Source organism: Panthera pardus, unplaced genomic scaffold (genome assembly GCF_024362965.1).
Source record: "Panthera pardus isolate Hobbes unplaced genomic scaffold, ASM2436296v1 HiC_scaffold_12, whole genome shotgun sequence".
NCBI lineage: Eukaryota > Metazoa > Chordata > Mammalia > Carnivora > Felidae > Panthera > Panthera pardus.
This window is the reverse complement of record NW_026526677.1, coordinates 65456319-65528407: the sequence shown is the minus strand read 5'-3', so window position 1 is coordinate 65528407 and position 72089 is coordinate 65456319. Positions and strand designations below refer to the sequence as shown.

The window sequence follows — 72089 nt, the reverse complement described above, 5'->3', positions numbered from 1 at the left end:
AAACCTTCCCAGAAAAGATACTATACCCAGGTGACTTTACCCATGAAGAAAACAAAATATTTAAGGACTAAGTAATAACAATATTTGAACATATTTTCCAAGATAGAAAAAGAGAGAAGACTTTTTTTTTTTTTAAGAAAAAGAGAGAAGACTTTCCAGCCCACTGCGTAAAGCCAATATAACTTTGACATGAAAGCCTCCTGTAGGAGAATTGTGAGAAAGAAAACACAGGTTCCTAAACCTAAATAGATAATAAACTAAATCCGGTGGTATAGAAAAAGGTAATACATCAGAATAAAGTTCACCTTATTTTAGAAATAGAATCTTGTTTTAGCATTCAAAAATCTATGTACTCAGAATGTCACCAAGGTGGTGGAAAAGGAGACTTCAGCCTCTGTCCTCCCACAAAGATCAACATTAGCTATCCATGAATAACAATAGTTCTGGGAGAGATAAGGAGTCCACTAAACAAAGTTCAGCAACACAGTGGAATAAAAACTTGAGAATAACTACACAAAAAGGGCAAGAAAAAGAGCTTTATTTTGCCTGCATCATCTCATTTCCTGGAACTAGCACTACTCATCAACAAGAGAAAGTCCTCTAGCCCAAAAGAGTTCTCCCCCACTCCTGAGAGAGAAGGAGCAAGGTTAGCAGCCAGTTCTCCAGCCTTTTAGGGTATTGCACAAAGGACTGTCTTCAGTTTTATCCAACCCAGAGACTGGCAAAACAGATTGTCTAGAAATGTCTAGGAATAAGCAAGAAGGGCAGGAGCTACTGATATCAGCCATGCAGCCAGAATGGCTGGGGTTTCCAATGGCTGCTCTGCAGAGGACCTTAGTAGTCTTTTCCACAGAGGATCTCAACAACCTTTGAAGAAGTTTCAGAATGCACCACCCCTATCCACCCAGCTTTCATCACTGAGTGCCTCCTCATGGACCCCAGCTGACTGCTCTGAAGTGGATCCCAGCAGCTTTCACCACTGATGAAGCCAAAATCCAACACAACCACTACAGATCCCCAACAGATTTAGCTGCTCATTTTTCTCCTCATAGGTTGTCATGTTTGCACATTCCAGCTGCCTGAGTCCCTCTCTGCTCCTTACTCCCTCCTTAGAGCCTGAGATCTGCACTGGCAGGTCAGCCATGGCCTCTGTGGCTACTCTTGTGCAAGACGTTAACCTACACTGCCACGGGAGACCTCCACTGCTGTGCTCTATGAGAACGGGGTAATTTTGTTCACTGATATGCCCCACGTGTCCAGAATAATGTCTGGCATGAAGTAGGAATTCAGCAAATATTTACTGAATGAATTGAATGTATAAATGGGTATCATGCAAGGTCTTAACATCTTCTTGAAGAGGGATAGGAACTGGATTCTGCAGGCAGTGGTTAGCTTAGAAGGTTTTCTTGGATAACCTGAGTAGTGATTTAGGAGGAGTCATTCTGCAGTGGCTGTAGAGAGACACAGATGAGGAAGAGGACAAGGGTTCTTCTGCTTCCTGAGGGCAGAAGCAGTAGAGAATGGAGGGGAGGAAATGTCAGAGAGAGGCAGGTGAAAAACAGGTATGGAGACATTAAATTGTAGCTAATATGCATAATGAATTGGAAAAGATTACCTAAAATTCAAATATTTCTTTTAACATTTGACATTCACAAGTCATTTTCTTATAGTCTGCTTCTTCCATGAATACCTTCTACAGCTGATTAAATACAGGACAGAAAACAGAATACATCAGCTTGACATTTTTCTGAATCGAGGCTCTTGTCATAGGACGAATGTTGCTATTTGTTATTAAAACACTCCTGCCTACACCTCCTATCGGTGAAATAACTTTTTTTTCCCCTCTGGCCCATTGGGGTTTATTTGTCCTTCATAACACAATCTGCAAATTAGCAGTGATCCCATAATTTATCTCTGTGATGCTCTGCTCGTTTTATTTATAATCCAGAAGCAATTAAAATCGCTTTTATACAACATTGTCCTGATGACAGATGTGTGGCTGCCACTCCGACACATGATGGCTGACATAAATCATTTGACGATCAAAGTGTCTGTTGACTTGCTAGTCTCTAGTTACAGCAGATGCCACCCCAGACAGAATGACAGGGACATTCTTCATGGGAGCCTCATTTTAGCTAACTACTTTACTCCACTCCAGCTCTGGAATCTTGACAGCTTGGCTAGTTTGTGACAGCTTGGAAATTTTTCATGTGGCTTTCATAAGGGTCAATCTATCCCTTATTCCCACTTCTGTAGGTTTCTAGTGGCTTCGTAGTAGGACACACAAGGGGCTTCACAGTCTGGATCCATTCTATCACTGTGGCCTTGACACCGGGCATGTATCTCCTATCCTTCCATTTATTTTCCCCAATTCATTGAATCTTATAATCTATACCCACCAGTCTACTTGCTATTCTTTGAACATGATGATCTCTTTTTTGCCTGTGTCCTTGAGTATGAGGTTTCATAACCTTGGGACAATTTCCTTCCTGCTTTCTCTGCCTAGTATAATCCTAATTCTCCTTGAAGACTCATTTTAGTTGTCCTTGCCTCTGTGAAGTATTTACCATTGATTCTCATAGTTTCTCCTTAATCTGTCCTTAAACCATGTAATTTATTTCTTATCAGACTCAAAGGATTGATTGAGTCATATTCATTCATTCATGGAGTTAAAATCATCCTTGGTCTATGCAAGAACTCTCTCCTTTTATTTAACTTTACTATTTTACTCTCCATCCCAGCTCTTTATTTCTAATCCTTACCCAACATGGATGGTTACTGTAGTGAATTTATGTCATTAGCTGTGCACAAATTCATGAAGGTTATATAGTGTTTTACATACAATAGTTTATCATATTTTATATATAATAAGTATATGTAACATGTGTATTTAGATTTCCATGTTGTAGCATACTAAGATTCATTTTCCTACATTTTTAGTGTACAATTAGGTTTTAATATCTATCTGTATTTTATATACACTTAATTCATTCCTTTAGAAAGAAATATGGAGATAGATAAAATGTTAGCATTTCCTTATTATTAGTGTGTTTTGGCATCTCTTCACATACTTAAAGCCATTTAGGTTTTCTCTTCTGTGAATATTAACTATTTAGTCCTTTGTCATTTCCCATTGAGTTTTCTGCCTTATTCTCACTATGCTATAATTCCTTCTATATTCAAGACACTAATCTGTGGTTACTTTTAGATTCTCAAAATACCTTTTTTGGCCAAACTCTTCTATCATATTCTTAGTGGATGTGTGGTTAAAATCTGCAACTGCAATTTTATTTTATCTTTTCTCTACCTATTTCTGTCAGTTGTTTCTTTATGTAGATTGAAACAGTAATATTAAATTTATATAAAAATATGATTGCTAACAATTTATTGCTCATTTTACCAGTATGTGACTTCTCTGTATTATGTTTTCTATCTTAAATTATATTTTGACAGATATGAAATTGCTACTATGACTTTTTGTTTGGATTATATTTTGTTTCTTTTTCTTAGCAGTTCTTCATATTATTTTGTTTTAAAATTATCTTATATGGTTAATATATATCTGGATCTTAGCCAATCTGAGAGTCTCTACCTCTTGATGTAAGTTTAACTCATTTATATTATTGTAGTTAATATAAAATCTTTACGTTTTTTGTCATTCTGTGAAATTGTCATTTTTTATTACTTTATCCCTTTATAATTTTTTTTCTTTTCCTTTTGGGACTAATTAAAAAAAGAGATTTGTTTCTGTTATTCCTGATGCCCTTTGGGAGAGTTCTTGATTCTACTGTTCAAGCTCACTAATTAATTCTTTGTGTATATCCATTCTGCCATTTAACCAAACTATTGAACTCTTCAACTACTACATTTTTGCTAATGCCCATTTTTCTTAGTCCTTCTCATTTTCCCTAATATCTTTGGGGGAAATCTTCCTTTATATTTGAGCATATTTATTATACTTATTTTGAATTATTTTGATTAGTTCATTAGTACTATGTAAATAATGTAGGTTGTTAAGTTTGTTGTTTTTCTTTTTATAGTGTTTGTATTTTGTTAATGTTTCATGATCTCTTTTTGTGAGTGACTATTTCACTGAAGATATAAGCTCCTTTGGTAGGCAATGTGTATCTGCAAAGAGGAATGAAATTATTGTACATAACCTGCATTTGTTTTAAACTGTCATTTCTCTCTTTCTTTCCTCCCCCAAACACACACACACACACACACACACACACACACACACACACGCACCATAACAACCCAGCCACTCTGTCTACCCAGGAATTTTTTTTAGAACTTAGGTTAGTATCTTGGACACACCAACTTCCCTATTATTTTTATGGTAACTCTGTTTGAGGATTCAGGAGAGGGAGTCAGTGGCCCATGCTTCTAGAAGTAGAATGCCTCCAAATACATAGCTGTCTTTTTCATTATGTATCCTGAGGTCCAGAGACCATATCTTCTTCCTATTGAGCACCCATGTATGAACATACTGTAATCATTCGATATAGATTGTCCATTGAATGAGTGAAAATAACACCTTCAAAAAAAGTCCAGTCCTCAGGGAATACAAAAACTAAGTTGACATTTGTTACAGGTCACCACAATCTTGATTAATTGTAGTACGTCATAAAGGAGGATTTGATGAATGTCTGTTATCTTTTCAGAACTGTTCAAAATCCTTCTAAGATAAATAAATCATTTTTATTTGTTTGATTTGGTGAAATAGACATGACTGACTCTTAGGTAATAAAGATTTTTAAGGGTTCAGGAAAAGAGTTATGAAGACATTCCTGGTTATTTGTAGCTATGTCATAAATGAAATCTCAAAAATTTGTTTTAGACTGCACAGGCCTATTTGCTTTAGTTGTCTGTGGTTATGTCTTTCTGGTTACCAGTGCCTCTCTCTACACTCTGTTCCCTTTGTCTGTTGGAATGTTTCTTAACTTGGGGAAACTTTGCCCTGTCCCCCCAGGGGATACTTGGCAATGTTGGAAGACTGGGTAGAGGCCAGAGATGCCACTAAATATCTCACAATGCACAGGACATCCCCCCAACAAAAAAGAATTATTGGTCAAAAATATCAATAGTGCCACTATTAAGCAAGCCTTGACTACAGGGATTCTGATCCTCTAGCTTATTCCTAGCCCTGAGCTCTCCATGTGGAGTTGACTGTGGCACTGGACACAGGAAAATAAAATTCAAGTGTCCATTGTTATACAGATCTATTTGAATTTTGAGTTTGAGTCCTAGAAGTTCAGAATTCTAGGAGTATCTGCAATTTACCCCAACACGAAAACACAAGAGCTGACAGTGTTGCTAGGATACTAACTTGAGTTGCTTGGCCACTTGAGTCAAGTATCTTTATACTATACTAATTCCCAAGCTTTCACCTTCAACCCTTCCTAGGATTTATTCAGCCCTTCCTGGCTTATTTTCTCCATCCAGCTTTTCTTCCTTCTGAATACTGGATAACTCTCCTAAGATACTCTCCTGTTTTGGCACCATCTAGATGTTGGCATGCTCTTGCTTACTTTCTCAGTGTCTCTGCTGAAATATCTCTGCAAAAATACCAAATATCACCTTTTCAGAAGATCTTTCCTTTTACCCAAGGGATACAGGAGTACTGATGCATAGGGGCACTTGTACCCCAATGTTTATAGCAGCACTCTCAACAATAGCCAAATTATGGAAAAAGCCTAAATGTCCATCAACTGATGAATGGATAAAGAAATTGTGGTTTATATACACAATGGAGTACTACGTGCCAATGAGAAAGAATGAAATATGGCCCTTTGTAGCAGCGTGGATGGAACCAGAGAGTGTTATGCTAAGTGAAATAAGCCATACAGAGAAAGACAGATACCGTATGTTTTCACTCCTGTGTGGATCCTGAGAAACTTAACAGAAACCCATGGGGGAGGGGAAGGAAAAAAAAAGGTTAGAGTGGGAGAGAGCCAAAGCATAAGAGACTCTTAAAAACTGAGAACAAACTGAGGGTTGATGGGGGGTGGGAGGGAGGGGAGGGTGGGTGATGGGTATTGAGGAGGGCACCTTTTGGGATGAGCACTGGGTGTTGTATGGAAACCAATTTGACAATAAATTTCATATGTTGAAAAAAAAAGATCTTTCCTGACTATGTAAGTTAAAGTAATACTACTTCTTCTCACTTTTACCCTCTTATTCTTTTTTAGTTTTCTTCATAGCAGTTGTCATTATCTGGCATGTGTTTGCTTATTTTGTACTTTTCTTTCTTATTCACCTCCATGAAATTAAGCAAAGACATGTTTTACTTAGTATTGTGTTTCAGAGCCTAGAGAACGTAATGGTATTCACCATATCAGATAGCATTCTCTGGAGTATATGCAAAAGTTAATAGGTCATGATCTCTGATCACCATTTGGAGGGATGGATAATTATAAAGTGACAGAATGAATGTTTAGATGGCATCACTGTTCTACCTAGGAGAATTGAAGAGGAATTCTGAGAGGTTGCAACACCTGAGCTAGATCTTGAGGGATACACACGATTGACTAAAAAAGCAGGAAAAGGAAAGAGCATCTCAGGTACAGGAATAGCATGCAAAGGTGATATATTTTTGAAAGAGTATAGAATGTTTTAGGAATGAGTGAACTAGCACTGCTAATTTCAGTCTGGTCCATATTGTGAAGGATAATACACGACAGACAAGGAAGGTTGGGCTTTATCCTGTGGGAAACTGAGAGATCTAAAATATTTTTAGCAGCTCTGTGTTTGAAAATGACCATGATGGTGGCAATGTGGAGGTTGGGTTGGATGATCAGAATGTGGTGATCATGGGCCTTCATGAAGGGATTTAAAAGTGAATGCAGAGACTAATCTATTACTTCCTGCTGAAGCCATCTATTCTCTGTGACCTTCCTTTTCCTCCCTAGATGATATAGTTTAGAGCCCAATTTCTTGTAAAAACTGTTTTTCAATTTCTAAAAATTATAGTCAGCAACCCTGTGGTCAAGCATCTGATCAATCATTTGACACATTTCCTATCCATCTCATGCACTGTCATTGGAATAGATCTAGCTTTGACTCACTTCAGGGAAATTCTTTGAGTTTGTACCAGAAAGCTATAATTCACAGTCAATGTCATTTAGGGCTCAGTCTTAACCATCTATCAAGGGCTTCTCAATTAATTTTGCTGAGGCTAAAAGTCATTTATAATTACAGTCCTGTTATATGGATATGTCTTCCTTATCTTTTACTACCTCATGCTTCATTCCTGGCTCGATTACCATGGATACCATTATTTTATTGGCAAGACTGGGTCCTGTAGCTTCTAGCTCAAATTGATTAACTACTGCTCTTCTCCCATAGATAAAGAACATGACTAGCTTTTAGATTTTTCAGATACAGCTTATATACTTACATTTTTTCCCTCTAATGTCTCAGCAACAGCTCCTCTAGTGCAGTTTGGAATGATCAGACTTTCAGTGTCACAAAATCTGATAAATGATAGTTCTCTTTTCTGACTAATCAACAGGTCTAGGCACGCTCACAGAATTGAGAACGGTCTTTATCAATCTCAGTGGTTATTTGCAGGTCATAGTGATAAGAAGGAGAAATGTATAGCTATTACATTTCTGTAACTTATATTCTTATTAGTGAATATGTTTTTAAATTTGGCTCATCTATAGGATGAGAGTCATTATGAGTCATTATGGAATGACCTTGGGTAGCTTTTTTTTTTAAACATCATTTTTTTAAATGTTTATTTGTTTATTTTGAGAGAGAGCAAGCAAAGGAGTGGCAGAGAGAGAGGGAGAGAGACAATCTCAAGCAGGCTCTGCACCACCAGTATAGATCCCAATGCCGGACTTGATTCCATGCACTGTGAGATAATGACCTGAGCCAAAATAACGAGTCAGACCCTTAACTAACTGAGCCACCCAGGCACCCCAAACTTGGGGTAGTTTTGAGCCCCAGTTTTTTCAATTTTAAAATGATAAATATAATGCCTATTAAATTGTGTTGTTTTGAGGATTAAATGAGACAACATATTTAAAGCACCTAGTTTATTTTCTGATCTATAATACATGATTAATAAATGCTCACTTCCCTTCAATTCAATAAACATATATCCTAGACTATTTTTTGTCTGTGTCAATGTCTATGCTGATAGTTGGTGATATAAAGGTAAGTAGTATGTAGGCCCCTATTTCAAGCAGATCATAGCTTAGTGGGGGAGACAAGCATATAAGTAGATATATGCCATTCTCTGTGAGAAGTACAAAAACAGGGATGGAGTACAACATACAATGGGGACTTAGTAGAATTGAAGGCTTGTTCTATCCGGGAATGAGGGTTTCTCTAGTGGATGATAGGGGATCTTAGTCTTAACTGTAGGAAATCATCAGATGGGCCTAGGGAGTTGGATGGGGTTGGTGGGTTCGAGAGAAGGAAAATCTAGGCTAATGGAATGGTATTGTAAAATTCATTCCTCTTTTTCCTTCCATTTCTCCTCCTTCATAATAAAACATTCTTATTAATAGTAATATCTAAAGGTCATCCATTCTCTTTGTCAATTTTTGAAAAGAAATTAGAAATTTGATCAGTTGTATCCAAAGTAGAAAGAAGAGGAGGATGAGTCATTTCCTCATTAATTCAAAGCATCAATCATAATTACTAACAAAATGTTAAGAGTTTTTAAAGTACTCCTTCACTTGTATTATTTCATTTAATCATCCCAAAATTATTATGGGGCAGGGATTATTAATCTTGTTTTGCTACAAATGAAGAAAATGAAGTTACCCAAAGTCTCCGCGGAGGTAAACTATAGAATTAGGCTTTTTTAAGTCTTTTAGAGTCTAAATTCTGTGCTCTGTCCTCTATCACCAAGTCTTCCTCTGTCAATAAATAATTAAAGCTAGCTTGTATTTGACAAAAACATTTGTGGGTTAATCCTAATTAAGTTTTCTTTATATCCTTTGAACGCTAAGTAAGAGCAAGTCTGCTTAGATTATAGTCAGAGATATTGCCTCAGAAACAAAGAATATTATAAAAAGATTTAACAGGGGTGCCTGGGTGGCTCAGCTGGTTGCCTGTCAGACTCTTGATTTCAGCTCAAGTCATGATCGTGGGATTGAGCCCAGTATTGGGCTCCATGCTGAGCATGGAGCCTGCTTGGGATTTTCTTTATCTCTCTTTCTCCTTCTGCCCTCTTCCCCACTCATGTTCTCTCTCTCAAAATAGATAGATAGATGATAGATAGATAGATAGATAGATAGCTAGACAGACAGACAGACGGACAGAGTTAACATGTAATTTACCATTGAAACAGGGACACTTTTGAGAGTAAAAAAACTTAAACTACAAGAGTAAATAGAGACTGATTGGGGCCCATTTGGACAATATTGTCACCATCAGTATAGACTATTCACTAACTTATTCATTCATTCAACAATTACTGACTACCTACTCAGTGCAAAGCTAAGATAACTTTAAGTAGCTTCATGAACAACAGTGAGGAGAAATACAAACCAGGTAAGAATAATAGCTATCAGTTATTGAATATGTACATATTCTGGGTACTATATTAGAAGTTGAACATACACTATCCAACTTTATGTTTTAAATAATTATGCTTTTAATATGCCTTATGCTTTTAAAGATTTCCATTAAATACTACTATTATTATTCTCCTTTTGCAGATAATGAAGCTGAGGTTGAATTACCTATTCAATTATATTATACAGGAACTGGCTTTCAAAATCACATCAGACATCTGCTTAAAGGTTGAGAATAGTTTGCTACTTGAAGCCCAGTTCTAGAATACTGTAGCCTCAGGAATCACACTCTTGGGTCTCCCTCTTCTAGTATGAGTCTCCAGAATTCTGATGCTTAGTTAGGCAGTAGATGCTGAGTCACTGTGTCAGGTAGGATTCATTGGATGTGACAGAAAAATCTTAATTGGCATATGCAATAAATATATTTATTGGCTTGCATAATATAAAATTCCAGAAGAAGTGTTTGGGTATGTCTGTGTTCAGTACACAAAAGTTGCTACCATGACTCGTTTTATTTTTTTCTCTTTGTTTCTCTTTTCATACTTTGACTCTGACTTCTATTATGTTGACTGTATTTTCAGTCTCCCAGTATGTTTTTTTTAAGTTTTTATTTCATGTAAGTATGTATGTATGTATTTATATTTATTGTCAAGTAGGTTAGCATAAAGTATTGACTTTAGGAGTAGATTCTCGTGATTGGGAGAATCACTTACATATGACACCCAGCACTCATCCCAACAAGTGCCTTCTTCAATGCTCAATAATCCATTTTCCCCACCCCACAACTCCCCACTCCCATCAACCCTTAGTTTGTTCTCTGTATTTAAGAGTCTTTTATTTATTTATTTATTTTTTAAATGTATGTATGTTTGTTTATTTATTTTAATGAAATGTATTGTCAAATTGGTTTCCATACAACAGCCAGTGCTCATCCCAACAGGTGCCCTCCTCAATGCCCATCACCCACTTTCCCCTCCCTCCCACCCCCCATCAACCCTCAGTTTATTCTCAGTTTTTAAGAGTCTTTTATGATTTGGCTCCCTCTCTCTCTAACTTTTTTTTTTTCCATCCCCTCCCCAATGGTCTTCTGTTAAGTTTCTCAGGATCCACATAAGAGTGAAAACAAACATATGGTATTTGTCTTTCTCTGTATGGCTTATTTCACTTAGCATAACACTCTCCGGTTCCATCCATGTTGCTACAAAAGGCCATATTTCATTCTTTCTCATTGCTAAGTAGTATTCCATTTTGTATATAAACCACGATTTCTTTATCCATTCATCAGTTGATGGACATTTAGGCTCTTTCCATAATTTGGCTATTGTTGAAAGTGCTGCTATAAACACTGGGGTACAAGTGCCCCTATGCATCAGTACTCCTGTATCCCTTGGGTAAATTCCTAGCAGTGCTATTGCCGGGTCATAGGGTAGATCTATTTTTAGTTTTTTGAGGAACCTCCACACTGTTTTCCAGAGCGGCTGCACCAATTTGCATTCCCACCAACAGTGCAAGAGGGTTCCCGTTTCTCCACATTTTCGCCAGCATCTGTAGTCTCCTGATTCGTTCACTTTAGCCACTCTGACTGGCATGAGGTGGTATCTCAGTGTGGTTTTGATTTGTATTTCCCTGATGAGTAGTGACACTGAGAATCTTTTAAAGTCTTTTAAAAGTCTGCCTCCCTCTCTGTACCTTATTTTTCTTCCCTTCCCTTATGATCTTCTGTTAAGTTTCTCAAATTCCACATATGAGTGAAATCACATGATACTTGTCTTTCTTTGACTGACTTATTTCACTTAGCACAATATCCTCTAGTTCCATCCACGTTGCTGTAAAAGGCAAGATTTCGTTCTTTTTCATCTCCAAGTAGTATTCCATTGTATGTATATACCACATCTTTTTTTCCAATATATGAAATTTATTGTCAGTTGGTTTCCATACAACACCCAGTGCTCATCCCAAAAAGTGCCCTCCTCAATACCCATCACCCATCCCCTCCCCTCCCACCACATCTTCTTTATCCATTCATCAGTTGATGGACATTTGGGCTCTTTCCATACTTGGTTTGTAGCATTGCTATAAACATTGGGGTGCATGTGCTTTTTTGAATCAGCACTCTTGTACCCTTTGGATGAATTCCTAGTAGTGCTATTGCTGGGTCATAGGGTAATTCTATTTTTAATTTTTTGAGGAACCTCCGTACTGTTTTCCAGAGTGGCTGCACCAGTTTGCATTCCCATCAATAGTGTAAGAGGGTTCTCCCTTCTCCACATCCTTGCCGACATCTGTTGTTTCCTGAGTTGTTAATTTAGACACACTGACTGGTATGAGGTGGTATTTAAGTGTGGTTTTGATTTGTATTTTTCTGATGATGAATGATGGTGAGCATCTTTTCATGTGTCTGTTTGCCATCTGGATGTTTTCTTGGGAAAAGTGACTATTCATATTTTTTGCCCATTTCTTCACTAGATTATTTGTTTTCTGGATGTTGAGTTTGGTAAGTTCTTGATAGTTTTTGATTCTAACCTTTATTTGATATGTTATTTGCAAATATCTTCTCCCATTCCGTTGGTTGCCTTATAGTTTTACTGAGTGTTTCCTTCACTGTGCAGAAGCATTTTATCTTGATGAGGTCCCAAAAGTTCATTTTTGCTTTCATTTCCCTTACCTTTGGAGACATGTGGAGTAAGAAGTTGCTGCACCTGAGGTCAAAGAGGTTGTTGCTTGTTTTCTCATGTAGAATTTTGCTGGTTTCCTATTTCACGTTTAGTTCTTTCTTCCATTTTGAATTTTTTTTTGTGCATGGTGTAAGAAAATGGTCCAGTTTCACTCTTGGGCATGTTGTTGTCCACTTCTCCCAGCATCATTTGCTAAAGAGACTGTCTTTTTTTTACATTGGATACTCTTTCCTGCTTTGTCAAAGATGAGTTGGTCATATAATTCTGGGTCCATTTCTGGGTTCTCTGTTCTATTCCTTTGGTCTATGTGTCTGTTTTTGTGCCAATACCATACTTTCTTGATGATTATAGCTTTGTAGCAAATGCTAAAGTCTGGGATTGTGATGACTCCAGCTTTGTTTTTCTTTTTTTCAACATTACTTTGGCTATTTGGGGTCTTTTGTGGTTCCATACAAATTTTAGGATTGTTTGTCCTAGCTCTGAACAATGTTGGTGCTAGTTTGATTGGGATTGCATTGAATGTGTAGACTGCTTTGGATAGTATTGACATTTTAACAATATTTGTTCTTCCAATCCATGAACATGGAATGTGATTCCATTTCTTTGTGTCTTCTTCAATTTCTTTAATAAGTTTTCTATTGTTTTCAGCATGCAGATCTTTTAACTCTTTGATGCAGTCGTAAATGAGATTGAGTCTTTGATATCTCTTTCTGTTGCTTCATTATTGGTGTGTAGAAATGCAACCAATTTCAGTACATTGATTTTATATCCTGCAACTTTGCTGAATTCATGTATCAGTTCTCGCAGCTTTTTGGTGGAGTCTTTCAGGTTTTCCATGTAGAGTATCATGTCATCTGTGAAAAGTGAAAGTTTGACTTCTTCTTTGCCAATTTGGTTGCCTTTTATTTCATTTTGTTGTCTGATTGCTGAGGCTAGAAGTTCAAACACTATGTTAAACAACAGTGGCAAGAATGGACATCCCTGTCATGTTCCTGATCTCAGGGGGAAAGTTCTCGCTTTTTCCCCATTGAGGATGATATCAGCTGTGGGCCTTTCAAATACAGCTTTTATGATGTTAATGAATGTTTCTTCTATCCCAACTTTATTGAGGGTTTTTATTGAGAAAGGATGCTGTACTTTGTCAAATGCTTTTTCTGCATCTATTGACAGGATCATATGGTTCTTATCCTTTCTTCTGTTAATGTGATGTATCACATTGATTGATTTCCTGTAGCCCAGGAATGAATCCCATTGATCATGGTGAATAATTCTTTTAACATACTGTTGAATTTGATTTGCTAGTATCTTGTTGAGAATTTTTGCATCCATGTTCATCAAGGGTATTGGGCTGTAATTCCCCTTTTAGTGGGGTCTTGGTCTGGTTTGAGAATCAAGGTAATGCTAGTTTCATAGAACGAGTCTGGAAGCTTTCCTTCCATTTTTATTTTTTGGAATATCTTGAGAGGATAGGTATTAATTTTGCTTTAATGTCTGGTAGAATTCCCCATGGGAAGCCATCTGGCCCAGGACTCTTTTTTGTTTGGAGATATTTGATAACTGATTCAATTTCCTCACTAGCTATCTAGCCTCTTCAAATTTTCTGTTTCTTCCCATTTGAGTTTTGATAGTGTGTGGGTGCCTAGGAATTTGTCCATTTCTTCCAGATTGTTCAGTGTGTTGGCATATAATTTTCCATAGTATTCTCTAATGATTGTGTGTATTTCTGTAGTGTTGGTTGTGATATCTCCTCTTTCATTCATTATTTTATCTTTTGGGTCCTCTCTCTTTTATTTTTGAGAAGTCTGGCTAGGAGGCTGACAATGTGGTTTATTCTTTAAAAAAAACAGCCCTTAGATTCATTGATCTGTTCTACTGTTTTTTTTTTTTTTTATTCCATATTGTTTATTACTGCTCTAATCTTCATTATTTCTCTTCTTCTGCTGGCTTTGGGCTTTGTTTGCTGCTGCCTTTCTAGTTTCTTCAGGTGTGAGGTTAGGTTGTATATTTGGGACCTTTCTTGCTTCTTCAGATAGGCCTGAATTGCAATTTACTTCCCTCTTAGGACTGTCTTGGCTGCATCCCAAAGGGTTTGGACTGTCATGTTTTCATTTTCACTTGCTTCCATATATTTTTAAATTTCTTCTTTAATTTTCTGGTTGACCCATTCATCTTTAGTAGGATATTGTTTAACCTCCATGTATTTGGGGGCTTTGCAAATGTTTCTTGTGATTTCAAGCCTTGTGATCTGAAAATATGCATGGTATGATCTCAATCCTTTTATATTTTTTGAGGGCTATTTTGTGAGCTAGTGTGAGATCTATTTTGGAGAATGTTCCATGTGAGTAGGGAAGAATGTGTATTCTGCTGCATTTGGATGAAAAGTTCTGAATATATCTGTTAAGTTCATCTGGTACAATGTGTAATTCAGAGCCATTGTGTCCTCATGGATTTTCTGCTTAGATGATCCTTCCATTGCGTAAGTGGAGTATTTAAGTCCCCTACAATCATGGTATTATTATCTATACATTTATTTCTGTTTGGTATTGATTGATTTATATATTTTGGTGCTTAAACGTTTACAATTGTTAGCTCTTCTTGATGGATAGATCCCTTAATTATGATATAATGCCCTTTTCATCTCTTCTTACAGTCTTTGTTTTAAAACCTAGTTTGTCTAAGTATGGCTATTCCAGCTTTCTTTGATGTCCAGTAGAATGATAGATGGTCCTCCATCCCCTCACTTCCTACTTTATTTTAATTTAATTTGATTTAATTTTTATTTAATTTTATTTATTTTATTCTTTTAAATTTACATCCAAGTTAGTTAGCATATAGTGCAACAATGATTTCAAAGGTAGATTCCTTAATGCCCCTTACCCATTTAGCCCATCCCCCCTCCCACAACCCATCCAGTAACCTTCTGTTTGTTCTCCATACTTAAGAGTCTCTTATATTTTGCCCTCTCCCTGTTTTTATATTATTTTTGCTTCCCTTCCCTTGTGTTCATCTGTTCTGTGTCTTAAAGTCCTCATATGAGTGAAGTCATAGGATATTTGTCTTTCTCTGATCGACTAATTTTGCTTACCATAATACCCTCTAGTTCCATCCACGTAGTTGCAAATGGCAAGATGTCATTCTTTTTGATTGCCCTGTAATACTCCAGTGTATGTATATACCACATCTTCTTTATCCATTCATCCATTGAGGGACATTTGGGCTCTTTCCATACTTTGTCTATTGTTGATAGTGCTGCTATAAACATTTCCATCTCCTTACTTTCAATCTGCAGGTGTCCACACATCTAAAATAAGTCTCTCTTATAGGCAGCATATACATGGATCTTGTTTTTTTTATCCCTTCTTATACCCTATGTCTTTTGATTGGGGCATTTGGTCCATTTACATTCAGACTGATTATTGAAAGATAGGGATTTAGTGTCATTGTGTTACTCTAGGTTTCATGCTTATAGTGATGTTTCTTGTCCTTTTCAGACTTTGTAGCATTCCACTCAGAGTCCCCATTAGGATCTCTTGCAGGGCTGGTTTAGTGGTCATGAACTCCTTCAGTTTTTGTTTGTCTGGGAAAGCCTTTATCTCTCCTTTTATTCTGAATGACAGCCTTGCTGGATAAAGGGTTCTTGGCTGCATATTTTTCTACTCAGTGATTGAAAATTTCCTTCTACTCCTTTCTGGCTTGCCAAGTTTCAGTGGACAGATCTACTAGTACCCTTATGTGTTTACGCTTGTAGGTTAAAGCCCATTTATCCCTAGCTGCTTGCAGAATTCTCTATCTTTGTATTTTGCCAGTTTTGCTATGATATGTCATGGTGTTGACATGTCTCTTTTTGTTGATTTTGAAAGGAGTTCTCTGTGCCTCTTGGACTTGGATGCCTGTTTCCTTCCCCAGATTAGGAAAGTTCTCAGCTATAATTTTTTCAAATAAACTTTCTGCCCCTTTCTTTCTTTTTTCCTCTTCTGGAACTCCTATGATATGGATATTAGTTAATTTTTTAATCACTTAGGTCTCTAATTCTCCCCTAGTGGTCTAGTAGTTTCCTTTCCCTCTTTTTTTCAGATTTATCATTTTCCATACTTTTATTTTCTATTTCACCTATTCTCTCCTCTGCTTCCTCCTTCTTTGCTGTCACCTTATCTACTTTATTTTGCATCTCATTTTTAGCATTTCTTAATTCATCATGACTATTTCTTAGGTCTTTGATCTCTGTAAGAGTAGATTCACTGTTGTCTTGTATGCTTTTTTCAAGCCCAGTTATTAGTCCTAATACTGTTATTCTAAATTCTTGTTCAGATATATTATTTATATCTGTTTTGAGCAATTCTCTGGCTGTCATTTTTTCCTGGAATTTCTTTTGAGGGGAATTCTTCTGTTTCATCATTTTGACTAGGTTTCTGTCTTTTGTATGTTTTTAATAGCTTGTTATATGTCCTGCACCTACAACTACTACCATATTCAAAAGGGGTCATACACAGTCAAGGGTCTGGCACTTCAGGAAGTGTTTTTGGAGTGTGTTATGTGTACTGTGTTGCTGCGTATTTGGCTGCTTTATCCCATTGGTCAATCCTCTACAAACTCCTCCTTGCTGTTAGTGGTGGATTGTTTGGGCCTTCTAACAGGTGTGCTTTGATTTGTTTGTTGAAGTAACCCTTGAAAAAAAGGAAAGAGCAGGGGACCTGATCCCATACAAAGAGAAAAATGAAAGAGTCGGAAAAAAAAAGACCAAGCAGAGAATCAAAGAAACTATAAGGCTTAATCCAGAAAGAGAAGAAAATAAATAAGAAGATACAGAAAAGGTATAAAAAGAATAGAATTAAAATGCCTGATTAAACAAATAAACAAAACAGAGAAATAAAGGGAAAAAAGAGTGTGTGTATATATATGTATATATATCCAATTCCAAAGGAGGGAAAAGAAAAAACAGAGGGTACAAAGGAAAAGAAGGGAAAAGAGAAGGAAAGAAAAGAAAAGAAAAGAGAAAAAAAAGTAACAGACTAACATACAAAACTGTAGGACACTTGTCTTTTGGTATCTGGGACCAGTGGCTATACTGGTCTGGAGGAGAGGCCATCTGGTTCATTCAGTCAGTCCCGCTTTAGTAGATAAGCGGTTGCCAGGCACAGAGGGGCGGGGGTTTGGTGTAAGCAGGTTCTGCCTCCCATGAGGGCTGCTGAGCTGTTCCTGAAGCTCCATCCTGTTAGTAATGTGGAGGAAAGACACCCCAGTCTCTTCTCCCTGGACCAGGTCTCCCAAACCACGCTCTTCAGGCAGCCCTTACAAGAGCAGCGTGGGTGGTTAGGTTGTCCTGCTCCACAGTCTCCATGCCTCTTAGGTGTTTGTCTGGGATTCAAAGCCCAATGTTTTAAAGGATCCCACACTGCCTAGATCCAGTTCTGGGATAGCATCACTCTTCTCAGCCCAGAAAGGGTTTCTGACTGGCGCCCATAGGGTATTTTTTTCTTGGGGACACAATATACCCTCTTCCCACAGTACTCAAGGTAAGGGACTGTTTTCTCTAAGAGTACCTCCAGATGGCTACTGTGCCTGGAGCTGACTCCCCTCCCCCCAAGTGTGTGAATACAGTGGCGGCTCCAGTCTGAAGAAAGTCACTCGCCCCTGAAATCGCTGATCTTTAGCTCTTAAGGCTGTTGGCAAAGTAGAAACCTGTACTCTCTGTATTTCTTGTTCCCCAGTTCATGGTCCGGAGAGGTGTTTTCTCTTGTCCTAACATAATACTGCCCTTCCACAAACCTCTTTTTCTCTCATTTTTATCTCTCCACAGAAGGAATTCCCTTCCCTCCAGGCTATGCAACCATTTTATCTCTCTTAATTCGCATGCATGAACCTCTGTCCCTCCAAGCTATCTCTGTCCACCTGTGGAGATTTTTCTGCCACTCTGCAGACTGATTTCCTGGGTATTCCAAGTGTTCTGACCTAAATACAGCTGTGTTTGAGGGACAAGGTAAATCCCACTTCTCCACCATCTTAACTCCTCCCCCTCCATTATGTTTTTAAGATAGCTCCAACCTACATAGTTTGAAATTCAAAAGGAAAGTACGAATGCCTTTTCTCTGTCACTCAAGTAGAATACCCAGGATCAGCTCTATTTATCCTGATTCATTTGGCTCAAGTCACATGTTTATCCCTCAGGTAATGACTGGGTACAGGATAGCAGTCTAGGCCTCATCATCTGATCCTGGATCCTGGAGACTCTTTCTGAAGCATGTGGTCTAATAATGGAAAATGGAATCCCCAAATATGAATCAGTTTGAATGGATTCTTGGTCACCAAGAAACAACAAATATCTACAATATTTTCTCACTATAAAGAGCTTGATTGAAAATGAACCACACGATAACTTTCAAACCTCTAGAATCTCAAGATTGATGGAAAAGACCAAAAATTCTTTTTGTCTATGAGAGCATGACCCAGAAAAGTATGGGGCAAGTGACAATTTGCTGTGACTTTCCACTCACTTTTTTTTTTAATCCATTTTCTCTTAAGCTTCTCTGAGATACAAAACATCTTTTATGGCTTGAAGACAACTTCCCATTTGTTGAAAGATTGATCTTTTCAGTTTTCAGTCCTGGTGAGGGTATATCAAGCTTTAAAACAGGACTGAAGCTACTCATTTCTTTTTATGGATAATTAACTCCTACAAAATAGGATTTATGCAAAGTAAGGAATCTAATTCTGGGTATAGAATCATTTTCTTCAATGAACCAAGATCAAATTTCTTCTCTTTCAACTTACGGTTTTGAAAATAGTCCAATGAAGACTTAAATTCTGCAGTCAATAATGACAAATAATAACCAGAAAATTAAGTGGCATACAAACTTCTTTGACATTTACTCCGTTTCTGAGAATGTTTCATTGAGGCATTATCAATTGTATTTTTGAGGACCTTGGGAAATTTCTGTGCCTAGATCTTTCTAGGACCATGGGGATTGGTCAAGCTTATTATACTTATTCATCTCAAAAGACATGTCATTCAAATGATGGAGCATCAAATTTAGAAGGGACTTGATATTCCTGCTCTGTATGCTTTTTGTAAGCATCACACAAAATGTGGGGGCCATATTCATCAATTGTTCAGAGTAAGTCTAATATTGAACTAAAGGAGCTATACATGTACCATTGTTTCTAGAGGCCATCTAGTTTACAGTCAGATTTGTACATGACTATAAGTTCTGCCATTTAGAATATTTGTCCTTTGGGCAAGTTACCCAACCTCCAGTTTTCTCCTCTTTAAAACAGATTAATAATGATTTAAAAAAATATATTTTTGTCACAGGGTATATGTACGTGTAATGTTAGAAATTTCAAAATTATATTCTCAACTTTTTTCAGTGTTAAAACCATTATTTGGGTCATATTTCAAATGTAGTAAAATTCAGTAGAAGCAAAACTGTTCCTCTCATAGATATAAACCAGAGTATAGTCACTTCCTCATTTTCACATCTTTGGCACAAGGCCAACACCATTGTTAGTGACTTAATATGTACAGGTGACCAGTCTTCACCTTCTCATCTTCAGTGACCTGTTAGTTTACTCTGCTTTAGACATTCACTCCCATGGTGGTAAGGTGATAATTTGGTCTTTGCTATTGCCTGTAATTGCTTAACAACAACTCTCACTAATTCAAAATTCCCACTTTTTCACCACAAGCTTATCTTTTCTAGTCTCACCTCCTCACCTTGTATCCATTTTCAACTACAGAAAGACCTTGATTCCACTGACTGTTCTGCCTTCACTCAACCATAAAACCTTTCCTTTATGAATTTTTCTTCTCATTCAGCCCATGATGTCATTATTGAAATAAACACTTTTGGTAATGACCTACATTTCCTCTCTGTGCTGTATTTTATCACTGTTCTCTGGTGGAATACCATACCTGAGTGAACTCAATAAACCCAATCATTTGTTTTCTCCATGCCTACTTCTGAGCAGTTAATGCTCCTAGAGAGATTCCCACTAGATACAGATTTATTCCTTGATAAATTTAAGTTCACCAATCTCACCAAATGGCCCTTGGTATTCCATGGCAACTGTATTATGTTTTTTTTTTTCTTTTGTCAACTGGCTCTTCTACTCCCCATAATAAATATTTTAAACACTTCTCTGCCCACACTCTCAGCAGATGATTTTAGCTCCCATTTGTAATAAAAAAGTATTTAGGTTATCAGAGTGGAGCTGTCTTATTTTTCAATACAAGGTTCAGACCTTCATATATCTGCATGTATCCCATCATTCTTCATTTCTTTTGTAATAGGGAGACTAATAGTATTCCTAGTTTAGGCTAATCCCCCTACTTATGCTTTGCATTCCACTCCCTCTACTTCTCAAAATCTTGTTACTGTTTTTCTTTTATTTGTATTCAACCTCATCTACGAACTAGCTTCTTCTCATTAGCAATAACAATGACCAACATGGTTCTTACTGTGTGAAAGGCACTGTCTTAAATAATTTATGTAATTAACTCACTACATCCTTATAATACACTCTAGAATAAATATTATTATTATTTCCATTTTATAGATAAAGAAACTGAGTTATAGAGAGATTAATGGTTTTTCCTGACATCACATAGCTGGTGAACGGTAGAACTTGGATTTGATACCTGACATTCCAGCTTCTGAGTCTTTAATTAGTATGTTATGTTGCATTTTAGATATTCTAAAAAATCCCAGTGCACCATCTCCAGTCCTCATCTTAATTAAAGTCTCAGCAGTCTCAACACTGTTGGCTAAATCTTCCTTCCTGAAAGTCCTCTCTTGCCCTTTTATTTTAACATGGAAGTCTCTTTCTTTTCTTCCTACCTCCTTGACTTTTCACTCTCTCTCTTTCTCTCTGTATTCTAATCCTTTCTGTCCAGCGTGCTAGAGTCCCTCAAGTTTCAGCCCTAGGCTTATTACTCTCATCATTCTATACTTTTTCTACAGGCTGTTTCATTCACAGTCACAGGTTTTTTTTTTTTTATTTTTTATTTTTTTTTTATTTTTTAATATATGAAATTTACTGTCAAATTGGTTTCCATACAACACCCAGTGTTCATCCCAAAAGGTGCCCTCCTCAATACCCATCACCCACCCTGCCCTCCCTCCCACCCCCCATCAACCCTCAGTTTGTTCTCAGTTTTTAACAGTCTCTTATGCTTTGGCTCTCTCCCACTCTAACCTCTTTTTTTTTTTTTTTTCCTTCCCCTCCCCCATGGGTTTCTGTTATGTTTCTCAGGATCCACATAAGAGTGAAACCATATGGTATCTGTCTTTCTCTGTATGGCTTATTTCACTTAGCATCACACTCTCCAGTTCCATCCATGTTGCTACAAAAGGCCATATTTCATTTTTTCTCATTGCCACGTAGTATTCCATTGTGTATATAAACCACAATTTCTTTATCCATTCATCAGTTGATGGACATTTAGGCTCTTTCCATAATTTGGCTATTGTTGAGAGTGCCGCTATAAACATTGGGGTACAGGTGCACCTATGCATCAGTACTCCTGTATCCCTTGGATAAATTCCTAGCAGTGCTATTGCTGGGTCATAGGGTAGGTCTATTTTTAATTTTCTGAGGAACCTCCACACTGCTTTCCAGAGCGGCTGCACCAATTTGCATTCCCACCAACAGTGCAAGAGGGTTCCTGTTTCTCCACATCCCCTCCAGCATCTATAGTCTCCTGATTTCTTCATTTTGGCCACTCTGACTGGCGTGAGGTGGTATCTGAGTGTGGTTTTGATTTGTATTTCCCTGATAAGGAGCGACGTTGAACATCTTTTCATGTGCCTGTTGGCCATCCGGATGTCTTCTTTAGAGAAGTGTCTATTCATTTTTTCTGCCCATTTCTTCACTGGGTTATTTGTTTTTCGGGTGTGGAGTTTGACGAGCTCTTTATAGATTTTGGATACTAGCCCTTTGTCCGATGTGTCATTTGCAAATATCTTTTCCCATTCCGTTGGTTGCCTTTTAGTTTTGTTGGTTGTTTCCTTTGCTGTGCTTTTTATCTTCATAAGGTCCCAGTAATTCACTTGTGCTTTTAATTCCCTTGCCTTTGGGGATGTGCCGAGTAAGAGATTGCTACGGCTGAGGTCAGAGAGGTCTTTTCCTGCTTTCTCCTCTAAGGTTTTGATGGTTTCCTGTCTCACATTCAGGTCCTTTATCCATTTTGAGTTTATTTTTGTGAATGGTGTGAGAAAGTGGTCTAGTTTCAACCTTCTGCATGTTGCTGTCCAGTTCTCCCAGCACCATTTGTTAAAGAGACTGTCTTTTTTCCATTGGATGTTCTTTCCTGCTTTGTCAAAGATGAGTTGGCCATACGTTTGTGGGTCTAGTTCTGGGGTTTCTATTCTATTCCATTGGTCTATGTGTCTGTTTTTATGCCAATACCATGCTGTCTTGATGATGACAGCTTTGTAGTAGAGGCTAAAGTCTGGGATTGTGATGCCTCCTGCTTTGGTCTTCTTCTTCAAAATTACTTTGGCTATTCGGGGCCTTTTGTGGTTCCATATGAATTTTAGGATTGCTTGTTGTAGCTTCGAGAAGAATGCTGGTGCAATGTTGATTGGGATTGCATTGAATGTGTAGATAGCTTTGGGTAGTATTGACATTTTGACAATATTTATTCTTCCAATCCATGAGCAGGGAATGTCTTTCCATTTCTTTATATCTTCTTCAATTACCTGCATAAGCTTTCTATAGTTTTCAGCATACAGATCTTTTACATCTTTGGTTAGATTTATTCCTAGGTATTTTATGCTTCTTGGTGCAATTGTGAATGGGATCAGTTTCTTCATTTGTCTTTCTGTTGCTTCATTGTTAGTGTATAAGAATGCAACTGATTTCTGCACATTGATTTTGTATCCTGCAACTTTGCTGAATTCATGTATCAGTTCTAGCAGACTTTTGGTGGAGTCTATCGGATTTTCCATGTATAATATCATGTCATCTGCAAAAAGTGAAAGCTTGACTTCATCTTTGCCAATTTTGATGCCTTTGATTTCCTTTTGTTGTCTGATTGCTGATGCTAGAACTTCCAGTACTATATTAAACAGCAGCGGTGACAGTGGGCATCCCTGTCGTGTTCCTGATCTCAGGGAAAAAGCTCTCAGTTTTTCCCCGTTGAGGATGATGTTAGCTGTGGGCTTTTCATAAATGGCCTTTATGATCTTTAAGTATGTTCCTTCTATCCCGACTTTCTCAAGGGTTTTTATTAAGAAAGGGTGCTGGATTTTGTCAAAGGCCTTTTCTGCATCGATTGACAGGATCATATGGTTCTTCTCTTTTTTTTTGTTAATGTGATGTATCACGTTGATCGATTTGCGAATGTTGAACCAGCCCTGCATCCCAGGAATGAATCCCACTTGATCATGGTGAATAATTCTTTTTATATGCTGTTGAATTCGATTTGCTAGTATCTTATTAAGAATTTTTGCATCCATATTCATCAGGGATATTGGCCTGTAGTTCTCTTTTTTTACTGGGTCTCTGTCTGGTTTAGGAATCAAAGTAATACTGGCTTCATAGAATGAGTCTGGAAGTTTTCCTTCCCTTTCTATTTCTTGGAATAGCTTGAGAAGGATAGGTATTATCTCTGCTTTAAATGTCTGGTAGAACTCCCCTGGGAAGCCATCTGGTCCTGGACTCTTATTTGTTGGGAGATTTTTGATAACCGATTCAATTTCTTCGCTGGTTATGGGTCTGTTCAAGCTTTCTATTTCCTCCTGATTGAGTTTTGGAAGAGTGTGGGTGTTTAGAAATTTGTCCATTTCTTCCAGGTTGTCCAATTTGCTGGCATATAATTTTTCATAGTATTCCCTGATAATTGTTTGTATCTCTGAGGGATTGGTTGTAATCATTCCATTTTCATTCATGATTTTATCTATTTGGGTCATCTCCCTTTTCTTTTTGAGAAGCCTGGCTAGAGGTTTGTCAATTTTGTTTATTTTTTCAAAAAACCAACTCTTGGTTTCGTTGATCTGCTCTACAGTTTTTTTAGATTCTATATTGTTTATTTCTGCTCTGATCTTTATGATTTCTCTTCTTCTGCTGGGTTTAGGCTGCCTTTGCTGTTCTGCTTCTATTTCCTTTAGGTGTGCTGTTAGATTTTGTATTTGGGATTTTTCTTGTTTCCTGAGATAGGCCTGGATTGCAATGTATTTTCCTCTCAGGACTGCCTTCGCTGCATCCCAAAGCGTTTGGATTGTTGTATTTTCATTTTCGTTTGTTTCCATATATGTTTTAATTTCTTCTCTAATTGCCTGGTTGACCCACTCATTCGTTAGTAGGGTGTTCTTTAACCTCCATGCTTTTGGAGGTTTTCCAGACTTTTTCCTGTGGTTGATTTCAAGCTTCATAGCATTGTGGTCTGAAAGTATGCATGGTATAATTTCAATTCTTGTAAACTTATGAAGGGCTGTTTTGTGACCCAGTATATGATCTATCTTGGAGAATGTTCCATGTGCACTCGAGAAGAAAGTATATTCTGTTGCTTTGGGATGCAGAGTTCTAAATATATCTGTCAAGTCCATCTGATCCGATGTATCATTCAGGGCCCTTGTTTCTTTATTGACTGTGTGTCTAGATGATCTATCCATTTCTGTAAGTGGGGTGTTAAAGTCCCCTGCAATGACCACATTCTTATCAATAAGGTTGCTTATGTTTATGAGTAATTGTTTTATATATCTGGGGGCTCGGGTATTTGGCTCATAGACATTTATAATAGTTAGCTCTTCCTGGTGGATAGACCCTGTGATTATTATATAATGCCCTTCTTCATCTCTTGTTACAGCCTTTAATTTAAAGTCTAGTTTGTCTGATAGAAGTATGGCTACTCCAGCTTTCTTTTGGCTTCCAGGAGCATGATAAATAGTTCTCCATCCCCTCACTCTCAATCTAAAGGTGTCCTCAGATCTAAAATGAGTCTCTTGTAGACAGCAAATAGATGGGTCTTGTTTTTTTATCCATTCTGATACCCTATGTCTTTTAGTTGGCGCATTTAATCCATTTACATTCAGTGTTATTATAGAAAGATATGGGTTTAGAGTCATTGTGATGTCTGTATGTTTTTATGCTTGTAGTGATGTCTCTGGTACTTTGTCTCACAGGATCCCCCTTAGGATCTCTTGTAGGGCTGGTTTCGTGGTGACAAATTCCTTCAGTTTTTGTTTGTTTGGGAAGACCTTTATCTCTCCTTCTATTCTAAATGACAGACTTGCTGGATAAAGGATTCTCGGCTGCATATTTTTTCTGTTTAGCACACTGTAGATATCGTGCCAAGCCTTTCTGGCCTGCCAAGTTTCAAAGGAGAGATCAGTCACGAGTCTTATAGGTCTCCCTTTATATGTGAGGGCACGTTTATCCCTTGCTGCTTTCAGAATTTTCTCTTTATCCTTGTATTTTGCCAGTTCCACTATGATATGTCGTGCAGAAGATCGATTCAAGTTACGTCTGAAGGGAGTTCTCTGTGCCTCTTGGATTTCAATGCCTTTTTCCTTCCCCAGTTCAGGGAAGTTCTCAGCTATAATTTGTTCAAGTACCCCTTCAGCACCCTTCCCTCTCTCTTCCTCCTCTGGGATACCAATTATGCGTATATTATTTTTTTTTAGTGTATCACTTAGTTCTCTAATTTTCCCCTCATACTCCTGGATTTTTTTATCTCTCTTTCTTTCAGCTTCCTCTTTCTCCATAACTTTATCTTCTAGTTCACCTATTCTCTCCTCTGCCTCTTCAAGCCGAGCCATCGTGGATTCCATTTTGTTCTGCAATTCGTTTAAAGCGTTTTTCAACTCCTCGTGACTGTTCCTTAGTCCCTCGATCTTTGTGGCAAGAGATTCTCTGCTGTCCTTTATACTGTTTTCAAGCCCAGCGATTAATTTTATGACTATTATTCTAAATTCACTTTCTGTTATATTATTTAAATCCTTTTTGATCAGTTCATTAGCTGTTGTTATTTCCTGGAGATTCTTCTGAGGGGAATTCTTCCGTTTGGTCATTTTGGAGAGTCCCTGGCGTGGTGAGGACCTGCAGTGCACTTCCCCTGTGCTGTGGTGTATAACTGGAGTTAGTGGGCGGGGCCGCAGTCCGACCCGATGTCTGCCCCCAGCCCACTGCTGGGGCCACAGTCAGACTGGTGTGTGCCTTCTCTTCCCCTCTCCTAGGGGCGGGATTCACTGTGGGGTGGCGTGGCCCGTCTGGGCTACTTGCACACTGCCAGGCTTGTGTTGCTGGGGTTCTGGCGTATTAGCTGGGGTGGGTAGGCAAGGTGCACGGGGGCTGGAGGGGCAGGCTTAGCTCGCTTCTCCTTAGGTGATCCACTTCAGGAGGAGCCCTGTGGCAGCGGGAGGGAGTCAGATCCGCTGCCGGAGGTTTGGCTCCGCAGAAGCACAGAGTTGGGTGTTTGTGCGGAGCGAGCAAGTTCCCTGGCAGGAACTGGTTCCCTTTGGGATTTTGGCTGGGGGATGGGCGGGGGAGATGGCGCTGGTGAGCGCCTTTGTTCCCCGCCAAGCTGAGCTCTGCCGTCCGGGGGCTCAGCAGCTCTCCCTCCCTTTGTCCTCCAGCCTTCCCGCTTTCCAAGCAGAGCTGTTAACTTCTGACCTCCCAGACGCTAAGTAGCGCTTGCTGTCGGAACACAGTCCGTCCGGCCCCTCCGCTTTTGCCAGCCAGACTCGGGGGCTCTGCTTGGCTGGCGAGCCGCCCCTCCGCCCCGGCTCCCTCCCGCCAGTCCGTGGAGCGCGCACCGCCTCGCCGCCCTTCCTACCCTCTTCCGTGGGCCTCTGGTCTGCGCTTGACTCCGGAGACTCCCTTCTGCTAATCCTCTGGCGGTTTTCTGGGTTCTTTAGGCAGGTGTAGGTGGAATCTAAGTGATCGGCAGGACGCGCTGTGAGCCCCGCGTCCTCCTACGCCGCCATCTTCCGGAACCCCCCCACAGTCACAGTTTTAATCGCTGTTTTCAGATGATAGGTAAATTTATATTTATAGCTGAGATTATCCATTTGAATTCTAGATCCTTATAATACATTGTCCATTTGCTTTCAAGTCATCTATATCCCCAAAGTATCTCAAAGTCAACACGTCCAAAAGCAAACTCATGATTCTCCTTCAAACTTAGTCCTTTTCTGTTATTCTCTATGACAGATAATGGCAGTGCTAACCTCAGTTGCAGAAAAAAAAAAAACCCAAAAAACAGGATCATCCTTGACAACTGCATATGCATCAACCTCCACCTCCAGTCTATTATACAGTCTTACTGGATTTTTCTTCTAAGACTCTTTGAATTGTATACAAATTTCTCTTATCCCTACCACCAATGACTCATTGTAATTCCAAATTAACATTCACCTGGACTACTCTAAGAATTTTGTTACTGGTCTAATGCATATACTTCACCTTTATCCTTTTTGTTCTCTGTACCCACAAAGATGTGTGAAAGCACAGATCTAATCACTTTATCCTCTCAGTTCCAACTTCATTGGCTTCACAAATTTCTTTGAATAATGACAAAAATCCTTCCATATTTACAAGTTCTTGCAAAATCTGATCCTTATGTACATCTCCAGGCTGTTTGTACTGCCTTCATCCTCACACTCAGCATGCCAGCCATCTTGGCCTTCTTTCAGTCCCTCATATTCACTGTTTTCTCTCTTGCTACGTATTCTTTGCTCATTGTGCCCTTTCCACTTGGAATGCTCATTTCTCATCTGTGTGCCTGATTAATTCATCTTTCTGAGTTCTGTACACATGTCTCTTCCTCAGAGAGGTCACCCTGCTGAAGCCTGATTTTTCAATTATAGATGCATAGGAACTATAGAAGTATAGAAGGCTATGGTTACAAATTTATAATCAATTTTTGAGATTATGAATAATTTCTCTCTCCTAAGAGACTATAAACTTCATGAAGGCAGAGAATCATGCCTATTTTTGCTATTTTATTTCTAGTATCTGGCTTAATATGTGAACATATGCAAAGCACTCAGTAAATCTCAATGAAGTTGTGTATAAAGCTTTGAAGATATAAAATGAACAAGACACGGTTTTTAGACTCAAGGAGATCCTAGAGTATGGAGACTGCCACATAAACAAAATGAGGCAATTACTAGGATATCCACAAAATTCTTTGTGAATATTAAGGTTGTGCTTGTGTCTGGGAAGGTGTGTATACCTGAGACATGACTAGTTATTTAAAAAAGTTCAAAGAGGATGTAATATTTGAGTTATCTTGAAGGAAGAATGGGATTCAAAAGTGAGCATTCATACTAGGACCAGCTCTGTTATGTGAAGTGTTAGGTAGAGAGGTAAAATTATCAACCAGAGTTAGAAATCAGAGCCAAACTAAGGAAGGAGGGGGGTATTGTTGAAACTTTGTGCCAATGGACATAAGAAGAATCAAGATGTCAGCAACTGAATAATGCTGGAAACAAATGTGGTCAGAAATGGGGTGGAAAAAATACTGAATTCCTCAATAATAACTTTTTGCCATAAGAGCTCTTTAAATAATATACTATTTTCCACATGATCCTTTTTTTCAGTGTAACAACTTTTTCATTCTCCAACCCACTCCAACCATAAGCACAGCATCGTATATTAATGTGAGCTATTACTAATAATATAAAATTCTGTTGAAAAAGAAATATTATGAGAAATATAATTTATACTCCAGTTCTACCATAGGACTGTATTCGATTTGATTAATCTATCATTACTGATTTAATTGGTAGTCTCCACAAATAACATAAGTAATACTGGGTGTGTTTGAACAGATAGAAGAGGTTTGCTGAGTTCTCCAGGTAGACAGTGATGTTGGGAAGAAGCACTAGTGAGGAAATAAGTTGACAAACATAATTCTGAAAAGAACATAAAAAAATTATATTAGACTCAAAGGGATGACCATAGTCTCTTGGTCAACTAATTATATTCTTAGTTGCTTGCAAAATGATTAAAATAGGATTTTTTTCCATTGTGATGGAAAATGACTTTAATTTTTAAATATCAATATCCTTTAATCACAGTAGTTTTAGACTTTAATTGGCAGGCCTTACTTTGCACTGACAATCCTAAAACAGTGGCCTTGTAAGAATTTTTGCTGCCACATTAGGCCACCATGTCAGACATGACTGGTCATATATACCTGGAGAGACCATTGATTCTTTGAAATGTTGGAGAAGGAAACTTTATTATTAGAGCATGGTCAGTGTTGTCTTGGGTTGACACTTTTTTGGTCAATTGCCATTGTTTTTGTCATTAGAATTTTTACTTTCTTTTTCTTATATTTTTTTTCTGTAGTGCTAAATTATTTTTCAATTGAAAATTGAGGTTAAAAATTTTAAGTATTTAAAAGTTTTTAAATATTTTGAGAGCTTTTAGTTTAAGCTCGTACATAATTCATGCATATTTTACCTTTGTCACTAAGGCAAAGACAATGATAGTTTTTCTCACTGTTCACACATCTGTCTACATAATTTTTGGGTGGACTTTTTTACTCAGGTTTCTCTTATATTATTTAGGATGTAGAATGAAATACGAAAGAAAAGTATATGTGATAAAAATGAAAAGACTTTAGACTTTTTTACAAAATTTTGCCATTATATTCTTGTTAGGTCTTCAAATACTTGACAACTTGACAACTGAAGTTCAGAATTTTATTCTGAATGCTGTTTCCTTTTAAATTTATCAAGGCAGAAAGAAGAAACCAATTAGCTTGGTTATTTATTTTTATTTCTCTTTTCATAGAACTCATTTATCCCAAATAATCTCTTAAAAGCTTTTTCCATATTCTAAAAAAGAAAGTTGTTATTGAAAAGCTTAATTCATATTATTACAGCTGGCATAATTTTATTAGATAATTGTCATTTGTGGTATAATAAAATAGTATGCCTGCTTTCTCAAATAAGGGATTGATATCGATGAGAGGGTCTTAAGCTTTTTCACTAGAGTTCCCTCAATGGCAGACCATAGTGAGGCTCTTCCCTATTTCCTGCCTCCAAGGCTCAGATTTCATCCTATGAATACATGAAATTTATTTTGAAGTTTCCAGTTTATCTTCAAAATGTAGGCAAACTTTGAATTCTACTTGAATAATATGCCAATTTTGAAATTAATATGAATTTCTAGGTATAGGAAGAATCACCCCATTTATGTTGCAGGCCTTTTTATTCCTTGTGCATTATCATATCGGTTTTTGTAGGCAGCCATATTCCAGTTTAGAAGCTGGCATGAGAGAGAGAGCCCAAAGAGAATCGACCAGAGAACTTTCATCTCTACTCATCTCTGATAATTTAGGTCAAAATTTGCCAAATTTTTTTGGTGTTGTATGCTTCCTTCACAGTCTATTGAGGGTGCATTTTTAATCAATATGTGTAAAGGTTTATGGACATTTTGTAGAGCCTGAAACATGATTTTACTATTGTAAATGATTTTGATGGTTTATAGTCATTTTGTATTTGCTTTTATGGCACATTGCTAGATGATTAAATCTATGTTAAACTCTTAAAAAGTGTTATGAAATATGACTTCTGTTCTTGAGAAACTCACCTTGTTTAGAGAGATAGAAATATAAATAGATAATTTCTAAGTGATAAGAATTGTGTTCATAGGGAGAAATGCAAAGGTGGCCTTGCGAGCCTAGGGGAGTAGGGTTCAGCCAACTCTGGTATTATCAAAATGGCATCTATGAATTAAACCCTAAAGAGTTTCTCCAGAATACATGGAGTATTCATTTTTCATACCAAAGGCAGTTCTTTATGCAGTAGTTTATCACTTTATCTGTAAGTACTTGCTCTGTATCCTGCCCTAGAACACAAGCTTGATGAAGTATAATGCCTGGCATGTAGTAAGAATTCAATAAAATTTGTGGAATATATCTTGAAGATATTTTTTCCACAAATTATATTTATTGAGTAATAACTATAGTTTTCCATTTTTTTTTATTGAGGACCTATATAACAGGGCATGAATTAAAATCAGTCTTAATTACTCACTAGTCAGACAAAGCTTCTGGTCAGTATGATAATGTTAACATGACTATACACATGTGATATTCTTGATTTAAAGTTCCCAGTGCCTCTGTTCTTTTTGGGAGTCTAGATATCTAAGGGATCCGTGAGGCCAGACCAAAGGATGAGTGTATCTTACTCATATTTGAAAGCGAGGAAGACAAGAGATGAACAACACAGTGTATTTAGGAAGGATCATTGAGGGGCAGAGCTGCAGGACTAACATGGCCAACAGGCTTAAAAGACAAGGAGGGCCTGGACTGAAGAGGCCTCACACCTAGAAAAGCTCTTTCTTAAGAACCTTTGATTCTCTTTTTGGAAAAAAAAAACCTGACATATAAGTCTCATTCTTAGTTTTCATTTTATATGGGGAGGCATTACAGAAGAAATTGCGGAAGGTCAGTCTTGAATCATGTGTAGAAGTCTGGCAAACAGTCAAAGAAGGGCAAGTGTATGAGCCCAATCAGCATGCTCTACTCACAGGTGGCAAGTGGTATAATGTGCCTGGGCTGTGGAAGATGCAGAAGTGATGTGGGGGCAGGAATGACTTAGATTTTAAAGTCTAAGCATGAAGTCTGTCTGTTGTTCAAGTAGTGTTGCTGTCTGGGTTTCTTCAGTGTTCCTGGATGGCGTTCTACATAGTAAATGTTGACTATATTATTTCCTTACTGGGAAACTAAAGATTAAATTTTAACCTTTTTGTCACCAGATTACTGTCACTTTTGATAAGTTAGTGAAAAGTTAGCTCTAGCTTTAGTTATAAAACTTAAGGACCTTAACCATAAACAGCACATAGTTCATTTTGCAATATTAATATTGCATCACTTTCTGATTAGAGTTATAAAACACAATTTGGACACAATCCAAAAAAATAAAAGGCCAGAGAGAAAAATAATTACCTAAGGTCTAATCACCTTGATATAATTACTCTTTATCACTTTTTTTCTGATTATGAGCATGATATATATTTGTTGAAAAAATTGTCTTCCTTTCTTTAAAACTCCTTGAATGTATTTCTCCTGTGAAACCTTTGATTACCCAAGGGGTCATTAATCTGTTTTTCTATTATGGTACACTTATATCATGTATTCACATTGATTATGAATTTATTATTCAGTACTCTAGCATTTTTTTTCTCTGTCTTTCCCACTAAATTGTGCTTTTCCAAGGCAAAGGCCTTGACATATTTGTGTTCCCTGCATGAAGACACTGTGCTTGGTACATGTTAGTCTCCAGTAATTGCTCCCAAATGAATGAATGGTCATCAGTTTATAAATAACAGTATGTTATATCATGAAGGTCAAGGAAATAGGCTTGCATATTTTTCATATTCATTTAATATTTTGTATATTTATTGAAAAAGTTATTGTGATTATTAGATAACATTGGAATCAAATTGCATTAATTTTTATTGCCTGGCACAGACTTTAAAAGCTTGAAATTAAGATAAATTTACACTTGTAGTAATATGGAAAATTTATATAGAAGTTATTTTTAAATGCTGAACTTGATAAGTTCAAGAGGTCAAGATTACTATACATTTTAAATAATGTCTTTCAGGTCTTGGACCATACATTTCTGTTTTTAAAAATTTTAATTTCTGTTTTCACTGTCGTATGTTTCTTTGTTGTGACTCTTCCTATTCCTTATGAGGAAGTTGTGTATATAGTTGTTGCTCAATAAATGTTAAAGAGCTCACTGTTTTTATTCTAATTGAAGTTTTATTTATATTTTTAATTTTTTAGAGAGAGAGAGTGGGGGAGAGAGGCAGAAGGAGAGAGAATATTTTTTTAAATTTTTCAAAATTTTAAATTTACATCCAACTTAGTTGGCATATAATGCAGTAACGATTTCAGGAGTAGATTCCAGTGATTCGTCTCCTATGTATAACACCAGTGCTCACCCCAACAAGTGTCTTCCTTAATGCCCTTCACACATTTAGCCCACCCCTTCCCCCTACACAACCCTCCAGCAACCCTGTTTGTTCTCTACATTATAGAGTCTCTTATGTTTGTCCCCCTCCCTGTTTTTATATTATTTTTGCTTCCCCTCTCTTATGTTTATCTGTTTTGTATATTAAATTCCACATATGAGTGAAGTCATATGATATTTGTGTTTCACTGACTGACTGATTTCATTTAACATAATACCATCTAGTTCCATCCATTTGTTGCAAATGGCAAAATTTCATTCTTTTTTTTTAAGTGACAAATTTTTATTTAGATGTCAGTCATAACATTGCCAATTAAAGGTGTCTAAAAAATGCAATAATTTATATTTTCTGATGCTGGTTGTGTGTGTGTGTGTGTGTGTGTGTGTGCACATGTGCACATGTGCGTGCACCCTTACTTACATTAAGTTCTCTATAATTGGAACTATTGCACAGATACAATTTTGCATTCTTGCTTTTGACATAAAATTAAGAGTCTCCATTACAGTATATTGTTTCCATACTTGCTCTTTTTAAAGTCTGAATCTTAATTCCCCCAATTTACAACAAATAAACACACAGGTTAACAATTTAAATAATGTTTGTCTTCAGCTCATTAGTTTTGTTCTTTTTTTTTTTTTTTTTTTTTTGTAGCCAACCATTGTATTTTATTGGGATAAAACACATGGAATGCGTACTATATTCAGCTTTCTACTACTTTATAAAGCACAGCTCTCTGGTTCCAGAAGTATTATTTACACTTGGTGGTTTTTGTTTGTTTGTTTGTTTTTTTGATTTAGCTTTATTTTTTATTTTTTAAAATTTACATCCAAATTAGTTAGTATATAGTGAAGCAATGATTTCAGTAGATTCCTTAATGCCCCTTACCCATTTAGCCCATCCCCCCTCCCACAACCCCTCCAGCAACCCTCAGTTTGTTCTCCATATTTATGAGTCTCTTTTATTTTGTCACCCTCCCTGTTTTTATATTATTTTTGTTTCCCTTCCTTTATGTTTGTTTTCCGTATTTATGAGTCTCTTTTATTTTGTCACCCTCCCTGTTTTTATATTATTTTTGTTTCCCTTCCTTTATGTTCATCTGTTTTGTCTCTCAAAGTCCTCATATGAGTGAAGTCATATGATTTTTGTCTTTCTCTGACTAATTTCACTTAGCATAATACCCTCCAGTTCCATCCACTTGGTTGCAAATGGCAAGATTTCATTCTTTTTGATTGCTGACTAATACCCATTGTGTGTATATACCACATATTCTTTATCCATTCATCTGTTAATGGACATTTGGGCTCTTTCCATACTTTGGCTATTGTTGATAGTGCTTCTATAAACATTGGGGTGCACATGCCCCTTCGAAACATGTGCATGTGCCACTGTATTACTTGGATGAATACCTAGCAGCGCAATTGCTGGATCATAGGGTAGTTCTATTTGTAATTTTTTGAGGAACCTCCATACTGTTTTCCGAAGTGGCTGCACCAGTATGCATTCCCACCAGCAGTGAAAAAGAGATCCTCTCTGCATCCTCGCCAACATCTTTTGTTGCCTGAGTTGTTCATTTTAGCCATTCTGACTGGTGTGAGATGGTATCTCATTGTGGTTTTGATTTGTATTTTCCTGATGATGAGTGATGTTGAGCATTTTTTCATGTGTCTGTTAGCCATCTAGATCCCTTCTTTGGAAAAGTGTCTATTCATGAAGAGAGAGAGAGAATCTTAAGCAGGCTACACACTCAGCACAGAGCCTGATGCAGGGCTTGATCCCATGACCCTGGGATCATGACCTGAGCTTAAGAGCCAGACCTTCAACTGACTGAGATGCCCAGGAGCCCCTAATTGAAGTATAATTTATATATAATAGTATATTAGTTTCAGCTGTACCACATAATGATTCAACAATTCTATGCATTACTCAGTGCTGAACAAGATCAGTGTGCTCCTAATCCCCTTGATTTCACCCATTCCCACACCCATCTAGCTTCTGGCAGCCACCAGCTTGTTTTCTGCATTTAAGAGTCCATTTCTTCACCTATTTTTCCTTTGTTTGTTTGTCTTCTGCCCACTTTTAAATTGGATTATTTGTTTTGTGTGTGTGTTGAATTGTATAAGTTCTTTATATATTTTGGATATTAACCCCTTATCAGATATCTCATTTGCAAATGTCTCCTCCCATTGAGGGGGTTACCTTTTTGTTTTGTTGCTGATTTCCTTCACTGTGCAAAAGTGTTTTATTTTGGTGTAGTCCCAATGGTTTAATTTTGCTTTTGTTTCCCTTGCCTTAGGAGGCATATCCACAAATACAGTACTAAGGCTGGTGTGCAACAGATTATTGCCTATATTTTCTTTTAGGAATTTTATGGCTTCAGGTCTCACATTTAGGTCTTTAGTCCCTTTTGAATTTATTTTTGTGTAAGGTGTAAGAAGGTGGTCCAGTTTCATTCTTTTGCATATTGTTGTCTAGTTTTGTATCCTGCATTTAACTGAATTCATATGTCAGTTCTAATAGTTTTTTGATGGAGTCTTTAGGGTTTTCCAAATATAGTGTCATGTCATCTGCAAATAGTGGAAATTTTAATTTTCCTTACCAATTTGTATGCTTTTATTTCCTTTTATTTTTCTGATTGCTTTGGCTAGGATTTCCAGTAACATGTTGAATAAAAATGGTGAGAGTGGACATCCTTGTCTTATTGCTGATCTTAGAGGAAAAGCTCTCAGTTTTTCCCCATTGAGGATGATGATAGCTGTAGATTTTCATACATGGCCTTTAATAGGTTGAGATATGTTTTCTCCAAACCTACTTTGTTGAGAGCTTTTATTATGAATGCATGTTGTATTTGTCAAATTCTTTTTCTGTATCTATTGAGATGATCCCAACTGTGAGATCATGTCTTGAGCCAAAATCAAGAGTTGGACACTTAACCGACTGAGCCACCCTGGGACCTTGGGATGATCTATGATTTTTATCCTTTCTCTTGATGTGATGTATCACATTGAGTGATTTGTAAATATTGATTCACACCTGCATCCCTGGAATAAATCAGACTTAATCTTAGTGAATGGCTTTTTAAAATGTATTTTTGTATTCAGTTTACTAATATTTTGCTGAGAATTTTTGCGCCTGTGTTCATCAGAGATACCAGCCTGTTTTTTAGTGTCTTTGGTTTTGATGTCAGGGTAATGTTGGCCTCATAGAATGAATTTGGAAGCTTTCCTTCATCTTCTATCTTTTGGAATAGTTTGAGAAGGATGGGCATTAACTCTTCTTTAAATATTTGGTAGAATTTACCTGTGAAGCCATCTGGTCCTGGATTTTGTTTGTTGGAAGTTGTTTGATTACCAATTCAATCTCATCACTAGTAACTGGTCTGTTCAAATTTTTTGTTTCTTCCTGACTCAGTTTTGGGAGGTTATATGTTTCTAGGAATTTATCCATTTCTTCTACATCGTCCAATTGATGAGCATATAATTTTTCATAGTATTCTCTTATAATCCTTTGTATTTCTGTGGTGTTGGTTTTTATTTCTATTTTTTGTCATTAGCATTTTTATTTAGTATAGTTTATGCTAGAACAGAAATACATAATAATATGCCCTTTCTTATCACAGGGAGTCTTTTATACAACCAAAAGCATAGCCAACATTTTATATGACAAAAGAAAATTGAACCAAATCTGTAAATTCTCAGGAAAGCAATAAGGATAGAAGAAAATAATGTATTTTATATAAATTATATAGGACAGTTACAAGGAAAATCCATTACTTTCCTCTCTGACTCAATTTTACAAAATAAAGTCAACATATATTATTCTGTGAATTGGTAAGAGTGCATAAACACTGTGGCCCTTTCAAAAATATAACAAACTGTTATCTTGACGTCATATGTCGTTCTTAGTTCTTAACTGGAGTTGAGCTTCCTTTCATAGTCTTCTTTAGGTTGTGGTATTTGGGCAGGATTTTCATCAGAAAATCCAGCTGTAGTGTCTGGGGCTGTGGTCGGTTAGTCTGCACCTGACGAAGGCAGTCTGTACCATACATAGATCATTGTATTCTCAGGGATGACCTGAAATGTATTCAGGTTGCAGCAAGCCCCAATGATGCAACTACTTGTCAATATTATGTTTCTGCCCACATATGCTTTTGATTCAATTGCATTGTCTCCCATTTTCATGGTTTGGAAATAACAGCTAACGTCAAACACATTATTGTTGCCATTGATCATAGGTTTCGGCTTTGGATCTTCAAGCATCAAGGGTGATATTATTAGGGTAAGCATTTATGATAAGCACCTGTTCTTCTTTTATTTTTTAGTTAGTTTATTTATTTATGTATGTATTTATTTATTTATAGTTTTATAATACAGTATTGTTCAATTTATTTTTTTAATTTACATCCAAGTTAGCGTATAGTGCAACAATGATTTCAGGAGTAGATTCCTTAATGTCCCTTACCCATTTAGCCCATCCCTCCTCCCACAACCCCTCCAGTAACCCTCTGTTTGTTCTCCATATTTAAGAGTCTCTTATATTTTTGTCCCCCTCCCTGTTTTTATATTATTTTTGCTTCACTTCCCTTATGTACATGTTTTGTCTCTTAAAGTCCTCATATGCGTGAAGTCATAGATTTGTCTTTCTCTAGTTTTGCTTAGCATAATGCCCTCTAGTTCCATCCATGTAGTTGCACACTTGTTCTTCTTTTAAATTACCTTCACCGATCACTCTTGGCCAAGCTTCTGAAATAATTCATGCTTTAGAGTGAATCACTGTCCTAGGTCCTATAGTAATATCGCCCCAAATTTCACTTTCTATATACACAACTGCTCCAGGAGCAATCTTCACACTCTTTTCAGCCTTTTCTGCCATGCTTTGGCCCTTGTCTTATTTCTCCTCCATTTCTGATTTTATTTATTTGAGTCCTTTCTCTCTCTTTGTTGGGTCTGGCTAAATGGTTATCAATTTTATTTTATTTTTTCCAAGAACCAGCTCCTGGTTTCATTGAACTGTTCTTTTGTTTAATTTAGTCATTTCTGCTCTAATCTTTATTATTTCCTTACTTCTACTGGCTTTTGGATTTGTTTGTTCTTCTTTTTCTAGCTTCTTTAGATATATACAAAGTTTGTTTATTTGAGATTTTTTTTTTTATTTTGTGATGGAGTCCTCTATTGCAATAATCTTCCCTCTTAGAACAAACAGCTTTTGCTGCATCCCAAAGATTTTGGACTATTATGTTTTCATTTTCATTTGTCTCCATGTATTTTTTTATTTCCTTTTTGATTTCTTGGTTGACCCTTTCATTTTTTAGTAGTATGTTATTTAGCCACCATGTATTTGTGTTCTGTCCAAATTTTTTCTTGGATTGACTTCTAGTTTCATATTGTTGTGGTTGGAAAAGATGCATAATGTTATTTTAGTCTTTTTTGAATTTATTGAGATTTGTTTTGTGGCCTAACATGATATATTCTGGAGACTGTTTCTTGCTATTTTTAAGAAATGACAAAACCTATATCCCTTTGTGTAAATATCACTCCTTTATTTAACTGTGGTAAAGCCCATAAAAATAAATTTTGGGCGTTATTGAAACATATAGTAACAGACCTGAAGAAGCCATAACAATTATTTAGTGTGCTTTGGTCTCTTTAAATGATGAGGAACATAAAACTCAAAAGTACTGGATGAGTTATTCAAAGTCACACTAATTTTTAGTGTTAGAGCTATGTCTAGGACACAAATCAGGAGACTACGTTATGGATTGTGTAGCTAGGTGCCCCAGTTAAGTGGGGGCTAAGTAGTAAGGTTGGATTCTCTGGGCCTATATGGATATTATCTCTCTAACTACCCATGTGGCCATCTTGAGCTCTCCTGCCCTGTTGCATCTTCTTCTGTCCTATCTAATCCTATTCTACTTTACCATATTCTCTTGTCAATTTCCCCATCTCTCTGTCTACTTATATATCATTTATCTATTTAAATAACACTGATTGAGCTGCAATGAAGTGACTTGAGTTTTATGTATATTATCTCACTGAAACTAAAAATTCCTTTGAGATTTTTATAGTTGAAAACATTGAGGCTCAGAGAAAATAAGTAATAAGCAATATGTTGATCCTTTCTTAAATAGCAAGAGATAGACCCACTTGACTCTATCATTCATGTTCTCCATGACTGTTACATCTGGCAGGTTACTCTTACCTGAGGCAGCTCAACTAGCAGCCTTCTCCTTCATTTCATTTAGGTCTTTGCTAAAATATCACTTCCAAAGTGGGGCCTTCTTTGATGACCCTGTTTGCATTTGAGTTATCATTCCCCATCTACTTTCTTGATTTAGTTTTTCTTTTTAGCATCTATCACTTTATATAACTTTCTTTGTTATTCTTTGCACCTAGAATAATGCTGGCACATATAAGTATTCTTTTTGTTAAATGAATTGGATAAGCCAAATTCACACAGTCCTTAGGTGAACCTGAGTTTACACTGGGAGAGATGAGACAGAAACACAAAGTTCATGTTCTGGGAGCCACAAGTAAATCTTGAGGTCTCGTGGTAGCTAAAGGGGAAAAAGATCAGAAAAGAGCAGCCCAGGAATGAATTCATGGAAGGAAAGGGTCTGGGCTCATTGTTACTAGCAAAGTAGATATTTTTGAGTTGCCTTTGTTGTTTCTTAGAAGCATGATGTCTAGCTGGATAAAATTCTGTTAAAGTACTGGGGCAGTATGACAGAACGGCAAAACCTAGTTGCTGGCCAAGGTGTAGGTTTTGGAGCATCTAAGCATTACCCAATGAGGGTCCCAGGAGAGGGTATTAGGATTCCATGGGAATGCACTCTTCTTGGGAGAAGCAATATAAATCTCATTGTTCTGTAGAATATTGTCTGTCCAGGGCCAGAGTACTTTAGGGTTTGTGAAATATTCCTACCCTCTTTATGCTCAGTGGTTACAGAAGCAGAATTGCAGAATGGGACTTGAACAAACTAGAACTAATCTTGTAGATTCTGGTGGCTGGTTCGCATCTTATTGAGGTCAGGGCCTTGGAGTGTTTTTTTTTTTTTTTTATGTGGAAGCCAGTAGACTAGATGATGAGGGCTTGAGCAGTAGGATTGCATGTTGTGCAGCAGATTACACATTTGATATTCCAGAGACAAGTTCATTGAAAGCGTTATTCCACTTGACAGAACAGCACTTGTGTAGAGCTGCCAGATTTGATGCTATAAAGGAAACATAGCACTCTGGAAATAAATTACACTTTGTATTAACTGAATGATATATTAATCTTTTCCACCATTGAAGCAGGAGGGAGAATGAGCAGTGAATGTTAACACAGCATTATATGGATACCCACTTGCAATTCTTATTTCTTTGATATTCATAGACATGGAATTCAGAAACTTTCTCCAAAGAAAGTTTAACTTGCTGCAGTATTTATGATAGCTTTTCTTTTGTGATCTGTTTAGTTACAAGAACTTGAGAAGCTTTCAAAGTCAAGATTATTCAGATCAGTACCTGTTGCAGCTTTCCAATTTTTAAGTATCTCCAGAAAAAGTTATACTTGGATCTGGCATCCTTCTGGATAATTTGAGAATAATAAAACAGTTAAGGAGCTGTCACAGCTCCTGCCAGGGTAAGAAATTTGAACTAACAACCAGATTGCTGGTCACACAGACCTGGAATCTTACCAGCTGTGTGATTCAAGGCAGGTTGTAGAACATCTCTGAGTCTCATGTCTGTCATTTGGAAAATGAGAACACTAGTTTCATTTTGCAGAGATGCTCTGAGGAGAATGGGATATTAGATGTAAAAATATTTAGTACCATGCATATAGTAAGTTGATTTAATTTTTTCCCTCTTTTTTTGGAGAAAAGAGAGGGAAAGTCTCAAGACTAATTGTACTCTGTTTCTGGATCCTCTTCTCAAAAAGGATCTGAAGTGGTGGAATTATTTTTAAAAGGCCAGAGGTGTTGTGAAGAAGAAACAAAGCTAATGGATTCTGTCTTTAGACCCTTTATCCAGCTTATTTTCAGTCTCCCACAATAAAACAATTTATTATTATTATTATTATTATTATTATTATTACAACCACTACTAACTTTCCTGCAGATGGGGTTTTAAAACAGTTCTGTAACACAGTGATTGATTGATTGATTGATTGATTTCAAAGACAAAGATATATTGAGAATTTATTTTACATTGTTTTGTACAGCATCTAAAGCAAATGCAAGTGAGGAAAATAAAAATCAAGTTTGCTAAGTTCTTATTACATACCATTACAGTAATAGAGGCTTACATATCATTATCCTCTTTAATTTTATATTATTTAATTTTACATTGCTTATCCCTTGGGATTCTGACCTCCAGAAATAAACAGAAATTTTAGAACAAAAATTTACAACATTCTAGTCACTGACTTTCTCTTGTAGGATATTCTACCTATTATAACTTGTGACTCTAGTAGATTTATGGATAATAACATATTGAAAGAAGCAGAACAAAGCTTCTAAGTATCTTAAAATAAAAGGAAGCTAAGATTTATTGAGTGCCCAGTATATGCCAGCGCTCTCACATGTTGGAACTAGTTATTGCACATATGTAACAAATGTAAAACTTGTGTTTTAATTTGGAACCCTGACGGTAGATGTTTTTGTGCTCCCTTCACTCTCAGCACTTCACCTCACACTTCCAGTTTACTTTTGTGTATTATTTGAGTGCATGTTCACTCTGCTACCAGAGGTGAAACTCATTTATGATGTAGCACTTGTGTATCACACTCCCAATGCCTAGCCCAGGGCCTGGCACTTGGTAGGAGCTTGATAAATGGTAGTTTAGGAAATAAACAGAAAGGAAGCATCAGATGGAGGGGGCAGGAATCCTTCCCACTTTTCACTCAGAATGATGGAGTAGTGGAAGGAATGGTATCAATGGGCACAGAGCACTATCAGAAGCTACATTTATTAAGCACCATCTTACTGTGTGCCAGGCACTATGCCAGACTTTCATTTATTATCATACTTAATACTCACGATGACCCTATGCAGTAAGCACTCTTATTCTGTCCCCATGTGAAGAAGGAAGTATCAGAGAGGTTTCATACATTTCCCCAAATTTTACAGCTAGTGAATGCCAGAACTTCAAGGGCCTGTAATGTGTCTGTCTTCAAAGCCTATGTTCTTGAGCACTATATTTGTGGACTTGTGACCTGCGGGGTGTACATGGCACACTAAGTCCCCCAGAAATCATGAGGGAAGGCTGCTGATGATACAGAACTGAATTTATAAACTTGTTGAGTATGGGAGAGTCCCATCTCATCTGTCCTAGTAGTAGTTGCAAAGAAGGAGGTCACAGAAAGGAGTTTATAAGGTTTTGTTTTAAATTTTTAGTTGTGGTAAAGAACACATAACATTAAATTTAGCATTTCAACCATTTTTTTTAAGAAAGAGAGAGAGAGAGAGAGAGAGCACACATGTGTGTGAGAGTGCAGAGGGGCAAAGGGAAAAGGAGAGACAGAATTCTAAGCGGGCTCCATGCCAGTGCATAGTTCAATGTGGGGCTTGATCTCAGGACCCTGAGATAATGATTTGAGCCAAAATCAAGAGTCAGACATTTAACCGACTGAGCTACCCAGGTTCCCATCAACAGTTTTAAAAGGTATAGTTCACTACTGTTAAGTATATTCAAACTGATGTGCAACAGATGTCCGTGACTTTTTCATATTGCAAAACTGAAACTCTCTGTTAACTCCCTGCTCCTCCCCTCCCTGAAAGTCATTGGTAACCACCACTCTACTTTCTGCTTCTACGAATTTGACTACTTTAGACACCTCATATAAGTGGAATCATACCATATTTGTCTTTTTGCATCTATCTTATTTCACCTGGAGTAATGTTCTCAAGATTCATCAGTGTTGTAGCACAAGTCAGAGTTTCCTTCCTTTTTAAGGCTGAATAGTATTCTACCACATATATACACACACGCACATACACACACTACATTTTGTTTATCCATTTGTCTGTAGATGGGAGTTGGGTTGCTTCTACCTTTTGGCTCTTTTGAATAATGCTGCTTTGAAAATGTGTGTACATTTATCTCTTTAAGATCTTCCTCTCAATTTTTTTTTGATGTAGACTTAGGTCTTGACTTGGGGTTTCTGGATCATATTATAATTCTATTTTTTTTGTGTGTTTTTTTGTTTTGTTTTTTGAGGAGCCATCATACTATTTTCCATAGTGGTTGCACCATTTTACTCTCTCACCAATAGTACACAAGCTTTCCAGTTTGTTCATATGCTCTCCAATACTTGTTATTTTGTTTTGATAGTTTTCCTAATAGATGTGAGGTGATACCTCATAGTAGTTTATATTTGAGTTTCTGTAATGATTAGAGGTTATTAGTAACTAGAGTTAGTCATGGAGTGATTTCAGGGTGTAAATTAATAAGTATGTTCTGGGCAGGGATAGGGTTTGTAAAGCAGATGAGTTGTTGGAAGAGGTGGGCTCTTATCTTTGGAATGCATGCATGTGTGGATTTACTGTCAAAACAGTTTGTGATCATTTTGGAGAACATTTGGATCTGAGTGATTTGGTGTCAAAATCATGTGAGTGTAGTAGCTTCTGTTACATATCATGGCTTGGTTTTTAAGCCATGTTTGTCTTGAAAATTTTGGTTTCTGTTTGATTCTTCTCTTTGCTAAGGTCACTTTCTCATGCCTCACATGATGCTCTGTACAGTATTTGGCAGCCAGGTGCCCATCTTTCATGGTTACTGTAATAGTTAATTAAGATAACAAACATGGTTTTAGATGTAGCACCTGGTACACAGTAAGTGCTAATTAAATAGTTGCACTTAAGTTATGGTAATAGTAATAGTGTAGTCATAGTGAACATGTAAAGTAGTACTTGTAAAGATAATGATGGCACTGCCACTTATTTTTTCTGAATCTCTGTACTTCGAACTGATCCTATTACCACTGCCCTAGTGTAGGAACTCATCACTAAGGATCGTTAGTTCCCTCCTCCTATGCGCTATCTAATCACACCACCACTGACAAAAAATGACCTAACACTCAAGTTTAAAACAGTTACCCTCCTACTTACAACTTCCCCATGGCTCTCCCTTGACCTCCAAAGGAATCTAAGCTCCATTACATTCTGCATTTAGCCTTCCTTACTCCTGTCTCTACCCAGCTCTTGAGCCTCATCCCCTACAGTCCCTGACACAGTATTTATTCTTCAGGGTTCTCAAATGCTTTAGTATCTCATAAAACACCTGCTATAATATCTCCCTTAAAATTTTGATTTGTACACACATAAAAATTTATATAAAAAAATAAAAGTTATCATATCATTCATACTTTCTATTTTTAGTTATTTTTTTTTCTTTTCTTTTGCTCCCTTCTCCCTTTTCCCATCTTACTTGCCCTCTACCCCACTTGCAACTACTGCTGTAATAACATCATATTAGCAACTTTGGAAGTATCCTTTTGAATTTTTTCCATGTTGAGGCAATGTTACATAAACATACTTGTGTGTGTGTGTGTGTATGTGTGTGTATTTGCATACATTTTCCTGTTTAAACACTTTACTGGATGTATCCAATCTCTAGTGTCAATTTCTGCCAAACTTAAGGCCTCTTTAACACCACTGAGTTTTATTTTAGGGGAGAAATATGGCTAAAATGTTACTATTTCCCCCAAGTCACCTCCTTTCCCTGACTCAGTTACTGAACTGAAGGGCCCAATATCTGCAAGAGCTTGACATTTTTAATTTGAAAGTCCTATTGTCATTTCTGTCACCTTAGATGGGAGTGTTAAGAAGAGGTCACTGGAAAATTACTGACTCTAGATGAACAATTTGTTCTTAATTAAAAAGCCTGATGAAACTCTCTTTGGGAAATGAACTCATTCAAATGAGAGATAATTTAAGCTCATCCACTCAGGATACTTTTTTCTCTATTTTTCCTTCACCCAGTACATAAAATTTTTATTCAGTCTTGTAATATAAGTTGAATTTGACAGGAGCAATTTTTTTTTCATTCAAACCATAAAATTATTATGTTGTATGAGTTAACATTGTGTTTTCCTCTCAGAAAAAAATGAGTACCGCATTCCCTAGAGACATTGTCTGGCAGCAATGGAGAATGGAGTAAAACTACTCCCTGCTGGGGTTTCAGAATGGGAAGCAAACACAGTATCATTAAATACACATGGACTCTTAAGTCAGAAGGCCAGAGTTCAAGCCCAGTTCTGTCACTGAAGAGCTGAGTGACCTTGGTGAAATATTTGAAATGGGGTTTCCCCTTGTCTGTAAAAAAGAATAATAATCCTTGCTGTATATCATTGGCTATTCTAAGGTTCAAATGAAGTAACTGTTGTGAAAAGATTGAATGAATGCAAAGTGCAATGTAAACATATGGGATTGTCAATATTGATGCCTCCTGCTGCTGATGCACTGTGAGAAATAGTTTCTTATTAGTTTGCTAGATAGATCCATCAACCAGTGACTGGTCACTAGGCAGAATGCCATCAGAATGGAAAGGTAAGCCCAACCTCTTCCTTCTTTATCATCCCCAATATAAAATGAAAAATCTGAGGCCCAAAAGGGGAAGTGCATTGACGAAAGCCACACAACCAGTTAGTGGTATAGCCAGAACTGGATATTCCACTTCCTGCCCAGTATTCTTTCCCAAACGCCCTGCTTCTAACTTTTTAAAATAAATAATAGAATTCTAGTTTGACATGACCACTTAGAAATGGAGAAGCATAAAGAGATTGGAGGTTTGTTTAACATGCCTCATTCCCATTTATCCCCTGGAGGTTCATATTTGCATATTGTTTGAGGTAGTGTCAAGGAGAACTTAAACTGAATTGAAATGAGATACCAGATTCTCAGATACAGAGTCAAACTACCCTCACACCCTGATCTGTGTTGGTGATTAAGTGAACGGTAACAACAGGCCAGTATTACATAGCTTACTGGAACAGCATTCCCCAAATTGTATTCTAGGGATCACTTGTGCCAGGGTAGCTGCTCAAATAAGATAGATAATTGCTGCATTGATATACTTTCTCTTGGAGATTCATGGTGCACATCAGCATCCTAAGCTCCTCAGCAATGTCACAACAAGGAAAATTTGTTTAATTTTGTTTAAAGGTTAAACTGATAAATTTGTGTCAAGAAAATGTTTTTCCCCTTAAACATTTAATATTGTCCCCTGGTTTGTTGTTTCTCTTCTGCCTAAGGAGGAAAAAATAGTAGATGCCAGTGTCTATCTCCAGGAAGAGTCCATGCACACTGCTGTCTCTGCCACCTGTTCCCCGCCTTGTGCAGCCGTGGGTAGGGGAGACATTGGCTGCTAAATTGTGCTGGGCTTTATGAGTTCTCTGTCAGGATGAGGGGAAGAGTTCAATGCCAGGGCAAACTTAATAACCATTAACCAGATGCAAATGCAGACATGTCTGCACATGCCAGAGTGAGAAGATGATAACAGCCAAAACCCAGATTAGATTATCTGCATCTCAGTGCACATCCATGTTAACAGACTATATCCAGGCCCAGGTACTATTTGCCCCCAAAGCTTTGATATTTGAAAGTCGCTCACCCATTCTTCCCACAACTTAGACACAACTCAAAGAAAATTGGGTAGAGGAAATCTTGAATTGCCATCTAAATCTTGAATTAATTGGGGGGGCAAAACACAAGAACAAGGCCAAGAGTCATTCTTCACCTTTGTCAAATGGGGGATTGAGGTGGAAATCAAGTTCAGAAATGGAAATGTGAAGTTTAATTTTGTTTTGCATTTCTGAGTTTGTGGACTGGGAAAAGGGTCTACCTCCTATAAATTTCACATTGGGATCTTTTGCTACCTTATACCCACTTCCATGATTCTGGAAAGTTGGTCATTTAATTAGTACATTAAAATGTTTTTGAACATCTATTTTGATCATTATTCTTTTACATAAAAAAGGGGTGCCTAGCTGGCTAAGTCGGTTCAGTATCCAACTCTTGATTTCTGCTCAGGTCATTATCTCACAGTTCATGGGATCCAGCCCTGCACTGGGCTCTGTGCTGATAGCATGGAGCCTACTTGGGATTCTCTCTCTCCCTGTCTCTCAGCTCCTCCCCTCCCCCCCTCTCTCTCAAAATAAATAAATACAACATTAAAAAAGAATAAGGCGTGATTCTTATTTTCAAGTTGTTGCTAGATGAGTAACACAAAAAAAACGTAACAGATGTTCAAATGGGAATAGAAGTTGACTGTATTGGTCAGTGAGGCAATTCAGGCAGGGAATTATTTCTGTAGTAGGAAAGAAGGACATTGAATTTATTTAGTAGAAATGAAATGAAATACTAAATCTAAAAAAATGAAAAGGTTGACAAGACCCTAATAGCAAGATAGATAAAAACAAAATTAGCAGGATGTCTTTCATTTTTTAAGCTGTATAAAGACAGGGAACAAGATTATGGAATTTCACCAACTGGAGTTAGGAATTACATAATCCCTGAATTGCTGTATACCATTCCTGATTGCCCCTGCCCTGAACCCTCCAAATGATGATGATAATAAAATTAAACAAATGAAGAGCAAGAGAGTGGGATAATGTATACTCAAGGTACTTCTTTTTTGTGAAAAGTCTCTCAGGCTATATATGTCTGATTTAATACAGATTTGGTTTTGGAAATGCATGTGGCTTTTCATGTCCATAAAGAAACCTGCATGGAGATAATTCAGTGAAGAGATTTGGAATTATTTTTGAGGGAGTGGAAAGATCTCCATTACATGGATGGAGGTAGGGATAGGTGATGGCAGGGTAGTACGATCTGTCTGCAGGGTTTGGATAAGACAAATAACTACAATAAGTCAAAAATTACTGTAAGACAAGAAAGCCAGGGATGATTACAATGCTGTGGCTTCTGTGTAAGATGAAGAGCCACTCAACTAATTTTAAGAGGATCTTGTGAACTGAGAAAGGAACGTCCCCTTTGGGGAAAGTGACTACAGGTTTTTTGGAAGCTCAGATGACCAGTAAGTACATATTCTATTATTATATCTAGACCTTTTCCAAAGGGTTCAGTCATCAACCCGGATGAAAAATCAACTGGGGCAGCATCCCAGGCAGTGTCCATGAGAGTATGAAAAAAAATTACAAACCATAAAGTTGATACTCTGACAGATTCCTTGAGCTCTGCCTCCCAAACTCAGGATTACTGGTCCTCACGGAGGAGGTCAGAATGGAGGAAGATGTTGGAGGCTCTAGGGAAGACTGCGTCACAGCCCCACTTACTACTAATTCTAAAATGACTCAAAAGAGGGATACCTGGCTGGCTTAGTCATAGAGCATGGGACTTGATTTTGGAGTTGTGAGTTTGAGCCCCATTTTGGGCAGAGAGATTACTTAAAAAACAAAATGACTCAAAGATTATTTTTTCCATTTAAAAACTTAAGTTTTAAGAAAAAAAACTCTGATACTCTGAAAATTATTGTTCTGGGTATATTGACTTCTTGTCCCCTTCCTGATCTCTATTAGCACTAATTCAGCAAATTTGTCACTCACAATAAAAATATGTGCTTGAAATATAAAATAGTGTGATATCAAATAGAACTTAACATGATAATATTCTCAGTAAATTGTCCTAAGATCATCTCCAATTCAGTAATGTGGGAGTCTACATAAGCCTTTTTGAAAATATTGAATCTCTTAATTTTTTTTATTAAAAATTTTTTTTATGTTTATTTCTGAGACAGAGAGAGAGAGACAGAGCATGAGTGGGGGAGGGACAGAGAGAGAGGGAGACACAGAATCTGAAGCAGGCTCCAGGCTCTGAGCTGTCAGCACAGAGCCCGAGGAAGGGCTTGAACTCAGGAACTGTGAGATCATGACCTGAGCTGAAGTTGGTCACTCAACTGACTGAGCCACCCAGGCGCCCCTGAATCTCTTAAGTTTTTAATTCTCACATATGCAACCACGTAGCCAAATCATAGTCACTACACATACATTTCATAAACTTCAGTGAGATGATGTTTAACATCTTAGTAAAAATTCTGTCTTCACTTAAGTCAACATTGAGTCAACCAGTAAACAATAATTTTTAATCCAAGTAGTTGCCAGTGTTTGTACAAAATAGAACTGTAAGTCTCCTTGTTGCCTGCAAGAAGAGGTACTTCACACAGACACTTATAAGTTAAAAGTCTTGACTTAAAAGCATCTTTTAAAAAAAGCATCTTGTGGGAAATAATTATGTCAGAGTCTTTCCTAGCTTAGCATCAGCTCTACACTGTTGGAATTTTTCAAATTCTTCTTGTTTTATCGTTTCAACTTTGCTGAAAATTCACACTCCACTAAGGAGATTATTTTGCAACATTGTGGATATAGATATTATGGTTCTCAATGCTTCTAAAATATTGGAAATCAGTATTAAAACTTACTGTACTTGATCTTAGCCAAAAGGCTGAGAAGCGATTAAAAATTACTGTAACAAGGGAGTGGACAATGATGCAATATGTAATGTAATATAACACATAATAAAATATATGAGGCTAGTATATTTCATATAAAAAGGAGCTAGAGGAGAAATTTAGATTAAATCTCAAAATGCTTTGTTTATTATTATTCTTTACAAGTGCATGGCAACATTATTTGAGGTGCTACATGATCTATGTGTTTAGATCACCTGGTGTTTGTCTGGGGAAGGGTAATATTAGAGTTGGAATTTTCTGTTTTCAGATAGTTGGGTCTGTGCTCAGACAAAGTTGGATCTACCCACTCTGGTGATAGGCCAGAAGCCAAGATGAAAGAAAAAAGAGAAAGGGAAGACTTTTCAACCCCATAATTTTATTTGGGGTCAAATAAATGTGTCATTCAGGACAGTATACACTAATCATAAGTATCTAAGTTGTAATTAAATAAATTACATTAAAAGTCATTTACTCATTTACATTAGCCACATTTCACATGCTCAATAGCCACCTGTGGTTAATGGCTATTGTCTTGTATGAGAGTCTTCTATACTGTAAGATAGACCCTTTCCATCATTACAGAAAGTTTTCTTTTAAAATTTATTTAAAATATATACTTTATTAAGGTGTGATTTAACATATACAACTTCATGAGTTTGGGGGTATGTGTACACCCATGAAACCATCAGAATGGCTCTATAGGACTGAACACCTATGTTAGTGGACAAAACTGGAGGCTTGTGAAAGGATAAAATATTTTTACATACTCTTACTTTGAAAAGAAAAACAATGACACGTTTGAGATAACATGAGCTTATGAGCTCCCTCCCTTTTTAAAGAAGTCTCTCCTCTGTCACTAAGGCTAGAGCACGCTCTCCTCCATTCATCCAGCTGCCTGCTGGGAATGGTAGAATGGGGGAGCAATGTCACGGGCCTCTCTGTCCATGAATTTTGGCTAGCAATATTTTTTCTACAAAAAAGAACTGTATCTTATGAATTAATTTCACATCTTGGAGCAGATGTTTTTATTACTTTATTTAAGAGAGAGAGAGAGAACGAGAGAGAGAGAGAGATCAAGCATGCCTTGGGGGGTGAGAGTAGCAGAGAGAGAGAATCCCAAGCAGTTTCTGCACTGTCAGTGCACAGAGCCTGATGGGGGGCTTGCACCCATGAACCCTGAGTTCATGACCTGAGGTGACATCAAGAGTCGTCCGCTCCACAAGCTGAGCCACCTCAGTGCCTTGGAGCAGAAAATTTTAAGATGAGTCTGAGTCACTTATTTTTGGAAAAACAAACAGCCCGAAGAGTAAGAAACAATGATTATAGGTAAGAGAGTTAAATTGCATCTTTTGAATGATCTATGAATTCATGATAAGACAAATGCAGGAGAGAGAATACAATATGGGCTAAAGAGGAGTTTTCCAGTATTGGGCATAAAAATGCTATGTATGGAATAACCTTAATTCTGTGAGCAATACGCTGGAGTTTGGACCAATAACTAGATTACCCATTATAAATGATGGGCAATTGAGAAATGAGAGGAGGCCTGGTCAGAATATATGGATATAGAAATTAATGAGGTAGGATTTTTGTTAAAGGAAGGTGAAATTTTTGAAATACATATATAAAAACTAGAAGATAAGCATATGGTATTGATCAAAGGAAGGGTTCAGTAGGAAAATCTATTTTATAGGAGGAGTGAGCAGCTATCAGTGTTAATTAGAAATAAAATAATTTGTTAGTAAATTTGAGGAATTAAATTTGAGAAGGAATGAATGTAAATTTTAGTAAAACTTTGTAGAGAAAGAGACCAAACAAGGATGCATACTGGTAAGACAGTAGACTATATTCTTGAGGGGATCACAAGCATACTGAGCTGGACCAAATAGCATTATCCTCCATTAAGTGTATTTTTCTATAAAGCCAAAAATATACATGTTTCACTTACCTCCTTGAGTGGAGGAGAGCCAGAAGTCAATAATGTGTGTAGGATACACTGGGGGCACAAAACAGGGAATATTGAACTCCAGTCAGAAAGCCTCATGGAATTGGATGGCATTTCATGTTTGGGCCCTAAAGAATGAGTAGGCATCCTCTATTCTATTACTGGGGGGTTGAGGGAGAGAAGAGAAAGATTTCAAGGAGGAAGAACCATATTTGCAAAGACACGGAAGCAAGAAATGCAGGGTGCTGCTGAAGAACTGCAACTATTCAGAAGCCTAGGGAATAGGATCCCAAGCAGAGTGAGATGATGTATGTTTCAGATCATGGCAGGCTTCGGATGTTGGTGTAAAGCAGCTGGCACTTATAGGACAAACATTCTATTGAGGAAAAGTGAATAGATTCAACTAGCTCTTAATATTTGCACATGCAAACCATATTTTAACCTCAAGCCATAAAATCCCAAATTCATTTTCTGTGCCTTTCATTGCAAACAGATAAAAGAACAATATTCATCTCGAAAAACTTAGAAGGTATACAGACAGTGCATATAAATTTTAAAGGAACCAGTATGAGCTCTTCCTTTTATGTACATAATAAAAATTAAGCTCCAGCAAAAACCAATGAAATTAATTATATATCACAGGCTGATTTTACAGAGCATTGTCCCCTGTCTTTAGGTACTGTAGGACCCATCAGAGTCTGGAACATAGCCCTTGACTGCTGGTTGGGAACATTCCTCCTTCTGTTCTGAGAAATCTGCATGTTCAAGTCAGAGTTCATGATCTCTTAAGGCCTCAAAGGCATATCTCCAGTCACCATTGCTTTGCTTTGCTTGTTGGACTTTGTTTCATTGTGTTAGAATGATGTTCTCCAATGAGAGGTGTATTAGTTTCCTGTTTGCACCGCAACAAATACTTAATGGTAAAAGAACATAAATATATTCTTTTTTATAGTCCTGGAGGTCAGAAATCTGAAATCAGTTTCAGAGGACTGGAAGTCAAGCTGTAGGCAGGAATGGAGGCTCTGCAGAGGAGAATGTGTTTTATTTCATTTTTTTAGTCTTTAGTCTTTATTCAACTTGTGCTTTCTTTCAGAGCACATCATTCCAATCTCTGCTTCTATCATCATATTACCATCTCCTCTTGTGTAGTCAAATCTTCCCTCTACCTCCCTCTTATAAGAACATTGAAGGTTATAGTTAGGGCCCATCTGAACAATCCAGATTAATCTCTATCTCAAGATCCTTCTTTTTTTTTTTTTTAATGTTTATTTATTTTTGACAGAGAGAGACAGAGCATGAGCAGGGGAGGGGCAGAGAGAGAGAGGGAGACACAGAATCGGAAGCAGGCTCCAGGCTCTGAGCTGCCAGCACAGAGCCCGATGCGGAGCTCGAACTCACAGACCGCGAGATCATGACCTGAGCCGAAGTCGGACGCTCAACCGACTGAGCCACCCAGGTGCCCCCCAAGATCCTTCTTTTAATCACACATATACATTCCTCTTGCTACCTCAAGCATACCTCTTGCTACATTCTTCTTTCAACCAGAACATTCACAGATTCCGGGGATTAGGACCTGGATATATTTGGGAGTTTTATTTGAATATTATTATAGGAAGGGACTCAAAACCATTAAGCTTTTATATTGGAAATTTGCTTAAAATTGCTACCACCATGTTGGAAGACCATACTATAGGCCATTAACCAGAAGAGCTTTTTTTTTTCTTTCTTTTTTTAGTCTGTATGCTGTTCGTCCAATCTTATGACCTCAGAAACTCAACCTACTTGCCCCCCCACTTTTTTGAATACTGTCTGCTCTTAACGGTAGTCTGAGGATAATCATTCAGCACCCATTTGTTCATCTGTCTGAAAAAAGGCAAAATATTTGAAGGTCCTTTGATGTTAATTTATACAGGAAAAAATAATATTGAACATAACTACACTATTTCTTCTTTAATTGTCATGGAATCCTAATGGAATAAGTATTATTATCATCAGCTTTCAAACAAAGAAACCAAGGCTCAGAAAAATTACATACCTGAGGTCACATGGTAAGCAACAGGTCTGTCAAACTTGAAAGCACATTGTCTTTTCACTGTACTGTGCTGCTAAACAATACAGGGAAATGGCAGTATAGAATTTTACATTGTAGGGAAAATTATGAGGCTGTAGGATATTGCCAAGCTCTTAGGGTTACCCTGCCTGGCTAATAGTTTTTCAGTCTCTCTTCCAGAGTCCCCATAGGCAGTTAATGTCTTACTGTTATCTTCTTTTAGTTCTGACAGCAATATCGTGACCTCATTTCAAAAAGAAGGAAACAGAGGTACAGAGATGTTCAGTAACTAGCTCAGGGTCATGAAGAGAATAATGGGATATGCATCCAGTTGTTTTAGTCAATGACAACTAAGGGTCCAGGATTCAAACAAAAATAACTTTTCTAATTCTCAAGCAGAAGTTGTAGACAAGAGCAGCTTCCACAGTTAGGTGTCAGTGTATGAGCTTTTCTACCATTGTGGTCTGTTAATATAGAGGGACAGAATCAGTATCATGTTTTAATGAGAAAATTTCAACTTGATATCCTTAGCTATGGGGAAATCTGGAGTCTAGAGAAATTTATCTGAAGGGAATTTGACTTTATCTATAAAATATGAATCAAGGAGAAGAGGAAGTTGTAGGAAGGTCTATTTAATACTGAATATCTTTCATAACCATATTTAGTGGGCACTATGATGTACCAGCAAGACTCTGCATGTGATACTTTATATGATTTAGATCTACTTATCACAGCAACCTAAAAAGAACTCTTAGCTTCATTAAAACAACAGCAACAACAACAACAACAACAACAACTATATTTTAGAATAGTTTTAGGTTGAGAGCAAATTGAGGGGAAGGTACATAGATTTGCTCTATGCATGCACAACATCCCCCCTCCCCCCTAATCAAAATCCTGCACTACAGAGAAACATTTGTTATAATCAGTGAACCTGCATTAACATACCATTATCATTCAAAGTCCATACTTTACGTTAGGATTCACTTGGTGTTGTATATTCTATGGGCTTTGTATATTCTCTTGGTATTGTATATTCCATGGGCTCTGGTAAATGCATGATATGTACCCACCATTATAATATTATACAAATTAGTTTTGCTGACCTAAGAATCCTCTGGGCTCTGCCTATTCAACTTTCAACTCTCCCTACCCACTAGACCCTTTCTCCATATTTTTACCTGTTCCAGAATGTCATCTAGTTGGAATTAAATAGTATTTAGCTTTTTCAGGTTGGCTTCTTTCATTTAATAATATGCACTTAAGGTTCCTCCGTGTCTTTTTATGGCTTGATAGCTCGTCTCTTCTTATTACTGAGTAGTATTCCATTATCTGTATGTACCACAGTTTGTTTTTTTTAAACCTTTTTAACTACTGAAGGATATCTTGGTTGTTTCCCTGTTTTGGTAATTACATATAAAACACTATAACTATCCATGTGTAGGTTTTTGTTTTGACGTGAGTTTTCAGTTCATTTGGGTAAATTCCAAGGTATACAATTTCTGTATCATATAGTAAAATTATGTTTAGCTTTGTAAGAAATGGCCAAATTGTCTTCCACAGTGGCTATACCACTTTACATTCCCACCAGCAATGAATGACAGTTCCTACTGCATCTTTACCAGAATTTGGTATTGTCAGTGTTTTGGATTTTAGTCATCCTAATAGGTGTATAGTGATATCTTACTGTTATTTTAATTCACAATTTCTTAATGACATATGCTGTTGAACATCTTTTCGTATAAAAACTTCACATCTATATATCTTTGTGAGGTGTCAGGTCTTTTGTCCATCTAAATCTAGTTATTCTTTTTCTTATTGTTGAATTTGAAAAGTTCTTTGTATATTTTAAGTAATGGATGTGTCTTTTGCAAATAGTTTCTCCTAGTCTGTGGTGTGTCTTTTCATTCTCTTAACATTGTCTTTTTCAAAGCAGAGGTTTTTTAATGAATTATCAATTCTCTCTTTTATGTATTATGCCTTTGGTGTTGTAGCTAAACCTTTGGTTTTATAGCTTTGGTGTTGTAGCTAAAAATTCATTGCTTTATCCAAGGTCATCTAGATTTCCTCTTATGCTATCTCCCAAATATTCTAAAATGTTGCATTTTATATTTATGCCTAGGGTCCATTTTGATTGTGAAAGGTGTATGGCCTGTGTCCAGACCCTTGTTTTTGTTGTTGTTGTTGGTTTTTTTTTGCATGTGAATTTCCAGTTTTTCCAGTACCAATTGTTGAAAAGACTATCTTTGCTCCATTGTATTGACTGCTGCTTTGTTAAAGATCAGTTCACTATATTTATGTGAGTCTGTTTTTGATGGGTTCCCTATCCTGATCTATTTTTGTTTTGTTTTTGTGTGTTTGTTTGTTTACCATTACTGCATTGTCTTGATTACTGTAGTTATCTAGTAAGTTGAGTAGTGTCAATCCTCCGACTTTGTTCTTCTTCTTCTTCAATATTGTGTTAACTATTCTGGGTCTTTTGTTTTTCCATATAAACTTTAGAATAAATTTGTTTATATCCACAAAACCAACTTGCTGAGATTTGATTCGGATTTTATTGACTCTGTAGATCAAGATGGAAAGAACTACATCTTTACAATAGTGAGTATCCCTATCCACGAACATAGAATATCTATCCAAATATTTAGTTCTTTGATTTCTTTCAACAGAGCATTGTAGTTTTTCTCATATAGATTCTGTACCTGTTATTAGATTTATGTCTAGGTATTTTATTTTTGGGGTGGTAATGTAAACAGTATTGTATTTAAATTTCAGTTTACATTTGTTTATTCCTGGCATTTTGAGAAGTGATTGATTTTCATATATTTACCTTGTATCCTGAAACTGTGTAATAATTGCTTATTAGTTCTAGGAGTATTTTTAAAAATATAATTTGTTGTCAAATTGGCTTACGTACAACACCCAGTGCTCATCTCAACAATTGCTCTCCTCAGTGCCCATCACCCACTTTCCCCTCTCCCCCACCCCCAATCAACCCTCAGTTTGTTCTCTGTGTTTAAGAATCTCTTATGTTTTGCCTCCCTCCCTCTCTGTTTGTAACTATTTTTTCCCCTTCTTTTCCCTCATGGTCTTCTGTTAAGTCTCTCAAGATCCACATATGAGTGAAAACATATGATATCTGTCTTTCTCTTACTGACTTATTTCACTTAGCATAATGCCCTCCAGTTCCATCCATGTTGTTGCAAATGGCATGATTTTATTCTTTCTCATTGCCAAGTAGTATTCCATCATATGTATAAACTGCATCTTCTTTATCCATTCATCAGTTGATGGATATTTAGGCTCTTCCCATAATTTGGCTATTGTTGAAAATGCTGCTGTAAACATTGGGGTGCATGTGCCCCTGTCCATCAACACTCAGTTCCAGGAGTGGTTTTGTTGATTCTTTCAGGTTTTCTATATAGATGATCACATCATCTGTGAACAAAGATAGTTTATTTCTTCCTTCCCAATATGTATACCTTTTATTTTCCTTCCATGTCTTATTACATTAACTAGGACTTTCCAGTATGATGTTGAAAAGCTGTGATAAAAGGAGATATCCTCTCTTGTTCTTGATCTTAGTGGGAATGCATCAAGTTTCTTACATTAATTTTGATGTTATGTGTGGTTTTTTTATGGATAATCTTGATCAAGTCAAGGATGTTATCGAGAGTTTTATCATGGATCAGTATTATATTTTGTTAAATTATTTTCTGCATCTATTGATATGATCATTTGATATTTCTGTAACTTGTTGATATGACGAGTTACATTAATTGATTAAAAAAACTTTTTTTAATGTTTATTTATTATTGAGAGACAGAGAGACACAGAGCATGAACAAGGGAGGGGCCGAGAGATGGAGAGACACAGAATCTGAAGCAGGCCCCAGGCTCTGAGCTGTCAGCACAGAGCCTGACGTAGGGCTTGAACTCACAAACCACGAGATCATGAGCTGAGCTGAAGTCAGATGCTTAACCGACTGAACCACCCAGGCGTCCCTACATTAATTGATTTTTAAATGTTGAGCCAGGCTTGCATGCCTGGGATAAATTCTACTTGGTCATGGTCTATAATTCTTCTTAGACATTGTTGGATTTTATTTGCTAATACTTTGCTGAGAATTTTTTCATCTATTCTCATACAAGATACTGGTCTGTAGCTTTCTTTTCTAATAAGATCTTTGTCTGGGTTTGCTGTTCAGGTAATGCTGGCTTCATAGAATGAATTAGGACATATTACTTCTGCTTCTATCTTCTGAGAGAAATTGTAGAGAATTGATATTGTTTCTTTTAAATATTTGGTACAATTCACCAGTGAATCCATCTGGTGCTTTCTGTTTTGGAAGGTTAATTATTGGTATAATTTTTTAAATTGATACAGGTCTATTCAGATTGTCTACTTCTTCTTGCGTGAGTTTGGCAGATTGTATTTTTTAAAGAATTGGCCTTTTTTTATCTAGGTTGTCAAGTTTGTGGAAGTAATTATTTATATTATTCATTGATTATTATTTTAATGTTAATGGAATCTCTAATGATATCACTAGCATTTCATTTCTAGCATTAGCAATTTGTATTTTCTTTTCCATTTTTTCTTAATTAGCCTGGATAGAAGCTTATCAATTTTACTGATCTTTAAAAAAATCAACTTTTGGAATTGTTGATTTTTTTTTCTGTTTGACTTACTGTTTTCAAATTCACTGATTTCTGATGTGATGTATATTATTTCCTTTCTTCTTACTTTGGATTTAATTTTCTCTCCTTTTTCTAGTTTCCTAAGGCAGAAGCTTGAATGGTTAATTTTAGGCATTATTTTCTAATATATGCATTCAATACTATGTGTTCTTCTAAGCACTGCTTTCACTGCATCTCACCAATTTTGATAAGTTGTATTTTCATCTTCATTTAGTTCAAAATATTTTTTCTTGAGATTTCTTGTTTGATTCATGTGTTACTTAGAAATGTGTTATTTAATATACTAGAATCTGGGGACTTTCCAGTTACTATTCTGTTACTGATTTCTAGATTAGTTGTACTATGGTATAAGAGTATATGCTGTCTGATTTCTATTTTATTTTAAATTTGTTAGAGTGCTTTTTTAGGACTCAGTATATTGTCTCTCGGTGAATGTTCCGTGTATGCTTGAGAAGAATGGTATTTGCTATTGTTAGCTAGTTTATAGACATCAATTATATGTAGTTGATTAAAGGTATTGTTGAATTCATCTATGTCCCTATTGATTTACTGACTACTGGATCCATTTCTGGTAGAGCATTACATTTACAACTATAATAGTGGATTCATCCGAATTTCCTTGCAGTTCTATCAGTTTTTACTTCATGTTTTTTTTTTCAAATTTTTATCTTTTAAATGTTTATTGAACTTTGAGAGAGAAAGAAAGAGGGAGGAAGGGACAAAGGGAGGGAGAGAGTGAAGGGTGGGGAATGTGAGCAAGGAGAGCAGAGAGAGAGGGAGACAGAGAATCCCAAGAAGGCTTCATGCTGTCAGCACAGAGCCCAATCAATGCAGCACTTGAACTCACTAACCATGAGATCATGACCTGAGCTGAAATCAAGAGTCAGATGCTTAAATGACAGCCACCCAGGCGGCCAATTTTTTAAAGTTTATTTATTTTGAGGGAGGGGAAATGGCAGAGAGAGAGGGAGAGAGAATCACAAGTACTCTTAATGCTGTGAGCTTGGAGCTTGATGCAGGGCTCTAACCCACTAACTGTGAGATCATGACCTGAGCTGAAATCAAGAGACATATTTAACTGACTGAGCCACCCAGGCACCCCTGCTTCATGTTTTTTGACAATCTCTTTTTAGGCATGTATACATTAGGAATTGTTATGTCTTCTTGGAGGATTGACTCCCTTTATCATTTCATAATATCCCTCTTTATTCCTGATGGCTTTTTTTTTTATTTTGCTCTGAAGAATGCTCTCAAATGAATATAGTGTTAACATGGTATGTTGTTCTCCATCCTTTTACTTTTAAGTAATATGTGTCTTTATATGTAAAGTGGGTTTCTTATAGATAGCATATAGTTGGCCTTGTTTTTTGATCTACTCAGACAATCTCCTTAGGTGTATTAGGGCCATTGATATTTAGAGTGATTATTAGTATAGTTGGGTTAATAGCAACCATATTTGTTAGCTTCTGTATCGTTCTAGTTTCTGATTCCTATTTTGTTCTCACTCTTTTTGTTCCTTTTGTAGTTGTAATTGAGCATTTTTATATAATTTTATTTTTGCCTTTTTAAAACATATTATTTATGCTGTTTTGCCTTTGGGGGTGTAAAATAACTTTATTGAGATATAATTCACATAGAGTTCACCAATTTAAAGTGTATAATTAAATGACTTTATGCGTACCACACATTACTAATCTTTTAAATTGCGGTAAAGTGTATATAACAGAACATTTGCCATTTTGGCTACTAAATGTACAACAATTCAGTGGCATTAATCACATTCACAATTTTGTGTAACCATAACCACTATCTACTTCAAAACCTTTTTAATAGCCCTAGAAAGTATAATCATTAGTAACTCACCATTCTTCACTTCCCCCAACCCACAGTAAACTCTATCTACTTTCTGCCTCTTAAATTCTAGATAGCTCATATAAGTGTAATCATACAGTATTTGTTCTTTTATGTCTGGCTTAGTGCACTTAGCATAATGTTTTCGAGGTTCATCCATGTTGTAACATGTATCAGAACTTTATTCCTTCTTACAATAGAATGATATTTCATTGTGTATATATACATTCTATTTATACATTCATCTGTTAATGGACAATTGAGTTGTTTCCACATTTTGTGTATTGGGAATAATGTTGCAGTGAACATTGGCATACAAGAACTGTTTGAGTTCTTGTTTCCAATTCCTTTGTTTATATACCTATGAATGAATTTGCTGTGTCATATTGTAATTCTTTGTTTAGCTTTCTGAGGAACCACCAAACTGTTTTACATAAGAGCTGCAGCATTTTATATTCCCAACAGCAATGTACAATTCTCCACATTCTCACTAACACTATTTCTTACAATCCATTTCCTTGTTTATAGTCATTCTAGTAGGTGTGAGGAAGTTTTGGTTTGCATTTTCCTAATGCATATTCTTTTTTTTTTAATTGAAGTCTAGCTGATACATAGGAATACTTTAGTTTCAGGTATACGACATAGTGATTAAACAAGTTTATACATCATAGTATGCTCACCACAAGGGTAGCTATCATCTGTCACTGTACAACACTATTACTATACCATTGATTATATCCCCCCATACCTTTTATTATCCCCTTGACTAATTCTATAACTTGAAGCCTGTATCTCTACTCCCCTTTACCTATTTTGCCCATCCCTCACCCTCTATTTTTGGGTCTGTTTCTGCTCATTTGTTTTGTTTTTTAGATTCCACATATAAGTGAAATCATATGGTATTCGTCTTTGTCTGATTTATTTCACTTAGCATGATACCCTGTAGGTGCACCCATGTTTTTGTAGTTGGCAAAATCTCATCTCTTTTCTTTTTAATGGCTGAGTAACATTCCATTGTGTGTGTGTGTGTGTGTGTGTGTGTGTGTGTGTGTGTGTGTGTGTACATGCATCTTCTTTATCCTTTCATCTATAGATACACACTTGGGTTGTTCCTGTATCTTGGTTGTTGTAAATAATACTATTCAGATCTTGGCTCTAGTTTTGGTCCTTCTTATATATATTATATGGGACAAGGGTACTATGAAATTAAGATATTGTAGGAATTTAATCTGTGCTTCATCACCAGACTTGTTCACATTATTCACTTCTGTCCAGAAGCTTGAAACTATTTAGCTATTGGGGCCAACTGAAATGACTTTTCCAAACCTCATGTTTTACTGCTTTCCTCCTTGATGACCAAGTTCCAACATAATGGTCATCTTCTGTTTTAAGAGCACTGTAAAACAGTTGTAAGTCTCATCTTTCAAGCCATCTCTTTTATCCATTATAGATCCGGTCTTCTGAAAGTTCAGTTGCCAACATTTCCTTCCAATGCTGCAGGATACCAGAGCCACTTCTTACCTTTTTTAATGATTACCCTAGAGTTCGCAATATACATTTGCAACTAATATAAGTTCACTTTCAAATAAACAACATTATATAATTGACAGGTAGTACAGGTATGTCATAACAAAATACATATTCCTAGTTCTTCCCTCCGATCCCTTATATCATTGGTGTCATTCATTTCAACTTAAACATATTATGTAGTCAAATATATTGTTGCTGTTGTTTTTGTTATCTGTTACATCAATTAAGAGTAAGAAAAAGAAGTTTTTATTTATCTTCACTTCTTCCTTCTTCAGTGATAATCTGTTATATACATCTGAATTTCTGAACTATATCATTTTTCTTTACTCTGAAGAACTTCTTTTAACATTTCCTGCAGTGCAGGTCTACTGGTGACAAATTCCTTCAAATTTTGGTTATTTGAGATTTTATTTTTCTTTCACTTTTAAAAGATAATTTCACAGTATATATAATTCTTCATGGTTTTTTTCCTCCTCAAAATTTCAACTATTTTACTCCAGTCTTCATGCTTGCATGGTTTCTGAAGAGAAATCAGATGTAATTGTTATCTTTGCTCTTGTATAGATAAGATTTTTTTCCCTCTCGTTTCTTCCAAGATTTTTTCTTTATCTTTGTTTTCTGTATTTTGAATATGATATGATTAAATGTATTGTTTTGTTTTGCTTTGTTTTCATTTATTCTACTTGGTGTTGTCTAAGCTTTTTGACCTGAGGTTTGTGTCTCACATTAATTTGGGGGAATTTCTCAGTCATTTCTTCAAATATTTTTTCTGTATCTTTCTCTCTTTCCCATTATGCATATGTTATACCTTTTGTATTTGCCCCACAGTTATTGGATACCCTATTCTTTTTTTTTTTCATTATTTTTTATTTGCTTTTCTGTTTTTTAAGTTTATATTGACATATTCTCAAGGTAGAAATTCTTTCCTCTGCCATGCTTAGTGATTGCACTAATGAGCCTGTCGAAGTCATTTTTCATTTCCATTCCAGTGTTTTTAATCTCCAGAATTCCTTTTTGATTCATATTAAAATGTCCATTTCTCTGCTTGCATCTGTTATTTCATGTTGTTTACTTTATCCAGTAGAGCCATTGGTATATTTATCATAGTTGTTTTACATTCCCAGTTGAATAATTCCAACATCTCTGCTCTGTGTATCTGATTCTGATGCTTGCTCTTTTTCTTCAAACTATGTCCTTTTGCCTTTTAGTATACCTTGTAACTTTTTGTTGAAGTCCAAGCATAATGTACTTGGTAGAAGGAACTCTAGTAATTGTCCTTTAGTAATGTGATGGTAAGGTGTGCGGGGAGGGGAAGCAGCCTATAGTTTTAGGATTAAGTCTCAGCCTCTTAATGAGCTTGTGCTCCTGAGCTGTAAACTGCATGAGTGCTTTTCAGTTTGCCCCCTACACCTCGTTGGGTCAGGATAGCCAGGGTTGGCTGGTGTTGTGTATTTCCCTTCCTTCACATGGAAGGCTAGACTGGCTGGAGTTGAGTATTTCTTTCCTCAGTTCAGTTAGACTCTTATAAAAAGCCAATAGTTTAGAATTTAGTAAAACAATTTCTTTTCAGGGCAGGGCTTGTATAGAAGAGCTGAATGGACTGGCACATTGCAAAATGGTTAAGTCTCTCCTTCCCCCTTCTTGAAGCAGGAGAAGAATTTTCTCTGATTTTTATTGTGAGAACCTGGTAGATTTCCTGGAGGTAAAACTCAGAAAAGTTTGCCCCTCCCCATGAATTACTCCTTCTCTGGTCTGAATGTTTATCCCCCACCCCTCCAAATTCATATGTTGGAATCCCAATGCCCAAAGTGATGATAGTAGGACATGAGGCCTTTGGGAGGTTACATAGATATTGAAGGTGAATCCCTCATGAATGAGATTATTGATCTTCTAATAAATACCCCAGATTGCTTCTTAGCCCTTTCTTCCATGTGAGGATGCAGCAAGAGGTCAGCAGTCTGAAACTCAGAAAGTTCTCACCTGAACGTAATCATGCTGGCACCCTGTTCTTGGATTTCTAGCTTCCAGAACTATGAGAAATAATTTCTTTTTGTTTATAATCTACCCAGTCTATAGTATTGTATTATAGCAGCTTGGAAAGATTAAGACTGCCCCCCACCCCTGGAGTTTTCATCACTCAGGTTTATCCACACTGAGTTTCCACCAATTCATCCATTACAGTTCAGGTTTTCTTACCTGTTACTGGTTCCAGTGAAAGTTTCTGCTTAAGGCTTTCTACTCCAGTAAGTTGTGATACTCTTCCCACTTTACTGTCTTTACAAGTTTGGGGGCAGTTGTTTGCCCTATAACCTCACTTTTTTCAATGATCTAAGGTGAGTTGATGGTTTTCAGTTTGTTCAGTTTTTTATTTGTTGTTAGGATGGGGTGATGACTTCCAAGTTCCTTATATGCTAGACTAGAAACTAGAAGTCTAAGCTTCATTTTTTGCATGAGAAAATTGAGGCTTAGTGAGGCTAATATCACATGGCTAGTTAGGGACAGAGCCAGAATTCAAAAATCTAATATCTCTGCTCCATGTATTAACCATTCTCCCTTTCAATTTGTTTGACAAGTACTGTCATCCTGTAAGAATACCTGAGGAAAATAGAATTGGGGCATGCTGTGAGTATCCTGAGTACAGAATCTGCATTTGATTCATCATTGACCTTTCTAGAACAGAAAAATGCTGGCTGATTAGTGAAAAATCCTAATCCTTGGAATGAGAGAGATCTGAATTAGAGTCCAAGTACTGCATTTGCTTGCTCTGTGACCTTGACTAAATTGCTTAATAACCTCTGTAAGCTTGCAGATCTCTCATCTGTGAAAGGGGAATAATAAAATTGACTTAACATTGTGTTGTGAGAATTAGGAAAAAATGAACAGAGAGGCAGAAATTCTAAACTAAATAATACTGATATAAGTAATATATAAATAAGATAAAACCTCATGGTTATCTGGAATTTATTTCAGGACTATAAATTTGGCTTAACATCTCAAAAATAATTTCAGGAAATTTAACTTGTTTATGTAAAGCATAAAAGCTTTATGATCACCTCAGTATATGTAGAGGAGAACACTTGATAGAATTCAACCTGTTTCCGCAATACAAATACTTACCCAGTATTTCTAGAGAAATATCTACTTTCTACTTTCGTATTGTTGTTTAGCCACTCATTGAATCAATAGCATTCATTGATTTACTGCAAAGATAGAACATAATCAAGAGTGAAGTGAGTCATTGCTTGGACTTGAGTTTTAAAAATTCTTAATGGGGAGATGAACTAAAGAAAAATCAGAAAAGGGTTGAGTTCTCTTCTATCAAGAAAGCCTGGTTCCTGGAAGAAAAATAAAGCAGGCCAAAAAAAAATCATACACACACACACACACACACACACACACACACACACACACACACACAACATACACACACACACACACACACATATATATATATGTATACACATATATGCATATATATAGTATACACACATATGTATATATATAGTATACATAAATATATGGAGATGGGTTATAATATCTGTCTGTCTGTCTATCTATCTATCTATCTATCTGTGTTTTGTTTTTGGTTTTCTTCCAAGAACCAGGTTTTGTTGACAGAAAAAAATTCACACTTTTTAAATCTTCCAAAGTTGAGGTTTACACATGAAAAGCCAAGGAAGGAATTCTAGAGCACAGAGGTTTAGTTTGTTTTTTAACAAACAAATGACATCATAGATTAAAAAGGGGAAATATTGGACATAAGCAAGTTCCTGTCACAGTAGAAGTAGAAAATTTTTTGGCATGTGGAGGATGGAGTCCGGTGTGGAGGGGGCAGAGAAATGTACCATTTAGGGGATTCAGTTTCAACACCTTGGCAAAGGGTTGGGAAAGGTGGGTAAAATTTCTCTGATAGGTTTTAAGGGATCTAAAACATGAGCTGGTGTCTTGCTCCTTGGATATAACCCTGGGAAGTCAGAAAGCTTCTTGGGGAAGTTTTGGGGCCAATATGATCTAGGAGGCTTTTTTAAAAAAAATTTATTTATTGTTTGATTTACATCCAAGTTAGTTAGCATATGGTGCAACAATGATGTCAGAAGTAGATTCCTTAATGTCCCTTCCCCATTTAGACCATCCCCCCTTTCAAAACCCCTCCAGCAACCCTGTTTGTTCTCTATATTTAGGAGTCTTTTATGTTTTGTCCCCCTCCCTGTTTTTATATTATTTTTGCTTCCCTTCCCTTATCTTCATTTGTTCTGTATCTTAAATTCCTCATATGAGTGAAGTCATATGATATTTGTCTTTCTCTGACTAGTTTTGATTAGCATAATTCCCTCCTGTTCCACCCATGTAGTTACAAATGTTGAGATTTCATTATTTTTCATTGCCGAGTAATACTCCATTGTATATGTATACCACATCTTCTTTATCCATTCATCTATCGATGGACATTTGGACTCTTTCCATACTTTGACTATTGTTGATAGCGCTGCTGTAAACATTGGGGTGCATGTGCCGCTTTGAAATGGCACACCTGTATCCCTTGGATATATACCTGGCAGTGAAATTGCTGGGTCATAGGGTCATTCTATTTTTAATTTTTTGAGGGACCTCTACACTGTGTTCCAGAGTGGCTGCACCAATTTGCATTCCCACCAGAAGTGCAAAAGAGATCTTCTTTCTCTGCATCCTCACCAACATCTGTTGTTGCTTGAGTTGTTAATGTTAGCCATTCTGACAGGTGTAAGGTGGTATCTCACTGTGGTTTTGATTTGTATTTCCCTCATGATGAGTGATGTTGAACATTTTTTCATGTGTTGGGTCGGCCATCTGGATGTCTTCTTTGGAGAAGTGTGTATTCATGTCTTTTGCCCATTTCTTCACTGGATGATTTGTTTTTGGGGTATCAGTTTGATAAGTTCTTTATAGATTTTGGATACAAACCTTTTATCTGATATGTGATTTGCAAATGTCTTCTCCCATTCCGTTGGTTGCCTTTTAGTTTTGCTGGTTGTTTCCTTTGTTATGCAGAGCTTTTTTATTTTGAGGAGGTCCCAATAGTTCATTTTTGCTTTTGTTTCCCTTACCTTTGGAGACATGTGGAGTAAGAAGTTGCTGCGGCCGAGGTCAAAGAGGTTTTTGCCTTCTTTTTCCTCAAGAATTTTGATGGCATCCTGTCTTACATTTAGGTCTTTCATCCATTTTGAGTTTATTTTTGTGTGTGGTGTAAGAAAGTGGTCCAAGTTCATTTTCCTGCATGTCGCTGTCCAGTTTTCCCAGCACCATTTGCTGAAGAGACTGTCTTTATTCCATTGGATATTCTTTCCTGTTTTGTCAAAGATTAGTTGGCCATATGTTTGTGGGTCCATTTCTGGGTTCTCAATTCTGTTCCATTGATCTGAGTGTCTGTTTTTGTGCCAGTACTATACTGTATTGATGATTCCAGCTTTGTAATACATCTTAAAGTCCAGAAATCTGATGCCTCCTGCTTTGGTTTTCTTTTTCAAGATTGCTTTGGCTATTTGGGGTCTTTTCTGGATCCACACAAATCTCAGGATTGTTCTAGCTCTATGAAGAATGCTAGTGTTATTTTGATAGGGATTGCATTGAATATGTAGATTGCTTTGGGGAGTGTAAACATTTTAACAATGTTTGTTCTTCCAATCCAGGAGCATGGAATATTTTTTTCATTTTTTTGTGTCATCTTCAATTTATTTCAAAGGTTTCTGTAGTTTTCAGTGTATAGATTTCTCACCTCTTGGGTTATGTTTATTCCTAGGTATTTTATGGTTTTCGGTGTAATTGTAAATGGGATTGATTCCTTGATTTCTCTTTCTGTTGCTTCGTTATTGGTGTGTAGGAATGCAACTTATTTCTGTGCATTGATTTTATATCCTAACACTTGGCTGAATTCATGAATCAGTTCTAGCAGTTTTTTGGTGGAATCTTTTGGGTTTTCAATATAGAGTATCATGTCACCTGCAAAGAGTTAAAGTTTTACCTCCTCCTTGCGGATTTGGATGCCTTTTATTTCTTTGTGTTGTCTGATTGCAGAGGCTAAGACTTCCAATACTATGTTGAATAACAGTGGTGAGTGTGGACATCCCTGTTATTCCTGACATTAGGGGCAGAGTCAGGTTTTCCTCATTGAGGATGGTATTAGTGTGGGTCTTTCATATATGGATCTTATGATCTTGTGGTATAATCCTTCTATCCCTACTTTCTTGAGGGTTTTTATCAAGAAAGGATGCTGTATTTTGTCAAATGCTTTCTCTGCATCTATGGAGAGGATCATGTAGTTCTTGTCCTTTCTTTTATTGATGTGATGAATCACACTGATTACTTTGTGGATATTGCACCAGCCCTGTATCCCAGGTATAAATCCCACTTGGTCATGGTGAATAATTTTTTTTAATGTATTGTTGAATCTGTGTCTACTATGTTGTTGAGGACTTTTGCATCCATGTTCATCAGGTAAATTGGTCTATAGTTCTCCTTTTTAGTGGCATCTTTGTCTGGTTTTGGAATCAAGGTAATTCTGGCTTCATAGAAAGAGTTTGGAAGTTTTTTTCCATTACTATTTTTTTGAAACAGCTTCAAGAGAATAGGTGTTAGCTCTTCTTTTAAATGTTTGGTAGAATTACCCTGGAAAGCCATCTGGTCCTGGACTTTTGTTTTTTAGGAGATTTTTGATTACTCATTTGATTTCCTTACTGGTTACGGGTCTGTTCAAATTTTCTATTTCTTCCTATTTCAGTTTTGGTAGTGTATATGTTTCTAGGAATTTGTCCACTTCTTCCAGATTACCCATTTTATTGGCATATAATTGCTCATAATATTCTTTAATTATTGTTTGTATTTCTGCAGTGTTGGTTGTTGTTTCTCCTCTTTCATTCATGATTTTATTTATTTGGGTCCTTTCCTTTTTCTTTTTGATCAAACTGGCTAGGGATTTATCAATTTTGTTAATTCTTTCAAAGAACCAGCTCCTGGTTTCATCGATCTGTTCTACTGTTTTGTTTTTTGTTTGTTTGTTTTGTTTTCAATAGCATTGGTTTATGCTCTAATCTTTATTATTTTCTGTTTTCAGCTGTTATGGAATTTTATTTGCTATTCTTTTTCCAGCTCTTTAAGGTATAAGGTTAGGTTATATATCTGAGACCATTCTTCTTTCTTTACAAAGGCCTGGATTGCTATATACTTCCCTCTTATGGCCACCTTTGCTGCATCCTAGAGGTTTTGGGCCATGGTGTTATCATTTTCATTGGCTTCCATGTACTTTTTAATTTCTTCTTTAACTTTTTGATTAGCCCCTTCATTCTATAGTATGATGTTCTTTAATCTCCAAGTATTTATTTTTCCAAATTTTTCCTTGTGGTTGATTTCAAGTTTCATAGTGTTGTAGTTTGAAAATATACACAGGATGATATTGATCTTTTTGTACTTGTTGAGGGCTGATTTAGGTCCAATTATGTGATCTTTTCTGGAGAACATTTCATGTACACTGGAGAAGAACGTGTATTCTGCTGCTTTAGGATGAAATGTTCTGATATATCTGTTAGGTCCATCTGGTCCAGTGTGTCATTCAAAGCCATTGTTTTCTTGTTGGTTTTTCTGTTTAGATGTTCTGCCCATTGCTCTAAGTGGGTGTTGAAGTTCCCTACTATTATGCTGTTATTATCAATGAGTTTCTTCATGTTTGTGATTAACTGATTTATATATTTGGGTGTTTTCATGTTTAGAAAATAATTGTTTACAATTGTTAGTTCTTTTTGGATAGACCCCTTAATTATGATATAATGACCCTCTTCATCTCTTGTTACAGTCTTTATTTTAAAATCTAGATTGTCTAGGGGCGCCTGGGTGGCGCAGTCGGTTAAGCGTCCGACTTCAGCCAGGTCACGATCTCGCGGTCTGTGAGTTCGAGCCCCGCGTCAGGCTCTGGACTGATGGCTCGGAGCCTGGAGCCTGTTTCCGATTCTGTGTCTCCCTCTCTCTCTGCTCCTCCCCCGTTCATGCTCTGTCTCTCTCTGTCCCAAAAATAAATAAAAAAACGTTGAAAAAAAAAATTTAAAAAAATAAAAAAAATCTAGATTGTCTGATATAAGTATGACTATTCTGGCTTTCTTCCATCAACCATTAGCATGATAGATGTTCTCCATCCTCTTACTTTCAATCTGAAGGTATCTTTAGGTCTAAAGTGGGTCTCTTGTAAAAAGCATATAGGTGGATCTTGTTTTCTTATCCATTTTGTTACCCTATGTATTTTTATTGGAGCATTTAGAGTATTTACATTTAAAGTGAGTACTGAAAGGGGCACCTGGGTGGCTCAGTTGGTTGAGCACTCGACTTCGGCTCAGGTCATGATCTCATGGTTCGTGGGTTTGAGCCTACATTGGACTCTGTGCTGACAGCTCAGAGCCTGGAGCCTGCTTCCAATTCTGTGTTTCCCTCTCTCTCTGCCCCTCCCCTGCTCATGCTCTGTCTCTGTCTCTCTCTCTCTCTCAAATATAAATAAACATTAAAAAAATTAAAAAAATAGAGTACTGAAGGATAGGAATTTATTGCCATTATGTAGCCTGTAGAGTTGGAGTTTCTGGTGGTGTTTTCTGGTCCTTTCTAGTCTTTGTTGCTTTTGGTTTTTTGTCTATTCTCCCCTCAGAGAATCTCCCTTAAAATTTCATGCAGGGCTAGTTTAGTGGTCACAATCTCCTTTGATTTTTGTTTAGGAATCTTTTAATCTCTTCTATTTTGAATGACAGCCTTGCTGGATAAAGAATTCTTGGCTGCATATTTTTCAGTTCAGCACATTGAATATATCCTGCCACACCTTTCTGTCCTGCCAAGTTTCTGTGGATAGGTCTGCTGCAAACCTGATCTGTCTTCCCTTGTAGGTTAAGGACTTTTTTTCCTTGCTGCTTTCATGATTCTTTTGTTGCCTGAGTATTTTGTGAATTTGACTATGATATGCCTTGTTGATGGTTGGTTTTTTTGTTGACTCTAATGGGGGTCCTCTGTGCTCCTGGATTTTGTTGTCTGTATCTTTCCCCAGGTTAGAAAAGTTTTCTGCTATGATTTTCTCACATAAATTTTCTACCCCAATTTCTCTCTCTTCCTCTTCTAGGACCCCTATGATTCTGATGTTATTCCTTTTTAATGAGTCACTGATTTCTCTAATTTTTATTTTGTGCCCTTTTGCCTTAGTCTCCCTCTTCTTTTTCTGCTTCATTATTCTCCGTAAGTTTGTCTTCTGTATTGCTGATTCAGTTCTCTGCCTCATCCACCCTTCTCGCCGTGGCAGCATTTCAACATTGCAGCTCAGTTATAGCATTTTTAATTTCATCCTGACTGGATTTTACTTCTTTTATCTCCACAGAAATGGATTCCAATCTATTTTCAACCCCAGCTAGTATTCTTATTATCGTATTCTCAATTCTGGCTCAGACATCTTGCTTGTATCTGTGTTGATTAAGTCCCTGGCTGTCATTTCTTTCTCTTCTTTCTTTTGGGGTGAATTCCTTCATTTTGTTATTTTGGAGGAATAAAAGTAATGAATAAAGTAAAAAAAAAAAAATAAAAAATGAAAAACAACACAAAGAAATTAAATAAATGATGCTAGATCCTAGGTGTGTTTTGCTCTGGGTGTTGAAAGGGGCTTATAGCTTACAGCAAAAAGGGAAAGATAAGAAAAGAAAAAAAAAGAAAAAAGGGAAAAAAGGAAAATATTTGAAAATTTGAGCAAATTAGTACAATAAAAAAGAATAAAATGAAATGATGAGTGTAAAGTAGAATTTAAAATTTTACAAAAAGTAAAAAATTTAGTAGAAAAAAAAAAATCTTTCTAATAAAATGGAAAATCAAAATAGATTTTTTTCTCTTTCTGTATTCAAGAATAAGGAAAGAAAAAAAAATACGAGTAATAGGACCAGTGAACATAATGAAGTATGATTGAAATTACATCTGGTTTCCCATGGAAGTCAAGCTATGAAGCACTGTAGTCTGTAACCTAAGCAGGCAGAGAGACTTGTGTTTGTCAAGAGTGCTGTTGTCCCAGTTGGGTGGCTTTAGTGTAACAGCTCCATTCTCTACTAGAGCTCTGCTCAGCTACTGGGCTGGATTGCTGTGGCACGTATAGGTGTGTATGCACATGCGTGGGAGGGGTGAAAATGGCACTACCCAGCTACTCAGTCTCTAGTATCAGAACTCTGTGCTCTCTGATACTGGCAATCAAGCACCCCTCCTTTGTTTCTGGTTTCTATCCACTCCCAGCTTCTACACTGTCTGTGACCAAGCTGTCAGGATACCAGGTGGAACCTCTCTTCTGAGTTTTATCTCAGATGGGGTTGTGTTTCCTGACCCCTCACTTCTGAGGGACTGCAGCTTTGACCCGCTGAGACCTTCTAGGGGAGGGTCTGGCTGAGCA

General features: G+C 36.8%; 1 pseudogene; it reads right to left on the bottom strand.

Moving 5' to 3' along the window:
* Positions 1–37045: 37045 nt before the first annotated feature.
* LOC109267100 (dynactin subunit 6-like) lies at positions 37046–38020 on the bottom strand (annotated as a pseudogene).
* Positions 38021–72089: the final 34069 nt, after the last annotated feature.